This window comes from Cornus florida, unplaced genomic scaffold (assembly GCF_030987335.1).
Source record: "Cornus florida cultivar Cherokee Brave unplaced genomic scaffold, ASM3098733v1 CherokeeBrave_3.0.0_Hap2_Chr09, whole genome shotgun sequence".
Classification (NCBI taxonomy): Eukaryota; Viridiplantae; Streptophyta; class Magnoliopsida; order Cornales; family Cornaceae; genus Cornus; species Cornus florida.
In genome coordinates this window covers 43,604,238-43,676,326 of record NW_026775579.1, presented here as the reverse complement: position 1 = coordinate 43,676,326, position 72,089 = coordinate 43,604,238, and the positions used below count along the sequence as shown (strand labels likewise).

The following is a 72,089-nucleotide window of genomic DNA, read 5'->3' as shown; positions in this document are numbered from 1 at the left end:
TTGATAGTTTTCTAAAGTGTTATTTGAAAACTGAGTTTAAAAAAAGGCCTGATTTCCAAAAGCCTCCTTCTGTAGTTCTCTGAAAACCATTTCCTGTTTCTATTCAAGGAACTGAACCAGACTCCCCCTAAATTAACGCGATTTTCATGGTTCCAAGTTAATTTATTTACTTCCACGTTTTGTTAGGATCTTAAGTGATACGAAAACACAAATCTAACAGGCCAAAGTAGGCTTGTTGTAGCTTGAGGATGCATTTGTAGAATTCTATGATTCTACCCACAAGGCCTATATAAGCATGCAAAATTACAAAGAAAGCAAGTTATCCACATCTCCTTCTTGGGTTGTGCTTCGAATTTCTAATTATATTTACAATGACAACAACAACATACAGACTGACACTAGACTTATCTGAATAGAATTTTATGTTGCTACAGCAATCAATATTGGTTAATTCTTTAACAAATAACATCCATTCTTTCTGAATAACTCTATATGTCAGATGACAAGGGCATGATCTGCAATTACAACTCAAACAAAAATTACCACTACTTGCCACATTACTCAACTATAGACTAACTGCATACCTCATAATCAATGAGTTGAATAATGTTGTTTTTCCCCTTCAGCTTGTTCAGATACATAATCTCCTGACAGAATCCATATGCAGTAGCATAATCGCGACCTTTAAGCTTTATTTTCTTCAGGGCATAAATTTTGCAATCTGATGAAATAACTTTGTGGACTTCACTACTCCCACCGCTACCTATCTTACCTAGCCTTTGATAAAGCTTCCCGTTAACTTTAAAAAACAAGTCAGGATCATAATTTCTTTTACGAGGAGCTGGCGCTGCTTTCCCACTTACAGATTTTTCCTGTTTTCCTGATCTACAAGATTCTGACTTCACATCCAACGATGGTTTATTTGATGACAGAGCCTGATGTTGTATATCAGTATCATCGCCTACCTTAGTTGATTTGTCATCAGGACAGGAAGTATCTTTCGGAATGGCACTCTCCTTCGGCACACTGCTTTGCTGCTCGTCACACAATTTAAAATCCTTAACTTCCAGCTGTGTTTCAACAGCAGAGTTGGTAGGTTGGGGTGCAATGGCTGTCTGGTCAGCCAGTGTTCCACTGGTATACTTCGGTGAAAGATATGATGGTTGCACAATGTCTCCTTGGGTCATGGGTTGAAATTTCAAATTACAATCTCCCAAAGACTCTACAGCCACATGAGAACCACTATTTTGCACAGGACGAGAACAGTAGGTCATTGAATTTGGCAGGGGAACAGATGATGAATTGAGTAACATTGTGGTAGCACAAGACGATCCAACAACCATGTCTCCTTGGGTCCTGGGTTGAAAATTCACATCACAATCTCCCAAAGACTCTACAGCCACATGAGAACCACTATTTTGTACAGGACGAGAACAGTAGGTCATTGAATTTGGCAGGGGAACAGAAGCTGAATTGATTAACGTTGTGGTAGCACAAGATGACCCAACAACTGAAGATTGAGTCATGTTGTAGTTTGGGTCACTCTGCAAAAAGTTTCTGAATTCATGCAGCTGATCCTGAACTCCCATTGTTCTTTTTTCCAACAAAGAAGAAATCCCACCATCAGACCTCAAACTAAAATCCACTTCCATGCTTTGAAAATTCTGGTGCTTCAAGTCATGATGACTGATAGCAGTCGAAGTCTCTACTTGATTGCTCACATCCCGTTCTGTTTCTGTCAATGCAAGTGAATCCATATGAGACAATAAGTTGTCCATTCTGGTGGCCATTCGGTCATCGGCCCCTGCATAGACAAAATGATCGAAAGAGAACGCAAAACATATTGCATACTACTGACATTTGATATGAACAATGCCTAGTTTCCAATAGGTGATAATTAGCAAATCATCAGCTTACATGCAACACAGTCAAAATTTTGCAACTTAAGAAAATTATATCACAGGGTCACAGAGAAAGCTACTAATAATGCATTTATTATACCTAAGCTAACAGTTCGGCAATTTCTTACCCTGAGGCCTCGCATTGTTTCCCAATGCAAACTGCACCTTCTTCTGACTATCAACCAACGGAAGGCGTTGAGACTCTACAAGTGATGAAGACACTGTATCGTTGTTTTTACAATCAGTGGAGGGCCTGGACTGATCAATATCAACATCAAAGGGTTTAGAACTCTCTTCATATGTATTCGCAATGGTGCCTGAAATGGAGGGTGGGCAGATCAATGCATCCTCTTGAGTTTCTCTAACAAAGGGGACCATGCCTTTCGCCAACGCAATGGAATCCCTCACCCTGTGACTCAGTGAATTCTCATTCTGGGGCTTCTCAGTTTCCATTTTAGAAACCACATTTGACGCTAAATTTTTTGATGTTTCTTGTTGAGGGGGGACCAATATACGCCTTGGCCTTATATTGTTAGACTGCATTGTACCTGCAATTTCAGCATAGTAAACATTACAAAATTAATATTAAAAGATAACAACTTTGACGTGTAAGGTTCTCAGTCCATCAACAAATCATAACAGGAAAACCATCCTCCACAGAGTGATATACAAGCAAACGCAGCACAACATGAAAGTAAACCCTAAATTGAGTTGTCACTGCATCATAAAATCAGAAGGCCATAAATAAACTTTTTCAGCGAAAATTAGTGGAACCTAACCTTAGAAATTTGAGCCAAATAAACCAAATATTGAGACAAAACCCCAATTTGAGTTTTCAATAAGATGACGGACACATTCCAATAAAAAGCCCTAATTTTACTTCCAGTAAAGAATAATGGAACATTTAAATATACAGAAGCAAACATAGAAAATTTTAAAGCAAAAAACCATTCATTGAAATTAGCAATAAAGAACCCGAAATAAAACCCTAACTTTTCTTCAGTGAAGTACAAAGTGACCTACACGCAAAACTTTCAAATTGAGTATGTCATTGCAATGAAGAACCAACAAAAAACCCAAAATTTCGACGAAACGGAAAATTTTAGAAAGAGAAATGACGTTAGAAAGAGATCGTGTATTCGTGTGTTTACCGAGAGGGCGATGGCGCTTGAAGGCAGCTCGAACATCCCGGATGAAGCCTGGAGAAGACGATGAGAAGGAAGATGAGGAAGACGATGAAGTGGAGGTGAATGAACGTGTGAGATTGGAGTCTGGGTTGGTCGGACGGAAGAAGTTGTTCTTGGTCGACGATGGCGCAGGTGGGGCCGGAAGGTTAGCCTCCCCATCCATTGACAGATCTCAGAGGCATCTCTGATTCATAAATAGAGAGAGAGAGAGAGAGAGAGAGAGAGAGAGAGAGGCTTCAAATGGGGAAGATGAAGATCAGGCTTGATGACGATCCATGAGGAACTGAGAGCACAGTGTGTGTAGTGTGTGTGAGAGAGACAGAGAGAGAGAGAGAGTGCGTTTTTTTGAAGTTTAAACGGCTTATTGGCGCTCTCGGGTCCTTACGTTTTATTGAAGGACGCTGTTATTAACGAAAAGGTTTTCATTAGTATTTTAACCGAGTTAGGAAAAAATAATACTTCGTAATAATTAAAAGGATTAATTACAACGACACTCCCGAGATTTGTCGTATTAACAGGCATATATAAGTTAATCCTTTTTTGGATAATGAGACCCCCTGTAATTTGATAAAGTTGACAAAACACCACTTAACACCATCTGTACACCGACATTTTAAAAATTGACCAATTTACCCTTTGACTTGTCAATTAAATCATTGAGATTTTGAAATTACAAATTTAACCTTCTAAGTAATTTTAATTAACTAAACTTACCATTCATTACTATACCGTATACATACACCGAATACACATATATGTGTATATATATACACTACATCGAGGAAAATCTAAGTACCGAGGTTGAAACCTGGGTTCGCCCTCTATTTCGATGATGGTGGCGATATTTTAACTACTCCAAATAAGGACTTTACCATATTTCTAACTAAGAACAGTAAGCGGAAAAAGATTTGAGATTGGAAGAGAGAGGGCGGCCGAAAGTCCCATAAGTCGAAAAACAACAATTCTGCATCAAAAGGATACAACTGAGGCGCCAAAGTCACCCAGCGTGTGATAGTCTTCAGTTTTTGTTTTGGGAGTGAGGGCATCTCCTCTCTCTCTCTCTCTCTCTCTCTCTCTATATATATATATATAATATATATATATATATATATAGAGAGAGAGAGAGAGAATCGGAGAAGAAGAGGGTGGTTGCCACCTCCACTGGCGGCACACTACCATAGCCACCATCACCAACGCATCTCTCTCTTCCCTCTCTTCTTCATAGCCCCGCTACACCTACACCCACACCACACCCACGACCACCACATCACAGCCCCACCACCACCACATCACACCCCCACCACCACATCACACCCCCACCACCACTCCACGGCCCAACCATACCCGCCACCACTCCACTGCCCAACCTCGCCACCGATCACCACCACCAATCCACAACCCCATCACAACCATCCCCACCATCACTTCGAAGAAACGGAGGAGCAATTGGTGGTGGAATAAAGGTTGCCAAACCACCATCGTCGGCGCAATCCCTCTCTACGAACCATAAATTTCCATTGCTCTGACAAAATTGAAGCCTCGATATCTTCACTGCCTCGTGCTCGTTGACCCTAATTCAAACCCCAAAACCCTAATTTTGACATCGAAACCAATGGCGATGATACCGCGATAGAGGACGGTAGAGCCTTCGAGCTTGAGAATGGAGCTAAAGGTTGGCCGAAGTGAGAGGTTTGAAGATGGGCACGAAGACCCAATTGTCTGCATGCAGATTTTGAGGGTGTCGACTGGGAACAGGCGTTCGACGAATTCGGCGACTATGATGATGCATCATTGGTGAACAGTGAGCTTTCCAAGCTCACTCTGATAGTATCAAAGGAAATCGAGGAGATCGATGGGTTGAGAGGGTAAAGATAGAGAGCAAACCTATGATTTTTTTTTTCCCTAAATGGAGAAACCTTTTATTTAAAAAAGGGTAATTCTGTCATATACATATTTTTGATATTTTAGATTAATAATTGATATTTTATTGAAGGACAATTTTGTCTTTTCATAACTTTTAAGGGTTTGTTTGGATTAAATTTCTGACAGGGGGTGTGAGTGTTAAAAAAATGGCTAACTTATATATGTCTGTCAATTCGGCAAACCTCAGGGGGTGTCGTTGTAATTAACCTTAATTAAAATGTCCTTTTGGTATAAATAATTCTTTATGCAATTATTGAAGTAATATTAGATTTGTGTAAAAGAAATACTTAAACATCTAACTAATGAACAATTAGCTAGAACATTTGTACCAATAAAATTGCATAATAATTATATTAACAAATAAATAATGTAAATTTTATTTGAAGAAGATGATAATTTTTTAATGAAAAATGTGAACATGCCAGAGTTTATAAAGAATTTAACTACTAATTTCAAAATAATTAATAATTGACTAAAAGAAAAAATTAAATAAAACTTTTAGTTACAATTTAATGACATAAAAAAGATTATGGAACGATTTATCTTGTAGGTTGCCATATTGAATTAGCAATCACATAATGTATAATGCTCATTTCTCCGTGATTGTGTTGGTCTAAAGTAACGGTTGTCCACATTATCATTGTCATTGAAATAACCTTCATCGTTGTCGTATAATCAAAATTCGGCATCAACTATTACTTTTTGTTGTATAAAATTGTGTATTGTCATTCATGGAACAACAATTAATCTTTATATTGGGAATGGGAAAGGAGCCACGTGTATTTAAATTGGCACCAGACCTTCCAAACACTAATACAACGTTCAACTAAATTTATGTATTGTATTATAGGGTTAGGGTTAGCCGTCTTCACCTACCCTCGTTACCATATATATCATTACCTTATATGGAGTTTACTTGTTCTCCAAATAGACCTTTCCTATATATACCCTGATATACTCTTGTATTATGCATATCTCATATCAATACAATACATTGTATTTCTCTCTCTCTCTATACTCCTAACATGCTATCAGAGCAAGGATTTTTCCTACTCCTTTATTTTTTAATTTTAAAATTCTTGGTACCATTCTAATACTTTATCAGGAACACATATTCTGTTTGGTGTTCGAATATGTCTTACAGAAGTTATTTATCAGTTCTGATCATTCCAGGCAAAAATACAGACTCAGACCATCCCGACGCCACCAAAAACAAGAATAAACGACCCTGCACGCGCTCCCACACGCCTCCACAAGGGCATGCTGCTTCTTCGATATCCTCATGCGAATCCACACGCTGACAACAGCGCCATACGCATGTCAAATTCACGCCGCACCATGCGCACACACGCCTACGCGCGTCAACTCACTCTCTTAACGTTCACACGTGCATCAGTTCCCAGCATCACCGGCCACGTCAATAAGACACATCATCATTTGGTCCCACTTTCAACCACGTCAGTGGCCCAGCTAGCCGTCACATCAGCATTGGGACCCTGTTTGCCACGTCAGCAGTCCTTGTCATCAGTTGTCCCCACTTTCTGCCACGTCAGCATCCCAGTCAACTACCACGGTAGCATTGGGACCTAGTACCACGTCAGCAATCCACATTAGCTGCCACGTCATTTGGCAAGTCAGTTGCCACGTTAGCCCTAGTCTTCTCTCATCAAGCCATGTCAACACAGGGACTTCCCCTACTACGTCAGTAGTATTAGATTTTTTTTTCGAAGACACCTATCCAGCCTAATTTTTCACACTGATTCCAAATTTGCAGTCCATTTTTGCATTTAAGATTTTTAAAGGACACAAAATGGAATTATTCCTCTTATTCAAGTTGTTAAGAAAGAGCTTGACCAAAGGAGGACATGCTTGCAAACTCCCACAGTGGCTTTTCAGTCAACATCCTCTCATCATAATGGATGTCACTGCCGCTATGATTACTCTCTTTATTACATTTTTTGTTAGATTCGAGGGCATTCTTTTCAGGAGTGTCGCAATGGTGCTAGACTGACTTCACTTACTCCAATTATGGCTACCTCTTGCATTATGCCATTACAGTCACGAGCTTCAGCTCCAATACCCGTGTCTAGCACTCCTAACAAGTTTTCATCTTTCTCATCTGCATTCTATGCAACTGACCTTAAGGTAATCATCAATCAAGTTTTCACACAGGAGTATGGCATTGATTTTGAGGAGACATTTGCTCCTATTGCACGTTTTCCCTCTGTTCACACACTTATTGTTGTGGTTGCTTCTCGCCATTCGGGACTTTTTCAGATGGATGTTAAGAATCCTTTCTCGTTGGAGATTTACTTGAGGAAGTTTACATGCAACCTCCCCCAGGTGATCATCATCCTCTTAATAAGTTGTGTCAACTCCGAAGGGCTCTATATGGCCTCAAACAGGCACCTTGTAATACCCCTAATTTAAAAGGATAGTCTCGGCATTTATTTATTATTTTTGTTGTATTTTTGCATGATTATTTGGTTTAATTATTTTATTTAATTGTTTACCGGTGTGACGTGTATTTAATTGGTATCTATTTATTTGTTTAAATTGCATTTTATTGCATTTTATTTTATTTAATTGATTATTAAAGGTTTTAATTTAGGAAGTAATTTAGGAAGTATTTTAATGAACTATTTTATTTTCATAATTGAGGGTTTAGTTTTTTTAGCCGACACAGGATTTAATTAAGTTCTATGGGCCGGTTAGGATTTGGTTAGGGCTCTAATTAATGTAGGGTTTTGGTATAACTCTATAAATATATGGGTATACGTCTGCCGAGGGTTTCTAAAACCCTATTCACCATATTCCCGTATACAGTAAAGAGAGAAGTTGAGAGAACAGAGCGTCGTAACGGTCTGTTAAGGAGAATAACAGAGAGGACCAAGGGAGGTGTTTGGTGGATTAGATCAGAACCAGAGGAGGCTAGAAGGTAGTCAGTGGTTGCCGGAAAGCTTAGAACAACGGCGTCAAGGTTCTGTTTATAAAACTGTACAGGCAAGTTCTTCACTTTCTCCTTCCATTTGGCTTGTGTTCTGTGCACCTAGACAGTCTCTAGGAGATTAATTGGCCTTAAACTGAACCATGCATGTTTGACATATGATTTGCTTGATCATTTTATCTGTGCAAAATTTATTTACAAAATAATTATAGCGCGTATGTTTTCTTGACTCTGTTTTGGCATAACGTCCCACTATTCTAATTTTTATTTTGAATCTTACTGAAATCAACCAAGGTCTGACTGGATACTAGACGTAAATTAAGACTTCAAATTTAAATTGGAGAAAGAACAGAGGGGTTGGGATAAAACTGATCTTGCAATTTAGTTTCAGTGCCGTTCTTCAACAACGCTAGTTTAAATGGCCTGATTAAACTCTGTAATTGCTTTCAAAACTATTGTAAACAATCTTGGGGAATGCTTCTAGACTAAATTATGAGTCCTAAGATTAGTTTAGAGACTAACAGAGGGTTAGGAATAAGCCGGAGAATGAGCACAAGAGCTGAAACACGCACCGGGGACGAAGGCTCTCAGAGGAAGTGAGAGCCGGCTCCATGGAAGTGGGAGCTGGCTCCCACAACAAAGTGGAGCCGGCTCTAGGGAGTCTTAGAGCCGGCTCTAGGCTGGAAAAGAGCCTGCTCCAAATTCTGGAGCAGGCTCCCTTGGTATTCTTGATTTATTTTACGTTTTTTTAATTTTCTACATACTATGTTCACTGTTGGAGCATGGAGACTGTTTGAATGAATTTGGAACTTTACAGAGGGATCAAGGAATGAATTTTGAGTGTTATTAAGACCCTAAATTGAGTAAAGTTTAATTCTAAGTTGTCGGGACAAACAGTGTAAAAATTAAGGCACTTAACAAATGGAATTGAATTAATTGTTGAATTAAAATTCAGCAATTTGATGGAACATAATGTGTTTATAAAACTTGTTTTAGAATGCATTCAAGTGCATGATAGGGTCATTTATCTCCAGTGTGGTAGTCTGCCAGTGTCTCGCACTCGCCCACAGGGTCATTTCGTAATGAAAACCTTAAATCTCCTTCTCTGCGTTCTGTGTTCCATGCATGCCTAGAAAAATTCCAGGAACTTTAAATCATTAAAATCAACCATGTATGCATACTAAAAGTTGAATTACAGTATGTTAATTGTATGTGTATATGTTTGAATTTTGTTGAATGATATTGCATGATTCTTGATAATAACTTGTTTAAATTATGCATAAAGAACTAGAATAATGTTTAGGGTTGATTGGAACTTAAAACAGTAGCCTTAGGCCTTTAACAGAGGAAGACGGAGTCGTCGGAGCCGAAGAAGATGAAGGGCCGCAGGAACATGTCGACCGGTTTAGGAACCCGTCGACCTGTTTGCATAAACTGGTTGACGTCTAGGTTTTTGGTTGACCAGTTTGTACAAACGGGTCGACACCTGGGTGATTCGATTGACCGGTTTGCTGAAACTGATCGACGCCTGGAGGAAACACATCGATCGGTTCTTGTAACCGTCGTCTGTGTTGTCCAGTGTAGGATTTTGGCATAGGGGTTTGTACCTAGGGATGGTTGGGTCTATTTAAATGACTTTTATGAATTTCTTGGACCCGACAATTAACTGGAATGCATAATATACAATAATATGCTAGGTTTGGAATATAATTAACATAATGGTTAATTTATGGATATTGTTTTAAACTGTTTTAAATCAATCAACTGAATTGAAATAGTTTAATCATGTTGTAGATGTTTATATAGTCTATTTGAGATGCCTGATAATTTATACAAAATAAATTATATGCATGCTATCTAGATTTATTATTATTGCTTAATAATATGTAATGATTGTATACATGTTTTATATCATGTCTATATGAGATTAATGGATTGATGTATTTATAATTGTTTGCATCTTTGTATAGATTAATCCACCAGTATGGGATGGTGGCATTTTAGGGATAGATTAACCAAAGAAGTTAAGTCATACCTACTTGAATTCATTTAGGACTAATTAAGAAATATGTTAAGTCCTACTTATTCATGTCAAGCCACTTATCAGATGAATGACGTTTTATTATACAGATTTTATATATGTGATTATGGTGCCATGATATGAGCTTAAGTCTCAGGATCATGGTTAGGGTACGTATATCGTCAGGGATGTGTAGCTAGATATAGTGTAGTTGTGTACCCTGGTAAGTCTAGTTACTTATGCCCATTATATGTGTATTTTTGCATGTTACCTACTATTCAGGTTGAGACAACCCTATAGTCTAGTGAGATTCTTTTAATGTGTGTATATATATACGAACTATTAGATATTGTTGAGTTGACTAGGATGTATACGTGTATCAGGTCTCTGTTTTGATTGTAGTAAAGTAGAACTTGTTCGTGGGCCTGACCCACTATTATTTTTCAAGTGTTTGACAATTCCAGTCTCAGAACTTGACTGTGCCGAGCAAAGACAGTCATCATCACTCTACCGACCTGATGTAGGGTTTTATCCATGTTATCTTCTTTCTAGTTTTATGTTTTAATTGGGATATTATTAGGGGTCCACTGGATGGATTCCCGAGTTATAATGATATCGGAGGTTTTAAATATTTTATTGGAGGATTATTTAATTAAGGAATTCAAGGATTTATTATTTAGTTTTTCTTTCCACTCATTTATTTATTCATATTTCTTTTTGTACTCAATGCATGTTTATATACATAATTGTTTGATATCCTCCGGGTTTGGGCTTGGACCTGATCAACCCATGTCTCGGATTCAAGGAGTATCACAATGGTTTTCAGGTTGAATAACTTAATGAATGGTTTACATATTTCATTTATGTATAACTAATACAAAATCCATTTCCATTCAATAACAGGTTTCATTTATATATAACCAATAGAAAATCCATTCAATAACCAACAAACTGATAACAAAATTCAGAAAAGCCACAAGCATTCAACAGTGTACAAGTCCTTTACAGCCAGTAGGAGGAAGAAAGATACAAAAATGGGACGATAGATGGATTAGGGACGATATTGGGATGAGAGACATATCAGGGCCCTGTATATCCATATATATATATGGAGAATATTGTTAAGGGCAATTACAGAATATAAGGTTTTAAAATAGTGCACAACCAACTATATATATAAATGTTGGAGAAGGGCAATTACGGAATATAAAAAGGGCATTTGTGGAATTTAAGATTTTAAAAAAGTCATATGCATGGCAGATGACCAACTAATGGCCATTTTTTAATGAAAGTTTGACCGGAGGAAGTTAGTTGCAACATTGTTTAATCTAGTGGGGGCTTATATGCACAAAATAAACAAGAGGGGTGTAATGCGCACAAAAGCAAAACTATGATAATTACGTAGTAATTATATTACAGTGTTAACGCAATAATGTTTGTATTGTTATATCATTTATGCAATATCTATAATTTATAGGGTAACTATTGGGGGATTGCAAGAAACCCCCCTAAACTAGAAAAAAAAAACCCCTAAACTATTGTTTTGTTGCATTTTACTCCATTAATTCACCGGAAAAAGTAAAAGACAATTTAACCCTTACTATAAAACGACGTAGTTTTGAACTTTAACTTGTTAAGTTGTTGATGTGGCTAATAAAATATAAATAACCAATGTGAGTATGACAACTCACTCATGAGATAAGAATTTTTTTTTTTCTTTTTCTTTTTTCAGCCCAAGAGATAAAGTTATCTCTGTTTTCCACAATCGTGCTCTCTTTAACACCAGTCTCCGTCTCCTGCGCCAATGCTGATGATCAAATTAATAGTGAAGAACTTGTTGTCGCTCAAAGCAATAAGGTCACAGAGTGATGAGTGCTCAAATGTGACGCATTTTAGCACCTAAGTTAGGGTATTTTAGTCCTTTCATCTATTTTTATTTTTTCGTTTTAGTAATTATTTGTGTTTTTGTTTATTTTAGATCAATGAGGTTCAAACGGGCTAAAAATGGTCCATTACAACCTTTTTGGAGTCAAGCAAAAGTTCCGAGAAGATTCCAAAAAAATCCGGAAAAAAGTCAAAAATGCTGAATTTTTTGATGGATCGAGATTTTTTCGATCGATCGAAAATGTGCTGGCAGTGAACTATTTTATTCCTGTGCGCCCGAACTCTATTTACCACATAGTTGCAGAATTAGATATTTTATGGGCTTATTTTCTGGCTCATTCACTATTCCAGGGACCTTGTATAAAGGGAGAATTGAACCATTTTGTAAAATATCTTTTGTCTTTAATTTTATTTCATTGTAATTTTTATTTTCTCTCTCTAGAAAAGTTAGAGATTAGGGTTAGAAAAAAAGAGAAGAGTGGAGGCACTAAGAACACATTTCAAGATTTACACACTTTCTCTCTTTAGAATTCAACAAAGAAAAAGAGGAAGAAGATGGAGTCATGTTTGGGGATTGCCCTTGAGGGTTCCAAGATCACACCCACCTCCTTCATGATTAGCTAGACTTCTCCTTGGGGCTTGGATGAGCCCCGAGTTTGTAATCTAAATCTCTATCTTTTTCATACTTTTTGGGGAATAATATATTGTGATTAATGTTTTAGCCTTGTGAATTTAATGAATCTTGGGTTCTCCTTTGATTTATATAGATTAATTCTTTCTATTGAATCTCTATTTGATTACATGTTGTCTTATGTGTGATTATTTGGGAATTGATCTCTACACTAGTTTTTCTATATTAATTGCATGTCTATGTGTGGTTGATTGAGAATCTAGTGATGGCTAGACATGATTTTTATTAGATGGGTTTGTCAATTAATTTGATGGATTATGCTTATACTTGATGGGTTATTCTATAATTTAATTCATGCTTGTAGGTAGGTATACAATCTATACTTGATTTGATATTCCATGACTTATTATTGCAAATTCCATGATTCTCTAAATTGATGTGTGTTACAATTGTGACTAGTTTGATGGGTCATGCTTAGAATTGATGGGTTGTTCTATACTTAGTTTATTTGTTGGTTAGGTAGACAATACATTATTGAATTTGATGGTCCATGCTTAATATTGCAATTGGTAGTCACATCTAGATTACAAGAATGTTTTCCCCAATTAGTTGAAAGTGTGTGGTTTAGTGAACAAGCTTGATGGCGATTCCAATACACCCCAAGACCTCACTTCTCATCTCTTAAATCCCTAACTCAACTTAGTTTATTTTAATTGCATTTTAATTTCCTTGCATCCTAGTTTAATCAACCAATCTCTCTCTTTGCAATCATTTGGTACATTAGAATCGAAATTAAATTTCAACACATATAATCCCTGAAGACGATCCCTACTCGTTATGCTTCATTAGTTGTAGTAGTGGTTTTCATAAATGTAAATTTGACTAGAAAGGCTTCATAAGCCACATTCATATTTTTACCTTGCGAAGCAACCTCTCACATTACGAAGTTCGTTTTTTAAACACACAAAAATAGGCATCGTCACAGAGTCAAGCCTAAGGATACAAGGAATAGATCTGAAATCCATTCTTAAGGTGCAAAATCGTGTATGGAGGTGTTGGTGCTTTTGTTGCGGCAGTGGGGTTCGAGGTCAGAAGAGCAGGTGGATTTGGTTATAGATGAAATCGAACTTTTGGGTGAGGTTAAACCCTAGCTTCGACTCTAACTACTGAACGACGCCACCACCGATAACGCAGATCGGCTACCCTCACCTGTTTTCTACTTACCGTCGACGGCGCTGGTTCTAGGGTCACCATGGACTGTGGCGATTGTCCTGAAAACCTCAGCCTCATCGTACCGTTTCAAAACACGAATGTAAAGAGGCTTAGTCGACGGCGGTGGTTCTAGGGTCACCATGGACTGTGGCGATTGTCCTGAAAACCTCAGCCTCACCGTACCGTTTCAAAACACGAATGTAAAGAGGCTTAACGATGTTGGGTAAGCTCTTACCCTTTTGATATTTAAAGCGTACATTCACGGTAGGGTCTGTTTTGTAGCTCACCAGTTTGGGTCTTCTATATGGTTCACAATGATGAAGCTTTGGGTCTTCAATGGCGTGCCAAAACTAACCATCATTGGATCACTCTATTTTCTACAATAAGAATTTTTCTAAACCGTGGCTCAAATCAAGAGTTCCCAAATTGAGTGTAAAGGATTCTGTGTATTCCAATCCCTTCCATCTTCAATTACATTTCAATATACATCAAATTAACATCATCAGTTATGTTATTAAGGAAAACGACACTTAATTCATCAATTAATGCCACCCAAACCACTATCCTTATCCATTAATCATGATCTCTCTCTCTCTCTCACACACACAAAACATTATTATATACGAGTAAACATTATTAGTTGTTATATATCACATGCCCACCTCATTATTTTTTTTAAAATTTTATTAGAAAATATCGTGAAAAGGAACAACACCACAAAAACAACACTACCTCCATACAAAAATTTGCCCCAATGTTTTTCAGATCTATTGCTTGTATAAATGTGTTTATATATATATATATATATATATATATATATGCGTGTATGCTTAAAATTGGGTTAAGATTCACTATTGCTCCTGTGGTGGTTGGTCCTGCTCTTGGTTTTGATTGCAGTTGTAATGGCGAGATGAACGATGGTTGCAGATGATGGTGGTGATTATGTTGGTGGTTATAGACGGTGGTTGCGGTGGTTATGGTGGTGGTCACAGACGGTGGTGATTGGGATCGCAAGCAGTGGTGAGAATTTCGTTAGGGTTCTATTGATTTGGGGATATATATATAAAGGGTTATGAGGACAATTTGGTATTTTCATATATAGAAGGGCATAATTGTCCAAAAAAATTCAGTTTGTCTGTCGTGTGAGAATCACGCACTCATTTTTGGACGGCATGTTGCCGGATGGAGTGATCTGCAACAAATTTGTATAGTTCAAAGGGTTTTCTGCAATTTTGATAGTATATGGGGTTAGTTGCAAGTTTCCTAACAGTTCAGGTTTTTTTTTTTTTTTTTGCATTTTACCCTAATTTATATCATAATGCTTACTGCTTATTATGTATATGTTACACTATGATGTAATGTGTTACATTAACAATTTACTGTATACAATCAATCCGAGGATGCGATGATTAACGACTTTAAAGTTTTAAATATCTTAGTATCTCTTATGCATTAAACCGTCCGACATCGTCATTGTCAAAATTTTAGAGAAAGAAAACAAGATTTTTAGTGAGAGAATTAAATATATATAGATTAGAATCAACAGATCTATACATGCATTATATATATAACAAATAGATCTTCACGAATTCATTATATATATAATAAATAGATCTTCAATGGTTCAACTGATTGATCTTCACGAATTCATCTTAAAATTAATCCTCATTCAACATTGATTCAAATCTCAAATACAAATAGAGAGAGGGAGGGAAAGAGATAAAAAAATAAATAAGAGAGAGGACTTGCATATGTAGTTGCAGGTATGATTAAGAGTTTTGTAGTTGTCGGTGTGATGTCGAAGTGATTTGCCAGCTTGATACGTCACTAGGTCTTGCATGCCGCATCAATCTTCTTTTATGTTATCTTCTTTTCTCTTGTGTTATATTCTCTTTATGGCTAGGTGTTACGAGGGTCATTTGCCCCACATCGGATATGGATGGAAAAGTAATTGGGTATAAATGGGTAGGTATACAAAACTACCTAACAGCTTGAGCTTTTAAGTAAATGGGCAAACGCCCACCCATTATAGTTGGTATCAGAGCAAGACCTAGTCCTTGATTTGGTTCCAAGCCAAGCGCCCAGCCCGGAAGGCGTTCGGGTGAGTTACCCAGAGTAGGCAGGGTAGCTCGACTGCAAAGGGTCATTTGTCCCACATCGGATCCGGATGGGAAAGTGATTGGGTATAAATAGGTGGGTGTATAGCATTACCCAAGAGTTTGACCTTTTGGGTAAATGAGTAAGCGCACACCCGTTACACTAGGGTAATTCAGAATGAGAAAGAGAAGATTAAGGTTTTACGGTTTATATAGTATACGAGAGTTGGGCGTAGGAAAGTAGTAAGCTTATGTTGTTTTAATTTTAACATAAATGGATTAGGTCTATTTTAATTTTAAGAATGGGTTGTGCTGGGTTGTTTTAGGCTATACCTTTAACTAATTTAAGCCCCAAACTTATTTATATATTAGTATATATAATTAATACTAAACAATTTGATAGTTGACAAGTGTTTAGAGCAATTTTTTAATTATTATTTTATTTCCCAATATATATATATAAATCTATGGGTTTAATTTAGTTAGATCCCTTGTGGTTTGTCGAATCTTCAAGGAGACCCCCCCACATTTGCAAAAATTCAATCAGACCCCCTGTTAGACATTGTCGGCTGATAAAGCCAAATAAATGAGTGGCATGACTAATTTGCCCTTTTTATTGTTATCCCAAATAAGCTTAAGCAAGTACCAAACTCCCACCAGAGGTTACTCTATCTCTTGAACCAAACATTCAGTCAAATTGTTCTTTTCCCTAATTTCAATACCGTATGAGAGCGTACACAGTTGCCTAGTCACCATATCACCACAACGTCGTGCCTTGATGTTCGCCGCACCTACCATCGTGCTTAGTTCCGTTCATTACTCGCTGCCCGTCAGATTTTTTGTTGTTCGCCGTTTAGTACTTACAGTTATTTTTTGTTGCCCGCCGGATTTTTTGTTGCCTTGCTTTTCATCGGCTTCCACCACGTTCCTTGCCGGTAAATCCAGCCACACTGATAATCTGTTCTCACATTCCAAGTGTTGTTATCTGATCTGTCCGCCTCGCCGCCAAGAACTGTTATAATTTTTGAATAAAAATTGTTTCATAAGTAATCAATAGGTGCCTATGTTGAGGATTGGTTAGAAACAGTTAATAAACTGTAAGGATGCATTGGATTATAATACATACGTGAACGGGTGTGTTGGTTGAAAAGGTACAATCGAACAGATATAACCTATTCAATATGAATCATTGCAACCTATTGGAATGGATGCGTCTAGTGGTGAACAGACACCATGCGAACCATTGTAACCTATTGGAGTGGATGTGTTTATTGGTGAACAGACACCATGTGAACCATTGCAACCAATATAAATAGTTATGTCCAGTGTGAAGAGACACATACAAATGGTTGTGTCCAGTGATGAAGAGACACATATAAATGGTTGTCTCCAATGATGAAGGGACATATATGAATGGTTGTGTCCAATGATAAAAAGACACACTTAATCTGAAAAGGCATTTCTATTTCTATAAATACCCCATTGGGCTGCCATTTGTTTTTTGTTCAATTTAATTTTTTCTCTCTCCCTCTCTAGACTTGAACCAACCCAAGTGGATTCAAATCATAGGTCAAGTGGTCCGAGCCACTTGACCCTAATCCAATTTCATCGAACTAAATTAAGATTGGTCCGAACCATTTGGTTCGGATTACATCCAATTTAGCATTTATATAGTATAGATGTATTATTGATTCAGAGAGAGTATTATACGGAGAAGGTTCGCTGTATCCAAGAGTTTGTAGTGCTACTACCGGTGGATGTAGACCGTTGTATCATGGGAGATAGAAGCCACTGAGTCCGTTGCACCATAGCGAGGTGAATCTGTCTTAAGGACATAGTATTCAATACTAGCCTCGGTCCAGGTTATTTATTTATTATTTATTAATTTATTACTTTATTTTGCATATTTAATTAATTATTTCTTAGCATATTGTTAATTATCTTATAGCATATTAGTATAAAGGTTGTTATATCTTAAATGTTACATGAAGCATGTATTTTTCTAATAAGAACAATGCCTCATAATATTTATTTTCTCTTTTGGCTGAAAACACAGTGCTTCACCACACCAGAGAGAATTGTGTAGAGAAAGGGAGATAGAAAAATAGAGAGAGTAGAAGGGTGGAAGAATTAGGAGAAAAATCTTCTGGAACGAATTCACAATCGTTGAATTAGTCTTCGCCTCCAATTCTTCCGTTGCCGAAATCTCATGCCGAGCAGTAGAGCCATTAGCGCCTCCAGCAAGAGAAGTCATAATGAGCAAATTGCGCTCGTGCCCACAGAGGATCTGATCTGATCTGATCCACCCATCTAAACCAGAGCCATTGAGAATCGTTTGTTCTTGGCACTGAAAGGGGTAGAGCATGGGGATTGGGCGCCGTCGTTGGTGAAGAAGATGGATGTGCGTGTGTATGTATATATTATATGGTATAACCCTGTTTGGTTACAAGCATAGTGTTATTTCAAATTTTGTGTAATTCCATATCCAAATTAAATGTGATATAGACAATTTAGCCAAACATGATCATTGGAGGGAAATTTCGGCATTATTGTTTACCTTTTTTATGATGTTAGCAAAAAGTGTCTCTAAACAGCTTTGACCGTTGATCGACGGAGAAGATTGATGTGTGTCAAAAAAATAAAAATTAAGAAATCTGACTAAATTTTTGCAAATGTGAGGGGTCTCTTTGAAGTTTCCACAAACCACATGGGTCTAACGGAATTGAACCCTATATATATATATATAAACGTCCTTTCCTTTCGAGTCTAATTTCTTCCAAACTTATAGCAATAGAATTTCATTTGGGCTCCAATTCAATTCCTTTTCGAAAAGGGATTTAGCACCGTGGGAGTCGTAGATCCTTCTGGAGCTATTCCTATCATTCATGGTCTGAATAGGAAAAATCGAAATTTGACCTACATATCAATTAAATACTCATCATCATTATGATCATACTGGTAGTGGTGGGAACATATACGGAGTCAAAAGCAAGGTACGATAGTTTGATCTGATCTTCTTCGCAGTTTATTTGTTAAATTTTTCCATGCTAAGCGTGTCCTTAAAATTTTGAGTGATTCTCAAAGGTGCATTAACTCTTAAATGTTATGATCGATCATTAACGCATAAAGGTTAGGTCATATTTGCACTTTCCTTTAGATGCTTTATATTTATGGAGGAAGATTGAAGAAAGTGACCCTTTACAGCAAAAGTCAATACTTTTTTTTTTTGTTGTTCTGATGGATGATTTTATATTTTTATTTTATTTATTTATCATGATTGAAATTCTTATTTATAATTTCGAATGGACCGATGCTATGTTTAGGAGCATCAAATGGGCGGTTTGATTTTGAACTAAATTTCTCCAATCTCAAATCTAAAATACAGGTTCGGTGCTCCCAAATGCAACATAAGTACAATGGCTTACTAGCAAAGCTGGCTTCTCTTTTCTTTGTTATTTGTAGCCTTGTAGGTAATTGGATGTGGAAATAGACAGGAATAGAATTCCTGGCATTGATATATTTTTGAATGATGGGGACAAGTGGATGTTTGCAGGCCACGAGGTGCTTGTAATCGAAACTCCCGGTCATACCCGAGATTGTATTTCAGTAACTCAGCCATTAGAGAATTATCTCATGTTGTTGGCTCTGGAGTTCAATAGATGAAGATAAATCATATATTTCTAAACCAGTTTCTGCAAGTTTGATATCACTTTACCTTCTTCCTTGTGACTGTGCATTTTAGATTTCAGTTTTGGTCTATTTGCTTATGTTTGTAATGAATCATCTTATTTAATTTTGTTATTCCTCCCTCGTTGGAGTTCTGCCCCTATCAGTTAGGTGTGGTCTTCTTTGCACTTATTCTTTCAGATATCATGGTTCAGTTATAGCTTCATGGGTGAGTTTTTGTCCTTTAAAAATGTTGAAATGACTAATGTTACAACTAAGATACATGTAAAGTGAATGAATTAGTGTGGTCGTAAGAATTACAATGTAATTTAAAACTAGTTTTGTTTTGGACTCCACATTTCTGAATATTTTAAGACTTACGAGTGAGGTGATGCTGGAATATAATAAGAGAAGCTGCTTTGGCAAAGTATTAGCACCCTGCGTAGGCTGGACATATGCTGGGTTATGCATTTCTTTGATATATTTTATTTCTAGTTCCATCATTTCAAGGAAATTGACTTTCTTTTTTCTTCATATTGATCTTAATTGCGAGCAGGTCACATTAACTTCTACTTTCTGGGATCAAGGGCAATTTTTACTGGGGACATTTTGTTCAGCTTATCCCGTGGCAAGCTTTTCGAAGGAACTCCTGACCAGGTAGATTTTTTCTTCAGTTTTGTTTTAGGTCATGTCCCTGTTATGAGCTTAGGAAAACTTTTCTTATCTTATCTTATTTATTTTATTTATGTTTGTGTTGACTTCCATCTTATAAATTAGTTATCTCTCTGGTCTTAATATATATATATATATCTCAACCTCTCTGTGTACTTGCTTGTGTTCTTAGAAGAGCAGTCAAAGTAGTGGTCAATGTGTTTCTTGTATGTATAATTAAAAGGTTGCTGAGTGATGTGATCGTGTGTGAGGGGCCATTTGTTCAACTCTACAAAGTTTTCCAATGTCAAGATTGTGGTGAAATTATATTTCGTTAAATCTGTCCTTCTTGGTTGATCTCATACATGTGACGTAGGGACCTACCCATTTTTTTTTTTTTTTTCCGTTAAAGGGTAAGCTCCTATGGACCTTTCCTTGTTTCCTTGTTTATGCCGTGGACACTTCTCCACCCAATTTTGTTTAATCCTCCATAAATCCGACATTGGGGCTTTGGAGAATTAAGTTGTGTGTTACATTTCTGGCTAGTTTTGTGGTTACATTTCTTGAACCAAGCTATTTGATATGGATTTGGATGTAGATGCACCTCTAGTTTCAGCTTTGGAACCAATTAGAAACTAAATTCTCACAGCTGCTTCCATCAATAATGAGATTGCAAAGTCGTCCGTGAGATTTACATCTAGTTCTGAAAATGTTGTTTCGCCTCCAATCACCTTCCAGTTCTTTTGGTGTCTACTTAGCTTGATGTACTACCAGACTTGGAAGATCTCTATCTTCAAGTGTGACTTCATTTTCTTCAAAATCCCGCAGAACTTCATTATCTTGTGCTTCATCAAATTGATCCTCTGTATTGTTTGATTCATCTTCGTTTATTAGCAAGTTACTAGCTGCCTTTTGACAATCGGAAGACTTATGACCTTCTTTATCACACTTGTAACATATTATCTTGCTTCCCATGGACTGAAATGATATGCTACTACTCCCAGTAGCAGAATTTGCTGGTCCATATCTCTGGCCTCAACCACGTCCATAGGCAACAGGCGCTGTATTATTATTCCGCAAGCTGCTCCAGCCTTCCGAGTGATGGTTTCTTGACCAAGTTCAGCTTCCAATTGCAATCTTCCCCTTCTGAACTGATTTGAATGATTGTTGAACTGATTTTGCTGTGTTTCAACCTTCATGGCCAATTGGACAGAACTTGCTGAGGTCCAACAAAGTTGTAACTCCACATGGTTTCCTATACCTGGCCTTAACCCCATCAAATGACGATGGATGACTTGTGTTTCTCTTTCAACCAACTTTACTCAGGTTCTCATCTTATAGAACTCATTTGTGTATTCCTGAACTGAGCGAGCTTCTTGATGAAGGGATTGGTTATGCTGAAATAGAATTCCTTCGTAGTTTAATGGAAAAAATTGGCTCCAGATCATCCTTTGCATCTTTGTCCAGGTTTGAAGAACTTGCTGCCACCAAGAAGATGAATATCTCTTCATCTTAATGGCTACCAACTTCACCTTCTTATTACCATGATTATCAAGGTACTCAAAAATCCTTTCGTCTTCATTTAACTAATCCCAGACTTCCTTCGTCTGCTCTTCCCCACTTGGAATTTCCACCTTAATGCGTGGATTTTGGTCTCACTCAAAGTTACGATTAAGTAGCAGCTGCCTTGCATATGGTAAAACTCCATCTTCTTCATCTGAAAATTCTTCTGCAACTTGCCGAAATCTTTGAATAGCAGGCTGGTTCCTCCAATTCTCAATTTGCTATACATTCATTTGATGTTCCCTGTCTTCCAATGGACGGATTAGGTGGGAAAATAACTCCAGATTGCTCCAACCTCGTGCACAGCTAATTATTTTGCTGTTGCAGGTTCTCCAAATCTTCTTTTGTAGCCATGTTACCAGCATTTTGTGCTCGAGATGTTTGTACATTCTCCTAGTTGCTCGCTTAGTTGTTTCCTTACCTAGCCATAGATCCGCAAAAAGTCGCAGGTATGGAGGAAAGCCTCTAATACCACTTGAAGCAAACAGAGATGAACACAAAAGTCTTCTTAAAACAGTAAGAAGGACTAGGGTTATTCCAATCACAGTTGGAGCCTAGATTTCTATAGGGAAGTTTGGGAAAAGCCTTAAGAGAATTTTGCAATATGAAAATAACTCAAAATGATATTGATTAAGTCTTGGCTACAGCAGATATGGAGGGCTGTCCCTTTTATAATAAAAGTATTAGTGACACTTCAATTCTCTAGACTGACTCTTAGGCTACCCACAGAGCATGAATAACAGCTTCTACAATTCCCATGACATCTTCAGATTTCCCATACCATAATTAAACCTTGACTAGACACTATTGACTGCATTAATTCTGACTAGACATTAATTCTGACTAGACATTTTTCACGACACAACTAACTGCATCACCTTTTTGACTTGATTTCACAGTTGTGATTCTACAGTTTTTTCAGTGTATTTTATTTATTATATTTTAGCTTATTTTCTTATATCCAGCATAAACTTAAACTGCCCCAAAAATTCTGGCCGTAGAGAAGTGGAGATCATGAGCTTTCCCAATTTGACTCCTGGCTTCGGTTAGTTGAGGTTTGGAACACAGTTCAGCCCATTTATTTTGTTTCTGTCAGGCTCTTATATACATGGTGGCCTAAGGCTCAGTTCAGGTTGAATTGGGCTCATCATGTGTTTCAAGTACTTTGAACAGATCTAACTCAAAGCTGAAGCTTAACAGGTATCTTTTAGATATGACCATGATATTGAACACTAAACAGATCCATGGTGGCTTGATTTAGGCATGTTGAGTGGACAAGTTTCCTTGGGGCTTAGCCATGGTCTGGTGATTTTTGGTTGAGCTCAGATCTAGTTTGGATGAAATGCCACTTAATTTCCTGCAAACTAAGCTGGCCAATTCATTGGATCCCTAACTAGTCTATGAATGAGAAGGGATCATATTGACAGATAAAGTTTTTTACTTGATTTTTGTCAGTCTATTGGGTTCTTCATTGGCTGCGCCAAAGTCATGTAAAAAGTAATCAATCGGACGTTGTGAAACAAAAAGAGTCATATTCACAACAAATACATTCCTAAAAATTAAAGAAAGAAAATGGAACATGCATGCATGATTTATTTTGAATGAATTTTTCTCTCTCTTTCATGTCTATCCAATCCCACACTAACAAAGTGTGCCATGTTAAAGCTTTAATTACCAACCTTTATGGTTTTTCCTAAACAATACCGGCCAATAAGCAAAACTAAGTTGCAATCTCATTGATAACACTTTTGTATCCTAGATCAAGTGAATAGTATTTCAGAGATGGTATATTGTTTTCATTGCTTAATTGTGTGTACTGACTGGTGTTTATTATCAACACAGGGTATTCTGCGTCAACTATAGCTGTGATATATGCATGCAAGTTATGTTATCTAAGGGAGTGATCGATGACACACCAATCTTCGTCTTTGGAAAGCTAAAGCATCTGAACAAATGGGAGTACGTGGTATGTATTTCTTCCTTCCCACAGTACTTTTCATTTCCCATTCTAATGTTCAAATGCAATTTTAAACTATATTATGGGTTAATAGAAAATAAATAGAGTTTAAGAAACAAATACAAAATGCTCAATACCTTATTTATGAAAAAATTACTATCTAGACATAAACCTAAAATTTATGAATTTTAAGGATTTATGTGAATTCATGTTTTTTAAAATTTAAGAATTGTAAAGTTTAAGCAATTTTTATGAAAATTTGAAGAATTGACTTTTCATAGTTTTGAAGAAAACCTAGACTAAAATATGTGAATTTTAGGGTTTTGAAGGCTGTTTGTGGATTTTAGCCTAACCAAAATGTTTTTATTTAATTAAAGGATTGAAAAAAAAAAAAAAATGGTTTTTGAAGGTTTTATAGAAAACCTAGGATTATGAACTAATTTGAGCAACATAACGGCTAGAAGTGATCACTTTGGAACTTTTAAAGTGTGATTACTTGCATTTATGAAAACCATTACCTTGAAGCATATTTGGATAATTTAATTATTTGACATGGGTAATTCTTTTTTCTTTTTCTTTTTCTTTCAGAAGCACAATTTATAGATCAAGAAGGCTGAATACAATCTAGAGATACAATTTAAGTCAGCCAAGGAGGCCATCCATGTCAATGGAGATCTGATTTACATTTTATTCCAAACACAGAACTGGGATTTCATCATCACTGAAATACACCGGTCCAACCAAGATAATCTTCATTCTTTGCCTTTGTAGTTCCCAATTCTATGACAGATTTTCCTTATTCTTCACAAGTAATGGTGGATTTCAGCTCTTGATGAGTACTCATCTCTGTAATTCCCATTTCCGATTTTCCTTGCAACTCTTGGTGGGACATATCTGCAAAATGCTCCTCCCGCCTGAAAGATTTCAGGTCTAGACAAGATAAATAATCTTCATCCTTGCGTCTACAATTTCCAATTCCATGTCAGATTTTCCTTGTTCTTCACAAGTAATGGTGGATTCCAGCTCTTGATGAGTACTCAGGACTATATTTCCCATGTCCGATTTGTCTTGCAGCTCTTGGTTGGATATATTTGCAAAATGCTCCTCCTACTCTTCATGATCACTGAAAGATTTCAGGTCCAGCCAAGATAATAATCTTCATCCTTAGCGTCTGCAATTTTCAATTCCATATCAGATTTTCCTTGTTCTTCACAAGTAATGGTGGATTTCAGCTCTTGATGAGTATTCAGGTATTCTTGCAGCTCTTGGTGGGACATATTTGCAAAATGCTCCTTTTGCTTTTCATGATCACCGAAAGATTTCAGGTCCAACCAAGATAAATCATCCTTCGTGTTTGCAGTTTCCAATTCCATGTCAGATTTTCCTTGTTCTCCACAAGTAATGGTGGAACTTTCTGTAAAATTGCCAGTGCCTTCATACTCCTGCTTCCCTTCTTCCTTGCTTTTCTTACTATTATCCCTTATTCGGCAAAGGACCCATTTTTGGAACTGCAGTCATGGATATGTTTGTGTATATGGTAGACATGAATGAGCGTGATAGATATTACTTTGTAGAAAGAAAGAATAAATCTGCAGTTGGGAATGGTATAACCTCAAAACGGGTAATTGAATGTGGAGGATGGTGGAGGGCCAGCAACAATAAGCTCATTGTAGACAAGCCAGGCAATTGAAGAAGTGAATCAAAACTGACTGGATCATGCATGAGTACAAGCTCAAAGAGAATACGGTAAATTAATCAAGCAAAATCAATTCTATATATATATATGTGTGTGTGTGTGTTCATTTTCTTTATTAAGTTCTTGATATATATATATATATATATATATGTATATATATATATATATATGTATATGTTCATTTTCTTTATTAAGTTCTCGATTAGTATTCCTTTATCTATCAAGTACTTCCAATCACTATAAGTCTTTATGTATTTTCAATAATTATATATATATATATATCTATGCCAATCAATAAATATATATGTTCATGATTAATTTTGATACTTCATTTAGTTTAAAGCTAGACTTGAAATTTAGTTACTTACATACTGTGTTGGCTTCCTTGTTGAAGACTCTCTCTAAGCTACAGATTGAATCCTAAGAAAATGGTTCTGTAGAAGCCGACCTTCGGTTTTGTTAGCTTGTGCTACATGAAGGGGAGTTTTTTTCCCCCTTCCTTTTCTCTTCTCTAGTTATTTACCCTTCTGCTGTTTTGAGCTTCATTGCTCTTTCTGGCTGGGCTTAGTACTATATTTATTATTATAATACTTGAGTTTATTTATGGGAAAAAAGAAAAAACTACACTTAAAATTACTAGAATTTGGAATGGATATATAAAGTGTGCACGGTATGAATGGAATCGAAGGCAGTAAACTCGTGACTACAGGAAGTAAGCATACGGGAAAAAGATGCAAAAATTTGAGATTACACAAAATATTAATATGAATATTCAACAAGGAAAATTTTAATTCTGTGAGGAAGGCTTTCTGATTTTTTTTTGAACAAGCTTGTGAATGTGACTAAGATTTTAAAGTTTGTATTTAACATAAAATATCCTCAATTGAGAGTTGTCCATTCTATATTAACCTTCTTGCATGTTGTCTCTTAATCACTTAATAATGCAAACAGGTAATTTAAAATAATAAAGTTTCCATTTTAACATGGGAATGAATTCCATCTTGCACAAAGGAAGATACTTTCTTCTGAATCTAATTTGAGTTAAACATCAATAAAGTTCTCTTCAAGGACACCTATTCTTCTTTCGCAATTCTAGTATAATATATTTGTTTGTAACGTCATATTTAGATTCTTTACCGGTTTTTGTTACTTGTTAATGTTCTGTCCCTTGTTCCAAGCTGCTATCCTATATTGTTTGATCTTTCTTTTTTGAATATGCTCCTTCCACAACAATCTTCTTTTTCTTTTACGCTTACACATGGCCGTCGTCTAACTCCTCGAGAATCATGTTTTTCACCTTTCTAGTTGGATCTGAACTCTCGTCTTAACGCTTTGAGCCGCTCACTAGAAGAACCTTTCTTCACTTTCACTGTAGGTATGCTCACTTCATCTGGATTGAAATCTTGTTAGGGGACATCATCCATTCCATTCCGTGTTGCATTTGACTTCGTGAAAACGACCAATGACGATGAAGGAAGAGAAAGGACATGGATCATTGATTCTGGTACTTCAGACAATTCGATTTGAATAGGATTATTCCTACTAACCAATAAATTGAGCGTCACTTGTCAATAATGAAGGTGAAAGAAAAATCTTCCATTTTGCGGTCTCATATCTAAGTTGCATCACGAAAGTCTGTTACGTAAGTGAGAAAATCTGTCTTTTATGCTTGGCCGAACCAAGTCCCAGTGCAGTGTTGGTGGGTTAGGGAAGGGTTTGGGTGGGGGGAGGGGTAATAGAAGGGTAGGCAAAAGCCTATGAGAAAAGAGAACTACGGCATGTAATTGATAAAGGGATTGGTTAGTCAGAAAGAAGGGCTGTAGCTAACGGGTCCGGAAGAAAATCTAATAGATTTGAATTCTGAAACTAAGAGATCTTAATCGTAGAAAATGACCTTATGAATGGCTAGACAATATTCCCCTTTTTGGGAAGTAGGAATCCATGGTCCCACCAATGGGGTAAAAAAGTGTTATTTATTTATTTTTTTAAGGGTTTTGTTTCCTCTGCAAAAATTTACTACTAAAGGTAATTTATGGTATGTTTGATTTGTACAACTCAGCTTTACATCTCTTACTTAATATAATTTCAAACATACATATTATACATATTTCAACCTGCATATGTCTCTTCTTCTCTATGTATATATGTCAATGCATTAATTTTTCTTTATCATTTTTATTGAAGTTTATTTATTTTGATTCATCCATTATTAGTTGTTCTGTTTGGGTCTAAGTGCACTTCCAAGAATGGGTTTTGTGTAGAATCCAGGATGGGAGTAAAAGCATAAACAAGAAACATGAAGGCACTGAGAATTTGCAGCTGCAAATTAGTCCCATCAATATTAATAGCTTCAATCAAACAGATCAATACCTTAGTACTTGTGGTTACTTGGAGCCAGGTACTAGCAGTTGGATATAGGTTTGAACCAACAGATGAAGAACTCATTTCTGGTTAATTGAAGAGGAAGCTTAATGGTGAACAAGAACTGCCATCATGCTGTCATTGATATGGACATCTATGCATGTGAACCGTGGTTGCTTTCATGTAAATAATATAGATTAATTGACATTCTAGCTAGCTATATATTTCTCTAAATTCAATTATTGATTAAATATTCTTCTGTAATTTTTCAATATATATATATGTATGTATGTCTTTAATTTATTTATTTTTGATAAGTATATGTATGTCTTTAATTAATTGTCTATATATGAAGCTGATGATCATGGCTACATGGGCAATATGGATAATGATCAGCATAAGTTTGATATATGTTACTTTGTAAATCGACAGAAGAAACCTACTGGAAAGAGATGTGAAATGGAAGTTTGATGTTTATATTGGAAGGCCAGCAGCAGAGACAAATGTATTCGAAACAGCGAATGTCTGAATGTCATCGCTACCTCATAACCTTAACATTTTTCAAGTACAAGAACAAGAATCGGAATTGTCAAGAATGCATCAAAACTGATTGGATCATGCATGAGTAGAGTCTTTCAAGAGAAACGGTATGTACTATATAGCTACTGATTAAGCATAACATATGTATAGTAATCCGGAGTGCTGTTTTTACTACTGTATATATAAACTCTCAATTAATTAATTTGCATGTTCGCTGAGGTTATAGTTAATTTCAGTTATCCTTATGAATCATATGTATATTTTAATAATTACTTGATGAAATTAATATTTTTGTTCATTGAGTATATATTGTAATTGGAAACATTAAGCTTGACATGAAAATAGCTAGCTAGTTGCACACTCTGGGTGTAGTCCGGTCCCTTCGTACTCTATGATGTGCTCTGGTGAAACCAGCCAGTGAAATTCTTGGGCCTATTCTTCCTAATTTCCAGTACTATGTGATTGGCATTTTTTAATTTATCATTGTTCATGAGCTGCACAAGTTAAGATAGACATGAAAACAAATAAAACAACTTGATGTATGTATATATATTCTATTTGCAATTGTTTATGAGGAAAACTTTTTCTCAAAAAAGTTTTTAATGCATATGAGCATTGTCTTGTTAAATCTCAAGCTATAAAAAATAGTTGAATCTTTGACATATATACAAATATATAATATGAGCCATATTCAAAGAGCATTCTCTGACACTCTATCTAAAAAGTCTCTGCTTTTAACTTGAAATTAAAAAAAAAAAGTGATGCAGAATACAAAAGTGCATTCAAATGGATTTACTGGTACACAGGAATAATATCCCTTGCATGAACTCCTGCGTTTTGTCTTTTGAATTGAGCTCTGCTGCTCCTAGCTCCTGCATCAGTTACAAAAGAGGTACATCAAAAAAATGTGTGTTTGTCGTTCATGCATGTTATTGTTTAATGGTGTGTTTGAGTTGTACAAGTTTTACTAATTAATCCTTTTGTTTAGTACATATATACTTGCTTATTATTCTATTCAATTTGTGGTGTTGCTGTAATCATTTTACCATTTGAAATTTACTTCTATACATATTTGATTAATGTTGTGTCCGGGTGGTGACTGCAGTTCCAAAAAAGGGTCTTTTGCCAAATAAGGGATAATAGTAAGAAAGCACAGAAGAAGGAAAGCAGAAGTAGAATGAAGGCACTGACGAAAATTCCCCCATTACTTGTCTAGAATGAGCCTATTGTTGGTGGTCCTCCACCATCCTCCACATTCAACTGCCTGTTTTGAGGTTATACCATTCCCAGCTGCAGATTTGTTCTTTCTTTCTACAAAGTAATATCTATCACGCTCATTCATGACTATCATATCATGATCTGCTACCCAAACATATGCATGACTGCAGTTCCAAAATTGGGTCCTTTGTCGAATAAGAGATAATAGTAAGAAAAGCAAGGAAGAAGGAAAGAAAAAGAATGAAGGCACTGACGATTTTATGGAAAGTTCCACCATTACTGGTGATGAACAAGAAAAATCTGACATGGAATTGGAAACTGCAAACGCGAAGGATGATTTATCTTGGCTGGACCTGAAATCTGTCGGTGATCATGAAGAGCAGGAGGAGCATTTTGAAAATATGTTCCACTAAGAGCTGCAAGAATAGACCCGAGTACTCATCAAGAGCTGAAATCCACAATTAAATGTGGATAACAAGGAAAATCTGATATGGAATTGAAAACCGTAGACGCTAAGGATGAAGACAATTTATCTTGGCTAGACCTGAAATCTTTAAGTGATCATGAAGATCAGGAGAGGCATTTTGCAAATATATCCCACCAAGAGCTGTAAGAAAATCGGACATGGGAATCATAGACCCGAGTACTCATTAAGGGCTGAAATCCACCATTACTCGTGAAGAACAAGAAAAATCTGAGATGGAATTGATAACTGTAGACGCGAAGGTTGAAGTATACTTATCTTGTCTAGACCTGAAATCTTTTAGTGTGCATTTTGCATATATGTCCCAACAAGAGCTGTGAGGAAAATGGGACATGGGAATTACAGAGATGAGTACTCATCAAGAGTTGAACTCTACCATTACTTGTGAAGGACAAGGAAAATATGTCATGGAATTGGAAACTGGATGAAGATTGATTGGACCTGATATTTCAAGTGATGATGAAATCCCATTTGTAGCATCGCATTACAAAATTGGTGATGGTTCTTGTGTGAAATTATTTTTGAATCCTTGGTGTAATGGACAGACTTTGATTAAGCTGTTTTCTCACAGGATCTATAGAGTTTTAAATCTTCCAAAAGATGCTGATATTAGTGCTATCATCAGGAATGGTATGTGGCAGATTCCAATTCCATTCTCTTCTATTCTACAACAGTTTTCCAACTACATTCTTTATGTTCCTATTTATTCTGGCCAGGATAAATTGGAGTGGGATGAGGGTGTGTTTTCATTCTAGAGGGTTTGGAATAGTGGAGATCTCACAAGCCTAAAGTGGACTGGTTCAGCCTGTGTTGGAGTGGAGGCAGGCCTAGGGTTTCAGTTTTTTGTCGCCTGTGTTTCCATGATAAGCATTTATCCTTCCGTAATCTGAGGAAAAGAGGCATTACTATTGTTTATATCTGTCATCTGTGCTTTGCTGCTGAAGATTCTACTGATCATATTTTCCTTCAATGTCCTTTCTCTACACAAGTTTGGGATTGGTTTAATCAGCTGTTGCCTTGGAATGTGCCTGTAGTTCAGACTAAGCACCAGTTGGTTGTTTGGCTATGACAAATAAAAATTCAGAATCTGCTCCACAGGTTTTATAGAAGACTTATTACCACTGCTTTGTGGAAAATATGGATGGAAAGGAATTCTAGGTTACATGACCAAGGGATAAGACATGCAGAGGAAGTTGCTATAGCTGGATTGGTGGGAGGTTTTGGAGCTGATGGGATTCTCTTCGACTGCTCTGCCTTTTGGTTCTCTTCACCGGAAGTGGAGATTTTCTATTTTTGTTGCTTTGTCCTTCTAGTGAGGGGGGTATGCCCCCTCTGTTTGATCATGTACTCCATGTTTTATCCATGATATGCATAATCTCGGGTAGGGAAATTAAGATGTTGGGTCGTGCTGTCTACCCGTCCATATATACCTATTCTCTTTCCCATCCGAATCTAGTGTGAGATGAGCAGAGATGAGCCCCTCGAACACTAGTCCGGAAAATTGTTTTATGATTACCATGTCTTTTTATTATTATTACTACTTATTGAAGTAGAAGAGAGAACATGTTAATGAACAAGACTGTTTGCCTACTTGGTACCTCCTTTATATTTTAGTCGAATCTTTTCCTCTTATTTATTCTATATTAAGTTATTAACTCTTCGATTATGTTATTTTAGATTTTCTTTCTTCTTTTTTCTTTTTACCACAATTATAAATGATTTCATGTTAACCAATTCTTAGTCATGTTGTCTGGCTAAGGCCCTTCTGAATACACAGGCCCAGACACTTGTGAAGCCCATGGGCTGAAGATAAGCTATTATGAGAGCAGACAATCTGTTTATTGGGCTCTGAATGATGGCCTTTTTGTGACAGCTTCTGAGCAAATAATGGCCCAAACATCAAATGGGTGAAAGGAAATAGGAAGTGAATCAAAGTTTTGGCACTAGGTGGGCTCCTCCTATTACCCAATCAAGTTGTAAGAGCTTAGTTCTTTTTTAATTTGTATTGAATTTAATATCTATCTCTTTTCAATTAATAAAATTTAATTGTTAATTCCAGAAATGAAAAAGTGAAATTTATCTATTTTCAATTAATAAAATTTAATTTTAAATACCAGAAATGAAAAAGGAAAATTTAATTTTCCATAATGGAGAGGTAATGTTTTTTTTTCAATTGGATGTTAAATGAAAATATGGAAATAAGCTAATTAGACCAACAATACTTTAGTTACGAGTTGGGTAAGCTTAAATTATTATGTAGTGTTGTTTATCACGCAAAACGCTCTCTAACCCAATCTTATGTGAGACAAGAGCTGTTATTATATTTTTTCCTTACACAAACATGTGGCGCTTATCCATTCACTCTACCAATGGGTGACCTGAACTCCTCACGTGGGCGTTTGATGTGACACCAAATAAGAATTGGACTTGCTCTAATACAATTCGTAACAAATCGAACACTAGAGTCATTTCTAATTCAAAAACTTAAATTATTAGATAGAACTACCTATCCGCCGCCGAGACCAAAATTCTTCCGTTCGTACCCAATGTGTGACAAGATATTATCATGACACCAAGTGCCTTAATAGAACAAAAATTTTGGAAACATTTTAAGCCCCGCGATATTCTTAATTTTAAAATTCTTGAAGCATATACTAAGACCTATAAAGGTGCATAGGAAGTACCATGCAAGTGAAAAGTTGAACGAACCTCAAAACTCATTGTAGGAAGATAAACATGACCATCAATGCCAGTTTGGACATGTTATAGTGTAGATACTTTAGAGTTCCAACAACTCAAAAATGTTAAAAAGTTAGCTAGAAATATATTTACTCAATTTCAAGACAGGTACGAAACTTTGTTCATGCATTTTTCTCTTATAAAAAATAGCTAGTTAACTTTTAATTAATGTTTTTAGCTTCCTCTTGGCAAGAAACTCTCGCACTACTCGTTTGAGGGGAACTTAATCTTTCATCTTTCACTTTGGGATATTAAGGATATACTACTAGATTGTAACTCTTGGATAATTTCTGTTTGATATAATTCTCTCTTTCTCTTTCGCTTTGTTTTGCGGTATGGAATTGGAATCTTGAAATTAGAAAAAATTTTGGCTTAATTTTCTGAATTGTTTTTTTTCCAATTCTATCAATTTTAATTTCAAAGCTCTAATTCCACGCTTGCCAAACATAGCATTTAAGTTATTTTTTGCATGCTTAATTTTCATTAAATATTTAATATATATTTTTTCATTGACAAAAAATATATTCATACACTCACACATAATCACTTTTTCACATTTACGAGAACTTGAACTACTCCTAAACTACAAAGTCGTTAGATCAATTTAATGATAGAATGTGTGATCGAAAATTATCTCCGCGCACACACATCATCAATCTTTCAAAGAGAAAGAAAAAAATTATTCGTCCTTATTTTTATTTTTTTAACATAAACATTTTGCAAATACCATCAACATGACCTAAAAAGTGAATTTGTTAGTGAATAATTCCACACATTATTGGTGCCCTAGACATTAGAGATTTGAAAAGCAACCACTAAACACCGAAAATTAATTTGTAGTAGTACCACTTTGATGGGATGAGTGTGAATTTCTCTGCTAATAAAAAGTAGTATTAGCTTTATTCCATCGTCCATACCATATGGTCTCTTTTTTGGTTTTGAGGCAAAAGGAATCAATGAATCAGCAGCTTTTCCCCTCTAAGTGTGGGCACCATTATGGTGTAATTAGTGTGGGTCTCTTGTTGTTAGTGCGACGCTCTTAGCCCCAAAAATCCACCTCGGTATCTTCACATGCCAAGTCGGGTCACTCACCCGACCCACCACATTGTTATTGGGTTTTGGTATATGAGACAATGAGCTTGATTTGCATCGATTGCATCATCATTATTATTTTTTTAATTTATTTATTTATTATTTTTTTAACAAGTGATAAAATAAAATTCCAAATCAAGATTCTTTCGTAAATAAAAAACTTCTATATTGTAAAGAAGTTATTACATTACTTCAATATTCGTATTTGACCCGTTAATCGGGTTAAGAAATAACAAGTTTAACTTTACTATTTAATGTTAAATTAAAAATTAAAAATTATTTTTTAAAATTACAAAAATACTCATTAATCTTATTCTTCACCCTTTTTCTCCCTCTAAAACTCTCACCCATCTCTCCCTCTCAAACATAATTGTTGTAATTTTAAAGGGTATTTTTGTAATTTTTAGTTTTAATTTAACATTAAATAGTAAGATTAAATTTGTAATTTTATAGCCCGGTTAATGGGTCTAATACGAATCTTGGGACAATGTGATTACTTTTTGAAAGTGTAGGGATTTTCTAGAACATATTCGGATTTTATGATCAAAATTTAAAATTAGTGGGGGTTTTATAATTTTAACCCTAAAATTAATGTGGTTCGAGGTTAATATACATTGGCTTATTCAATTATGTGTTTATACATGTATTAAAACAGAAATTAAGTATTGGAGTACAGCTAAAAATAATAGTATGAGTATTCACGTTTATTTGAAATTTCAAAAATATGAACTTAAGAATCACCCTTGAACATAAAAAGACTTGCTTGAAGCCATAATGTATTGATAATACACATGACTTGTTGATTTATGGAATTGTTTCTAAATTCTAATTAATAGATTGGAAATTAAGTTACATAAAGAAGGAACAGAAGTGAGAACGAATTCGAGAACGGGAATGTGAAAGCGACAAAATTTAGTAACAAATAGTGACAACAGAAAAGAAAGCGCACACGAAGTATAAGAGTAGAAGTACATTCAGAAAGTAAAAGTGGCGCTCATTAAAAAATTGTGTGATTTAGATTGGAACCGTAATATGGTGTTCAAATTTCAAAACTATCAAAAGCTTCTTGTAAATTGAATTCAATTTGTAGTTCGTTTTATTTAATCCTTATGTATCAAAGATTCCTAAAGCTTCTTACTAAAAGAAAGTTTCCTACAGTTCTCAAAATATTTATTTAATGGTGCTTTTTAATAAATGTTGTTTTAATGTGGGTCAGTATGTTTGGAGTTATATCAGAATTCGGAGCCCAAAAAATAATGTAGGCTTGTTGGGCTGGGTTAGTGCATATGGGCCCATTTTGTGACTCTAATTCCAACGAATGCAACCTTTTTTTTTTGTTTTTTTTGTTTTTAAAAGAATTAAACTACAAACCTGACAGAGAAGACGTCATTTTTACTTTTTTTTTTTCGAAAACTTCAGAGGTCATCGTATTTCAGTCTATATTTAATAGAGAAAGTTGGTCATTTCTTTTATGAATTATATTATAAAATCATTCATCATAGTATCACACTAGATTAAAAACTAACAATTTCCTATGCATTCATTTGCATCAGTTTGGGAAACTCATGGCTGCTCGAAGAGCTGAACGCTGATTAAGTCATTGAATAATGATTCACAAAGTTAGATCATAATAATATGAAGTTTATGTCTTTTTTAATCCATTCTCGTTCAAATTATCCACGTAACATTTGTCATTAAGCGCTACATAAGCATAGTCCTCTTGGTATCTTTGTCATTCCTTAATAATAAGGGAACTAATATTCTGAATTGTAATTCTGTGTCATTTTATCTTATATTGTGTTTTGTGTGATTGTATGGTTTAGGCAACAATTATATTACAGTGTTTATGCAATAACATTTGCATCGTTATATCATTTATGCAATACCTGTAATCTATATCATAGTACTTACTCCCTCTACCCCATATTACTGATCATTACCTATCACCTTTTAATGTTGAGTTATTTGAGATCATTTTTAATTATATTCCTTTTATAAAGTACCATATTTGATGTCTAATTCGAAAACTTTGAATGTAAGTCAAAGTTTCTGAAATAAATATCTAATATGAGACGGAGATAATGCTACTTTTTAAATATATATTGTATTTTGATGTAGTGTATTGCACTAATAGTTCACTTGCCGTATAAAATCCCTCCTCAACAGGAGGATACCATGATTAGCAACTTCAAAGTTTTAAACACCTTAGTATCTCCGATGCATTAAACGGTCCGAAATTGTCATTGTCAAGATTTTAGAGAAAGATTTATCAAAAGAAAGCAAGATTTTTAAAGAGAGAATTAAAATATATATAGATCAGAATCAGCAGATCTATACATGCATTATATATATACAATGAGTGAGCCCCACAACATGCCCTTTTTAACTCCACCCTCCCACCCTCCCCTTTAAGATGCCCACCATTTTTATTTAGCTAGAAATCATATTCTGAGAGATCTGTTCCAATGGCTAAAACCAGAAACCCTAGAAAACCCACCAAGGAAAATCACCAAAATCAGAACCACCATCCTCAAAAGCCAGAGAAACCACCTTCTTGGGCAGCTGTGAGAAGCCTATTCACCTGCAAATACACCCAAACCCAACTACAAGAACAAAAACACGAACCACCACCACCACCACCACCAAAACAGAGGAAAGAAGAGCAACCAATTGAAGGAAGCAACAAGAAGTGCAAGAAAATGAAGTGTTCAGGCTCACTGTGCAGCAACACAAAGGTGATGCACAGGCCTGAACCAACACAATCCAACGAGGACCACCCAAAGAAGAGGGCTTCAATGGGTTCATCAACATCATCAAGTAACAACATCATGATCAATGATGGGTCTAGCAGATCCATGAAAGCTCCTCTCACTGAACTGGTCAACAATGGGGCTGCTGTTGTTTCTTCTAATTCATCTTCTCATTCACTCTCTGTGTTTTGTACTTCTCCTTCAATTGCTGGGTCTTTTAGAGGCATGCCTTTTAGGAGACTCTCTGGGTGTTATGAGTGTAGGATGGTGGTTGATCCTGTTCTTGGAATCTCTAGAGACCCTTCTTTGAGAGCCATTTCTTGTCCTCAGTGTGGTGAGATCTTCATGAAACCTGAAAATTTGGAGCTCCATCAAGCCATCAGACATGCAGGTAAATTCCCATTTCCTTCAACTCTCTCTCTCTCTCACACACAAACACACACACACACCAAATAGCCCCATTTACCCAAGTCCCAATCTGACTGTCTATTTAATTTCAATAACCAATTGCACATTTCTCAGTCTGACCATCTCTCTGTTCTCTCAATAACCACTTACCCATTACTCTTTGTCAATAACTCTCTCTCTCTCTCTCTCACACACACACACCCCATTTCTCAGTCTGACCATTTCTCTTATCTCAATGACCATTACCCAATTATTAATTTGGCTCTATCTTATTTCAATACCCAACACCCATTTCTCAATAACTCTCCCCCTCTCTCTCTCACACACACATACACACAGTGGTCCTGTTTCTACTCTTAACTCCCCATTTCCCTTTTCTTAATTTTATGATCAAAATTTGCAGTATCTGAATTGGGTCCTGAAGACACAAGCAAGAACATAGTGGAGATCATATTCCAATCAAGCTGGCTCAAGAAACAATCCCCTGTTTGCAAGATCGACCGCATACTCAAAGTCCACAACACCACCAAAACCATCTCCAAGTTCGAAGAATACAGAGACGCCATTAAAGCCAAGGCCACCAATCTCCCGAAGAAACACCCGCGTTGCATTGCAGACGGCAATGAGCTCCTCAGGTTCCACTGCACCACCTTCATGTGCTCACTTGGCCTCAACGGCTCCTCCAATCTCTGCAATTCGATCCCCAATTGCAGTGTTTGTAGTATCATCAAAAATGGGTTCAAGGTTGCCGGAGGAGTCACCGGAGGGGTCGCCGGAAAAGGGATACTGACGACGGCGACGAGCGGGAAGGCTCACGACAGTGCCGGGGTGGCGTCGGAGGAAGAGAAGCGTGCGATGTTGGTTTGCCGGGTGGTCGCCGGACGGGTGAAGAAGAGCTTGGAGGGAGGTGTGGAGGAGTATGACTCGGTGGCCGGAGCCGCCGGAGTTTATTCTAATTTAGATGAGTTGTATGTGCTCAATCCCAGGGCTATATTGCCCTGTTTTGTTGTTGTCTACAGAGATTTTTAGTTGGATTTAGTCGTTTGATTATCATTATACGATAATTAATTACAATTTTCAATCTAAGTATGATTATTGGCCCTATTTACTCTATCATGATACGAAAGTTACGAGTTCAAAATTCGAAACAATGATGGGTAAAATACAATGTTAAAAGTTATGTTAACAAACATGAGCATATAAATTTGAGTTCTAAATAATGTCATAAAAACAAATCGATTTGTTTAGCTAGTTTGTTGATGGATTGATTTAATTTTATTATGGGTTTCCAAGCTACATTAACGATAGGACAAAATAAAGGAGGGATTTATACCCAAAAAAAAAAAAAAAAAAAAAAAAAAAATTACTTAAAGTGGTTTATTAATTGAGGATGTTAAGAGAGATAAATAATCTACTTTGATTCTCAAACTTAAATTCATGCTTTCATATTTCTGATTAGGTTTTGTATAACTTGAGCTTAATATTTTGTTAATCTTTGTGCTGAAGTATGGCACTGGGATTTTTTTGGCTTTGCTCTAATTAATTCAGTGAAATTGTGCAGAGACATTTTCAAATTATATGTAATTTTTAAAAAATTAATTGTATTTTAAAAAAATCCATCATAAGATTTGATATTCATGTTATATTGTAATTGATAGCGATGCAATAATTTATCCCAGATTTATTTATTATTATTATTTTTTTTTATCCAAGATCACGTGAGGCGTGTACTTTATTTTATTTTGGGTTGGTGTATAAATGACCATAGGTCAACGACTACCATTCACTGAGTCATTAATTAAGTGGGCACGACACGAGTTGGTATAGTTAATGTGCATTTGGCAATTTTTTTTTTTTTTTTTTACTTTCTTCTCTCTGTAAGTCTAAAATCTTGACTTGATTAGAGTTTCAAAATTAAGACTCAGCGTCACCAAAACAAAAATTGACCAATTGGTTAAATCAATTTGTAATTGTTGATCGGTCAATAGAAGTAAGTGGTAAATTTTTTTTGCAGCATAAAAGATTAGAGTTTTTTAATTAGTGTAATAATTAAAACATGGGTAATAATTAAAACATGGGTCAACAAGTGTAATAATATAATTTTACTTCGAGTGCACAAATTCTAATCTTAGGTTAAGCAAATATTGGTGGTGTTACAATCATGAACAATCATTCTCAACAGGTGTCGCTCTTACGTTTCGAGCGCATTCTCGCTTTCATTCTTCGCGCGCGTTTTCGCTTAAATTCTGATTATTAATGATTTAATTTTGTTGCTCTCACACTCCCGCTTTTAAATTTATTCTCACTTTATATGACTTAGATCATGAGTTTAAAAGGTGCCTAATTATTATTATAATTTTTTCTGGACCTGGGCTTAAAGTGAAAAATATTTGATTTTATTCACAGTTAAATATTGCTTTTGTTATCAAACTACCTAACTCTATAATACAAGTGCTCACATAAAGAAATCTTCCGAAAAAAAAAAAAAAAGTGCTCACATAAAGAACTTATGTCATAAATTATTAAATTAAAAGACAATAGTATTTATGGATTCAACGATTGCACGTGCAAGCTCGTGATAGCTTTCCATATCTATATAAATACTTTCGTTGTTGACTAGATAGAATCTAGTGTTACAATGTATGGAAGTTCAAATTACACCTTATCCTACTTTTATTTTATATTTTTATTATAATATAATTTACTGATTTCAATCTCATGCATTACTATAAGCTCTCATTCTCATGCTTCGCCCTTTCGTTCATGTTTTTATTTTATGTGACTTACATTTTATTTTTAATATTGCCCTTGTTATTAGAATACTAGTTCTTTACTTCTAAATTTTTAATTAGTCTAACCTATTTTTATCACCTTTGTAAGAACAAATTATTTCAAAAACTAATAGTAAATATTTATAAATTTGAGATTATACATGTTTTTATAAGAAAGTGCAAGAGGATAATTTTATTTGAAATTTCTTTAAATAGAAAAAGAATGTAGTAGGCATTTCAATAAGCAAAGGTGACACTAAAAATAAGTTAATTAATTTACTAACTTAATTAAAAATATTTATTAAAAATAAGAATTTTACATCCTAATGAAATTTAAATTTCATAGAATTAGAGTAGAAGGTAAAATTAATATGTAATTATTTATTTATTTAATTTTATTCATTCAAAAAAAATGTATTAATATAATTTGTTGTGTTGTGTGGTAAAAAAACCAAGCACAAGCTTCCATTCTTTTAGTATGGCGTGCGCTAGTAGTATATGTTCTCTGGCATTGTTTTGTAGCCTGTTTTTACTGTCGACCATGATTTCTCTTGATCTGTGTCACGTTAATTTCAATCCTAGTTTCACTATTTTTCTTGACTCTTCTTTTGTACTACTCAGTTCGATATTATGATCAATTCTTTGATTAAAACAAGCTAGCATGGGTTTAACTTATATATGTGTGTGTGTGGACTTTTCACAAATTTCAATTATAGTTTCACCATATTTCTTGACTCTTCTTTTGTAATACTCATTGGCTTAAATCAAGTTAAAACAACCTAGAAGAATGAGACAGTGTTGGTTAAGGACCTAGTTCTAACATTCCCCAGGCTAGATAGAGTTCTCTTCTTAATCTCATCAATGGTAAATATCATAGTCCTTCTGTCTCATAAAAAGTGTTATTTTTGAAGAACCGTGACTCTCATAAATTAAACTGTCACGATTTTTTAAAAATTACACTTTTTTTGAGACGGAGGTAATATGCTTTTATGGGAAATGATACCCCACTATTTGGTTTTTCACTTTCTTTTTTGTAAATTATTTTTTATTAAATTTAAAAAAAAGAAAGAGAACATGTCGTCTTGAAAGTTTGGAGTTTGAATTTCTTTATAATTGAGTTATATCTAGAAATTGTTTTTGATAATTGTTCGATACATGCAATCAGATGAAAGAACTACAATGTTTAGTGTTGAATCGTGGAGTGTTTTATATAAGAAGCCTGACACCTATATCATTGACAAAGAGAAAAAAAAAATGGTTTGGAAAAGAGAGTTTAATTGTTTTGCTGACAGAAATTTAAGTGTTTGGACTTTAGAAGTTGAGAGTACTTAAGGGGTACTATATAATCTCTATTTCTGTGATTTTAATAAAGAATTACAATTCTCTCATTAACGTTGAAATGCATTGAGAATGAGGATTACATATTTATATATATAATTGATGGAAAATGTGGTGCGCAAACGACTTGTGTCAATCGAAGTGGGATGAATGATCATTGAACAAAATTTTTATTTATTTATTTTACCGAAAAATATAATTGCATTTTTTTGCTAGTTAATTTGAATTAAAGAGAAGCAATTTTATTATTATTATTATTATTATTTAAGAGACGCAAAGTTGACCAATATATATAGCATTACCCTATAATTATACATTTTTTTTTCCCTCGGTAAGTACTCTAGAATTATACAATCTTAATAAGTGTATTGTATATACATATTGTACACACAAATTTCGTAATCTGCAAATAAAGAACAAAATATGGACCAAATGAAATTTTATTAATTTATAAAAATTTGAGTACAATCCTTTGAGATATTCTTTACAAAAGAAATAAAATATCCTCTGATTCGATCTTCTTTGTTGGTTGGATTCAAGGGCGGTTATTCAATTTTTATTTTTATTTTTTATTAACTATTTTTTTTTCGGTAAGTACTCTAGAATTATACAATCTTAATAAGTGTATTATATATACATACTGCACACACAAATTTCGTAATCTGCAAATAAAGAACAAAATATGGAGCAAATGGAATTTTATTAATTTATAAAAATTTGAGTACAATCCTCTGAGATATTCTTTACAAAAGAAATAAAATATCCTCTGATTCGATCTCCTTTGTTGGTTGGATTCAACGGCTGTTAGAGCTTGATCTTGAATCGGGTTGTTGACAATCTTCTTCAAGTATTTGTAATTGAAGAAAATCGCCGATGATTTCTGATCGAGGGCTGACGAAGCTTGATCTCGAACAGTGTTGTTTGATGATTCTTTGAACTTGTTGAATCGCATGGAAAAAAGAGCATGATTTTGATGTGCTTGTTGTTTTTTGTTGAATTTGAGGAAGAACGGCACGACTTTGGATTGGATGTGCTTGTTGTTCTTTGTCTTTAAAGAATTTGTTGAAGAACGGCACGACTTTGGTTGTGCTTGTTGTTGATCGTGGTGGAATGTTGATGAAAAACAGCACGATTTGATGTGCTAATTGCTTTTCGCCTTTAGGTTTAGATGTTAGAGATGAATGTTGGCAGAGCTTCTATATTTTTCTCTGAAATTCTAGATTTCTAGAATTTTCAATTTCTCTTCTTCTGGATTTCTGAGTCTTTCAATTTCTGGACCCCCTTCCTGTGATACCCCTCGATTCTAGAGTCACGGGTGATCAAGTCCGAGTACAGATCCGAGGGATACTAGACAATTAATATATAAATGAACACAGAATACAAAAGAATTTAATGAATAAATAATAGAGAAAAGTGCAATAAACCCCCCTGAAGTATTGCAAAACTTGCAACTAACCCCCTAAACTATCAAAATTGCATAAAACCTCCTAAACTATACAAATATGTTGCAAATCACTCCACCCGGCCACCGGCCGTCCAAGAATGAGCGCGTGATTCTCACGCGATAGACAAGTTGAAAAGTTTGGACAATAATGCCCTTCCACCATCTGCGACATCCCCTCCTCCACCTCAACAGCGGCGCTTTAACACCACCGCCACCCATCTCTGCAAACCCATAACCACCGCCACCCATCTTTGCAAACCCATAACCACTTCTTTCGCAGTGGATTCGCCACTAAATACAGCGGCAAAGTCGTCGTCGAATCCGACAACGGCCGCTCATTTGCCGTCAAAGTCGACTCTCCCAACTTCTAAACCGATGTCCGAGGATACCCTCTCCCTCGCCGCGACCTTATCTGCAAGGTCGTTAGGATCCTCCAATCCTCATCATCAGACCCTTTCCTCGACCTCTCCGACTACCTCCAAACACTAACCCTAACGCGAACCTCCTCCGAATCCTCAGAAATGGTCCGATCTGTAAATCTAAGACCCGGATTTGTCTCGCCGGATCTCCAAAACCCAGTCATCTCCCTCTTCGCAGAGCTCATCACAGTGTAATACCCCTGATTTTAAAAGGATAGTCTCGGTATTTTTTAAAAAAATTATTTTAATTGCATTTAATTATTTAGTTGATTTCTTGGCTAATTGTTTAATTGTTTAATTGATTTAATTATTTGTTAAATGTGTTAATTGATTTAATTGTTTAAATGAAATTGTGTGTGATGATGTGTATTTATTTAGGAATTTAATTGTTTTATTTTATTTTTATTTTAATATTTTTAGGGAATTGGATATGGATAGTAGTAATGGACCAACTAATTGGGCTCCATGGACTACTTGGATAAGGGGTTTAATGGGTACGGATAATTACCCATGTATATGTATATTTAACAAATAAATAAATATATATATATATAAGGAAAGTCATATATATTTATATATTACATATAAAAAGGATTACACATAGATTATACGTACCATATATTTTAGTTACCTTTTTAGTATTTAGATTTTATTTTATTTTTATTATTAGTTTGGCTTGGATTGGGAAAAGGATTAGTGTTATTTTAATTGACTATAAATATATAATTATAGGGTTATGAAAGAGGTTAGAAAATATATTACGTACTATATTTTAGAGAGAGAAAGAATGAAGAGGAAGGAAGAGAAAAGGAAGAAGGAGGTTAGGGTTTTTTTATCTAATCCCTAAAGGCAAGTTTTAATTCTTCTCTTCTCCTTTGATTCATACCTTATGCATGCTAGATTAATTCTAGGTTCTTTAAATAAATTAATTGAATCTAATTATATGAATTTATGTGGAAATTTCAGTTCATCTGTTTTAATAATGGGTTTGTATTAAATTTCATATTTTAATAAATTAAATTTGCATGAGTTGTATTATATTATGTGTTCTAATCATGAGTTGTAATATATATTATGGGGTGTTAGTCTGAAACAGTTTTATATTTTTTTGTGAAATCATAATTGTATTTTTCTTCATGTGCGTGGAACGAGGAATGACTTGTAGGATTAACATGAACCAAATTAGCATAAACCCATTTATGACCATGTACGAAATCTGGGAGTGTTTTATTCAATGCTGGGATTTAAACATGAATCCATTATTGTGAGGGAAATCAGAAGATTGTATGTATATGTATAGGCACGCTGAACGAGACAACTTTGTTTCCACGAATCAATTTTAGGAATAAGGTATGTGATGAATTCAAAACTAACTTTTCAGTGTAAAAGGTGCACGTCGAACGAGGCTTTAAGAATGCATTATATAGTTAAATTTGTAATTTAAATTTAGTTTCTTCCTAAGGCATACACAGTTGGTAGGAATAATCTTGTGTACATAAAAAAAAAAACAATAGTAATAATAATTAGTTATGCATTAAATATTTTTTAAATATTATTTTGATTAATGCTAGGATATTAAATTGATAATTGTTATTTTTGATTGATGAATCTAAATTTAAATATTTATTTAATTTAAATAGATTCATTAAGAGTTGGAATGCATGATTTAAGTTTACATGCTAAGTATGGAATTTGATTAAACTTAAAAAAAAAAAAAAAATAATTAATTAAATATTGTTGGATTACATTATTTTAATCAATTGTTTAGATTTAAATTAATTTAATCAGAACATGGAGATGTACAATTTAATTGAGATGTATGTTAATTTCTTGTGATGTAAATTAAATGCATGCTACTTAGAATTGATATTTTTGCTCAAGTAAATGCAAAGGATGTGTATATGATTTATATCATATTTATTTGGATTGTTAGATGTAAATAACATTTATATTGTCCCTGGATTGGAAACTTTTATTTGATTATGGTATAGATTAATGCACCATTATGGGATGGGGGCATATTAGGGACGGATTAACTTACGAGTTAAGTCCTACCTATTTTTAATAAGGGAACGGATTAACCATAGTGTTAAGTCCTACTTATTCGTGTCAGGTCAACGGAATAGTTGGATGACATAGTATTGAAATAATAATTGGATAGTTTATTTTTGATGGTTGGATAGGACGGATTTTAAACATATAATTATACACCATGATATGAGCTTGAGTCTCAGGATCAGTGGTTAGGGTGCGTATATTGCCAGGGATGTGTAGCTAGATATAGCGTAGTTGTGTACCCTGGTAGGTCTAGGTACTCATGCCCACTATATGTGCGTTTTGCATGTTGCCTACTATTCAGGTTGAGACAACTCTATAGTCTAGTGAGGTTCCTTTAGTGTGTGTATATATCTATATATGGACTATTTAGTTATTGTTGAATTAATTAGGATGTGTACGTGTATCGGGTCTCTGTTTGGGATGTAGTAGATTAGAACTTGTATGTGGGCCTGACCCACCATTATTTTTCAGGTGTTCGTCAGTTCCAGTCTTAGAGATTGTTCGTGCCGAGCAGAGACAGCCATTCATTCTTCCGACTCTACGTAGGACTCTTCTTCATTAGTAACTTATTATTTTTTTCGATTCAGTTATGTCAGTTAGGATATTATTAGGGGTCCACAGTATGGATTCCCGAGTTGTAGTTTAATTAATTACTGGTATCAGAAGATTGGAGGATTTTATTATGGGATTTTAATCATTATTTATTTGAGGATTTTTAAATAAGAATTTATTATTTAGTTTTCCTTTCAGCTTATCTGTTTATTTTTAATTCATCTTGTATTCCAATGCTTGTTTAAATATTAATTGTTTGATATCCCTTGTATTCTGTGCTCGGACTTGATCACCCGTGGCTCTAGAATCGAGGGGTATCACACACAGCCACAGTCGAACCAGTCGTCTCCGCTGGATCTGTCGCCGCCGGATCTGTCTTGCCGGTGCCATTAACATTCTCATAGCCGTTTTCGTTCTCCGTCTCCAAGCTCGCTGCTGCCGCTACTCCACCACCGAGTCGAGCTCTTCAGTGCCAAATTGGAGTTGTCATCTTTCCTACCAATCCACTCGCTACCAAGTCCCGCGAATCCTCCTCCAGTCGCCCCTCGCTGGTTCTCTCAAACCCAGTTAATCAGTATATATATATAGTTCTCACTGCTGATTTAGTCCACCAAGCTCGACTGTGGCTGACGAGCAAAGGGGCTTCAGACGGCGGTCGGCGAGCAAAAGAAGCTCAGCTCGCTCTCTTTCCCTCCCTCTCTGCAGAAAAATGAGGGCCAAAGATAAGGGGGTTAGTTCATTGAGGGTAATATTGTCTTTTGGCTTTTCCGGCACCCTATTATTAGTTCAAGGGGGTTAAGTGCAACAATTTGTTAGTTCATGGGGGTTTTATGTAGTTCAAGGGGGTTAGTTGCAAAACCCCAATAGTTCAGGGGGGTTTATTGCACTTTTCTCTAAATAATAAGCTGAAAAGAATTCTAATAATTAAATCCTCAAAAGTTATAATATAATCTAAACTTTCCAAAACCTTCAATATGTACAACTCGGGAATCTATCTAGTGGATCCTTAATAAAAACCCAAAGTAAAGTAAAGTCCGGAAATAAAATCCAACACTAAAACATGAAAGGAAATCCTATGTAGTCGGAGGAGTGAGTGACTGTCTCTGCTCAGCACGATCAAGCTCTAAGCCTGGAACTGATGAACTCCTAAAAAACAAAGAGTGGGTCAGGCCCACTAGCAAGTTCTACTCTACTACAATCCATGCAGAGACCCGATACGCAGATACATCTTAGATATCTCAGCAATAACTAAAAATAGTCCATATATGTATAAATACACACTATAGAACGCTTACTAGCCTATAGTTCTGTCTCAGCTTGAATAGAAGGTAACATGCAAATCGCACATCATGTGGGCATGTATACCTAGACCTACCAAGGAACAATAACTATGTCCAGTTATCCATCCTAGGCAATATACGCACCCTAACCATGATTCTGAGACTCAAGCTCATATCACGGTACAATAATCATATATATAAAATCCATCTAAAACTAGGTATGTCATTCAACTGTTTATTGACCTGACGTATATCTAAGTAGGACTTAACTTTTACAGTTAATCCATTTCTTAGTACAGAATAGGTAAGACTTAGTATTTTGAACTAATCCGTCCCTAGTATGCCACCGTCCCATACCGGTGCATACAATTCACAAATCAAATAATTGATGCAGGAAATGATAAATTTAATCATCAATTTAAGTAGGACTTAACTTCTGTAGTTAATCCATTTCTTATTCTAGAATAGGTAGGAGTTAGTATTTTGAACTAATATGTCCCTAGTATGCCACCGTCCCATACCGGTGCATACAGTTCACAAATCAAATGATTGATGCAGTAAATGATAAATTTAATTATCAACCATACTCTAAACTAAGCATTAATAAAGTCTAGTATGTATATGACCATATTACGTATCCATTACAAGATTTAAAAATCATGTTCCAGTCCTTTAAATTGCTAGAAAAAGACTACGCATTTAAATCCTCCAAATAGTCTAAAAATTGATGCAGTTTATAACAAATTTAACCATCAATTAATCCAATCCAAGCATAGTTATTTTCAGATAATCAACTACACTTATAACATTGTTGAAACATGATTAAACACTATTGAATCATGTACAGAAGAATTGCTAAATTTCAGTAAGCAAATAAATCAACAAATCGATATTCATCATGTATGCTTCCTCTTTAACTTCACGTTGCTCCATTCCTTTATACATTAATGGAATAATGCTTCCAAGTATTTTTATATGTCCAAAACAGTTATTCAGATCATTAGTCGCGATTTAAATAACTTCAGAATACCCCAAACGGCCAAACAGAACCTTAAAAACCCATATCTGCCCGTTCCAGTACAAGAGCAAGCTCTCAAACTTTGAAAGCTAGCTCTTTACTTATGGGAGCTGGCTCTCCACATCTGGGAGCCGGCTCCCTCCGTGTGGGAGCCAGGTCTGTCCTTGAGGGAGCTGGCTCCCTCATTCAGGGAGCCGGCTCTCTCTCCCTAAGAGCCATATACTTCTTCTTGTTCATTTTCTTCGCCTCCGGCGATAATCAAAGCCCTCTGTATTGATTTTATTAAGATTGTTAGGGTTCAATCTAAATCCCAAAGGTTCCAGAACCTCCTCGAATTCCAGTACGAATTGTTAACAAGAATTTAAACAAAAACAGTAACAGTTTATGCAATAAAACAATTCCAGTTAAGCAAAACATAAAGTAGTTTACAGTCTGAATTAACATGCATAAATTATCAATTTTAAAGTCTGATTAAGTCCTGGAGACCATCTAGGCATGCACAGAACACAGGTCTAAGAAAAGAAGTTAGAATAAAACTTGCACTGGATTTCAGTTTTGAAACCTTAAATCACCGTCTCTCAGTTTTCCAACAGATTCCTAGACTGCCGTTCAACACCTCCGTTACTCTTGGTTCAATCCAGAAGCAATCCCTTCCTTCCTCCTTGAGTCTCCCTGGTTTTCTCTGAAGTCTCTCTTTGTTATTTTTCTCTGCCTCCTTAGTTACGGAAAAAAGGGTTCTAAAACCCTTGCAGACACATAACGATATATATATATATATATATAAAAGCTTTTATGAAAACCTAATTCTAATACCAAACTAATTATTTCAGCTAACCTAACCCACGTGCTTACATAAACAAAAATATAAAACCCTAAACCTATAGTTATACATATAAAAACTAATGACACGAATGTAAAACATTTAATCCTAATTTACAATTACATGAATTTCCACATAAGCATATAATAATAAAACAATTATAGCAATTAACTAGTTAAATAAAACAATTACTCAAAAAAACATATAAATAAATTAAATAATTAAACAAATAAAACAAATATGTAAATAATTCAATTAATCAAATAAAAATGTAATAAATCATTAATTAAAATGCCGAGACTATCCTTTTAAAATTAGGGGTATTACACTTCCTCCTTCCTCTAGGTTTCTATTTATAGGTTTCTTGAATTAATAGGATGATGACACGTGTCCTCTCCTGATAAGGACAAAATCATAACTGGGCCGAGCCGGCTATATTGTGATGATTATCTATATAATAATTATTCTAAATACATTTTATTAGGAATAATTATTTTTTCATTTAATCATCTGGGCTGGGCTAATTAAATAATTTAAGTGAACCAAGTTTGGGCCAATTAAATAATTTAATTAAACATGACACCCATACTTAGTGGATCAACTTGTCAAAACAAAAGTCCATAAAATTTTAGTGTTTACAAATTGCCTCCACTTCGAGTTCCACATTTGGTCGGACTTGTCTGTTATTTTAAGTGGGACTAGAAGTATCCAACTTGGTCTTTCAATTTTAAAGTAAGTTGTGTTTTATTTTATTTTATTTATTTATTTTTTCGGCTTTCCTATCCAATTTTGGATTATAAGATTTCCTCTTTTCTATCCAACTTTGGATTGTAAGATTCCTTTTCCAATTTGAATTGAATTATACAAATTTCAGTACAAATAGGAGGTATTTTGAAATCCCTTTTCAATTTGAATTGAACCATTCAAATCCTGTTGCAAAAAAGGATTATTTTTCTTGCTGTGCGTTCGATATCACTTACAGTATTTGTTGAAGACTTGTATGCTAAATTGCAGCATCTACCTTGGCTAATATAAGCAATCAGATCACTAATGGTATGTCTTTGGTTCCAATTTTTTTCCATAATGGTCATATCACACAAGTACTGCCACACGTAATGACCAAATCCTTGTAATCACTTTTATTTTATTTTATTATTTTTATTTTATTTTTAATATAACCAAACAATTAGGAACAGACAATTTTTTTTTTTTTTTACAAGAAAATACTAGGCTTGAAATTCCTTTCCTTCTCGAACAAGGAAACTTTAAACAAATAGGAAGCTTTCAAATACTTTGTCTGATTTGGATGCGCTGGGCCGACTTTGCTTATAAATTCACGCCTATTACCGTGCAACCATTAATAATTACCATTCATGGGAGGGAGAGAGTCAGGCACACTGATTAAAGCAATATGGTTAACTTTAAACAAATAGGAAGCTTTCAAATACTTTGTTTGATTTGGATGCGCTGGGCCGACTTTGCTTATAAATTCACGCCTATTACCATGCAACCATTAATAATTACCATTCATGGGGGAGAGAGAGTCAGGCACACTGATTAAAGCAATATGGTTGCAGACGTGTTTGTTGTTTATAAACTTACATTTTTTTTATTTTTAAGTAACTTTCAAGTTTCAGAGGGTTTACAGCACCCATATCATTGCAACATGCGCAAGCCTAATTTCAGAAAAAAATCTTAGCCACCAATGGTGCAGTGAGAACAACAGCCTTGCAAAACTTTGTAACGAGGAGTTTGTGTTGCGGGATTTGATCTTGATCGTGATCGCCATTAAGCTATACATCCACTGTTCACACCCTCCTTAAGTCTAATGCTTACTGAGCCTTGGAGAGCATTAAAGAAAGAGTGTCGCCATTTTAGCTATTTGTCATGAGGCGCCTTCGAGATGGATGGTCGATCCACACACAACCAGCAATATGGCGAGAAATCATTGCATACGGCCCAATGATGGAAAGAGTTGACGAACAAAGTTTGCATGCCCAACCCTCCAGTTTAATTTAATTTTTTCAGGTTCTGGACAAACTTCTTTGGCCTCTTCACTTATACCATGCCTTCACACAATTTTCCCTTAAAGAAGGCCAGTGCTGCAAATTGAGTTTCTCTCAACTTGATGATTCAGATGGGCGTTTTTATTTATTTATTTATTTTTAATACAAAAAGGACACAACATCTCACACCCATGGAGCTCAAGTTTTTGAAGTTTCTGGTAGCTGTAGTTCGGTCGAACAGGTTGAAGCTTCACAGGACTTGTTTTATCTCTAAAACTCGTCGGAGCTTCTCGCCAGATTTTTTCACCAAAACTGAGGTTTGCCTAAACGGAGCCCGCTGGAACTTTTGGGTCTGTTAATGGTGGTTAATCCCTATTCTAAACTGAAACTCACTGGGGTTCATGGTGTCTAAACTTCTAGGTTTCACCGGTTTTCGTTGATGGAGTTCTTCAATGCTACCACTAATTTATGCACTACCCCGACGTGAACTTTATCGTATTTTTTTTTTTTGAATGCAGGACTTCCTAAGAATCAGCTCTCCTATTACAAATCCATGCAGTCAACGCCGACTCCAATCAACTTTGCCTCCAAGCTGGCCTTTTTCCTTATTTGTGGCGGTCAACCTTGATCAGTAATTTAACTGAATCCATCTCTTCCACCAGAAGCTTTCTTCTCAGCTAGGACAACCACGATCCACAGGTCTTTAATCGCGCTGTCACAGAGTGGGGTTCTAGTTTGTTGCTGCTCTCATGAGACAACGAACTATATTTGAATTTATTTTCTTAAGCATATCAACCGCTTTGTAAGAACTTGCAATGTTTCAGATGACAATTCAATCAACACAAGGTGATTGTACGATATCCTCGTTCATATTCACATGAGGTAAATAAATATACCTATCCATATTCATCTGCAATGAGACACATTCAAGAGGTCCTTTTTTTTTTTTTTTTTTTTTTTTTTTTTTTTTTTGTATAGCTTTCTTTTAGCACATGATCTTGGTTACAACTTGATCCACCTTCCGATAGGAAGATCTAAATAGAACCATTCTTAGATAAGAAAGTGATGATGAAGCCGATAAATCGTAATTTGTCAACACAACTATCAAAAGGGAGCACACGGTGGTAATCGATCCATGATACTCGGGCCACAAGCACCACGACGAGAAGTTGTTGTAGATGCTATAAGGATGTGACAGATGAAGCTTGCATGCCTATGCCTCCGTGTGGTGACATGTTTTTACTTCAGCAATATCTTGGCGACGCTGTGAATTTTCCTTAACGCAATATCTCAACTGAAAACTAAATTTCTCTTTCAGCAATACCTCGGCGGCAAGCAAATTTTTTTTTTTTCCAACGACACCTCGACGGTAAGTCAAAATTTTGTTGCAATAACACTTTGGCGATGACCCAGATTCTTCAGCGACGCCTTGGCAGCTAGTCAATTTTATTTATTTCTTCCAGCTACATCTCGATGATGAACAAATTTTTTTTCTTCAACCATAGATCAACGAAAAGCCAAAGATCTTTTTTAGCAATACCTTGGCGGCAAACAGAATTTTTCTTGGCAGCTACAGTCTGGCGACAAACCAATTTATTTCTTCGCAGCTGCAATTTGCCGGATCAAAATTTCCTTTATAGCTACAATTATGGCGATGGACCAAAATTCTTCTTTGTAGCTACATTTTGGCGGTGGACCAAATTTCTTCCTTGCAGCTACAATTTGGCGACAGACCTAAATTTTCTTTACAATTACACTTTGATGATATGCTAAGTTGACAGGTGCGACGAGCACTTTTGATATCACATGTAGGGCTGCAAATGAGCCGAGCCAAGCCAAGCTTTAGGTTGTTCGGGCTCGGCTCGCCAAGGTTAAAGGGGTGCTTAGGCTCGGGGCTCGGTACATTTTGCCTAGGCTCGAGCTTGGCTCAGCTCGACTTGGCTCGTGTTTATATATATATATATATATATATATATATATATATATATATATTAAATCAAGTATATGTATAATCAAGTCGATCTATCTGTTTGTAGATGTACAAATTTGAATCATTCCTTCCATTGTCCACTTCCATTAACCTTCGATTTTCATCTTTTCTTTTGCTAGCTTCGGATTTCAGCCATGGCCGATCTAGAGATGGTTCCAACTTCCATAAGTAGTATTATCAGAGTGGAGAGAGGAATGAAAAGAGAGGAAAAGGGAGAGAGGAACTAACCTTCTTGTTTGCGAAGGAACTTCACCAATTTCCTATCAACTATTTCCATGGAATTAATAGCAGAAGTGTGTTGACTGTTGCGGCAGATGTGTATTTAGGGTTTTGCCTATCTTTTGACTTGATTTAAGAACTAATCCAATGGTTGAGATTAATTCTTCAATTGGACTAATTTGTTAGTAGGATGGGCCTCTAAAGATTATATGTATTGGGCCAATGAAAGATGTGTGATATGGGCTGAACTTAAATGCATTATGCATGTTCTAGGATTTTAAATACAATAAGAGTTAAATATAATGAGCTTTATTTAAATGAGCCTGCTCATGAGCTCACGAGCCGAGCTTAACATTGCTCAAGCTCGGCTCGTTTACTAAACGAGCCTGAAAATTAAGCTCGAGCTCGGTTCGTTTACTAAACGAACGAGCCCGAGCTGTTCATGAATAGCTCAGTTCATTTGCAGCCCTAATCGCATGATGAGTGACAACATCTTGGTAGCGAGCCAAGTTGAAAATTTGTGAGGAGTAACAACAATATCTTGACAGTAAACCAAGTTGATTAATTGCGACTAGTTCTTTTGATATCTCGTGACGAGCACACTTCGCCATTTTGCAACTCTAAGGAGTTTTTTTTTTTTTTTTTTTTTGGTGGATTGAACTTGGAACAGTCCTCCAAGATGCCTACATACCCTAAACAGGGATCAAGTCATTACGTAGTTTTAATATATTTTTTTTGAAAAAGTTTATACTCGTTTCAAGGAGGGGTTCTTTTATTTTTTTTATTTTTTATTATTATTATTTTTTGTTCAGATAGTTTATACTCGTATCAAAGAGTTCTTAATTTTTTTGAGGTAGACAGTTTAAATGCATGTCAAGGAGTGTCATTTTTTTTTTTTTGAGAGACAGTTTAAACTCGTATCAAGGAGTTCTTAATTTTTTTTTTTTTTTTTCTTCAGGTAGACAGTTTAAACTCGTATCAAGAAATTCTTGATTTTTTTTTTTTTCTTTCCTTCAGGTAGACAGTTTATACTCGTGTTAAGGAGTTCTTGATTTAGTTTTTTCTTTTCAAGTTAACAGTTTATACTCATGTTAGGGAGTATCATCGACGGCTTAGGCTTGTATCTGGGAGCACTTCAACTTTAATTATTGTTCAACTTTGCAAGAATCAGATGGCAATCCAAACCTATGATGAAGGGTACGGACTATCTCGTCGTCACTTTGAGGATTTTCTTTTTGGTTTCCTTGACTTAATGCCCCCTGTGATTTTGCACTTTCAGTTGAAGTCATTGTTGTAGCATAGTGCATTTCTTGAACGCCTCTGGATCTTATGGCCCGCCATAAATACGTTTCGGAATAGTACCGAATCGTAGAACCAAAGGTCATCGGGAAGATAAGTCCGGGTGGTGAAAGTCTTGCCATCTGTATAATGGCCAGTCAGTGCCACGGCTATGTCTGCATAGGAAGGCCTCCACTCCAAGAGAGGATAATGAACATCAGGAGGGCAGACATGCGGGCATCGAGAAGATCTGGCAAGAATATCAAGTGTGATCCAGATGGGGTGGCCATTAATAGTAGTGTGCAGCTTTTACAGGTTACTCGGGGCCGGCTGGAGGTTCTAGTAGAATAGCTGAACAAGCCGCGGGTAAATTGGATATGTGACTGGGGCTAAAATAGCTGCAATGCCCTTCCGGTCAATATCATTGTATGTTGACCGGGTCAGGAGATATCGGGAGAAGAAAACAATGTCAAATACTGACTCATGTGCCACCTCAAGGCGTGAGTATCTCCTGGTAGGTCTATCGCGGACCTGGCCTGGCTGTGCCGGTGGTGGTGAGGGAGAAGGTATATGCGCAGTCTCAGCTGCAGAAGATGATGCTGAGGCTGAAGACTGTAGTCTAGAGTCGGCTGATGGGGATTGAGCTAGGTCTGCCTCTAACTGTTCTGGCTGCTCAGCCTCATCATCCTGCTCTGGAGCTGGCTCCGGAATGGGGACCTGAACATGAGATGGTCCTGCCTGTTCCTCTACTCGCTGCCTCACTCGGCGTGGATAATGCCTACAGGCAACGGTCTTTACCCTAGCCATGGCCCAAGCTAGTGAGAAAAGTGGATCGGGAGAGAGAGGAATGAGATCTGAGATGAGGGAGAGAGATTCGAGGCCTTGGGAAGCTTGCCGGAGGCTTGCCGGAGCTGAGAAGGATGGGTGTTGCAGCGGCGAGGGATGAGGGTTTGAGATCGATTTACAAATCGATTAAAATAACCCTAGGGTTTTATTTTAAAAATTGGTCCCGACAAGTTCAATCAATCTGGAAAAATCTTAGATCGATCGAACATAAATCGATCTTGAAAGAACACAGATCGATCTATGCTTCAAAATGATTAAGTATTTTTTTTTTTTTTGAAATTTTTTTGGATTTTTGAAAACTGAAAATATTTTTTTTGGATTTTTAGAAAATTTTTAAATAAAATTGAATTAAAAGAAAATATTTATTTATTTATTTATTTATATTATTATTTTTTAATATTTTATATATATATATATATATTTTGATTTTTAGATAATAAAATTAATAAAAATCTTTTAGAATTTTTGAATATATATATATATTTAAAAAAAATAAAAACAAAAATAAAATAAAAATAAGATAAAATGAAAATATTTTTAGATTTTTTTTGAAAAAATTTCCTAAGATTAAAATTAAAAATATTTTTGAAAAACTAAAAATTCAAAATATTTTTGTATTTTCATTAAATTAAAGTTCAAAAGTCAAATCAAAGTCAACGGAGGGGGTGCAAATCGATCAATGCAAGATTGATCTGAAAGATACTTCGATCGATTGAACATGTGAAAACCTGTAGACAAGTTCGAACGATGCATATAGAGGCCTTTTTCATGGATCTCAAAATTTTTTCTAAGTGTGGAGTGAAGATCGATCCAAGAAAAAGTTGGATCGATCTAGGAACTTTCAGATCGATCCAAGAAAATTTTTGATCGATACACAGAGAGCTGATTTATATAGGAAAATTTCAATCGATGGAACAGAGAAATGATTGGATGCAGGAAGGGATGTTCGATCGATCGAACCTCTTTTGGGATCGATCGAACAGGAACAAAATGACTATTTTCAAAATGAAAGTGCATGCATTCTCAATCATGGTTCCTATCAATGTGTATAAACCCCAAAACATATCTAGACGACGCAAGAAATGAAATGCAAAATAGAAATGAGGGAGGAATAGGGTTGTAAACCCTACGAAGCATGTACTAGTCTTTAACGTCTCTAGCAAGACGTTAGGCTCTTTTAGCCCGGATCAAATATCTTGTTATGTATCCCCTCCTTGATGGGGTGAATGGAATTTTGAATCCCACCCAACAAATTGCTCCCTAAGGAACTCATTTGATTTGATTCAAATGACATTGATGGTCCTTGGTCAAAACAACTCTTGGGCTTCCATGCCCTTGGAATACTTGGCTTTAATGCAACTTTCTTTGCTTTCAAGTTAATAGACAAACCATGGAAATGTTCAACCTCAAGTAAAGACTTAACTTCATCAAATTCATGGTTTACACACTCCTCTACAACACACACTTCTTCATGTTGGTCCATTGAATTCAGGGTTGGATTAAAAATGTTCAACTTCACTTTCATATACCCAAATGAGATTTTTATTACCCCCGTCCTACAATTGATGTTAGCATTTGAAGTTGCCAAGAAAGGACGGCCAAGGATAATGGGAATTTGGCTCTTGGAATTCAGAACCGGTTCTGTGTCAATGACAACGAAATCAACTGGGAAGAACAACTTATCAATTTTAATCAAAACATCCTCAATGATACCCCTAGGCTTTTTGATTGATCGGTCGGCAAGTTGTAAAACTACCGACGTCGGTTTCAAGTCTCCTAAGCCCAATTTGACATATACCGAGTATGGAAGAAGATTGACACTTGCTCCTAAGTCTAAGAGAGCTCGATTGATGACATGGTCACCAATGATGCAAGAAGTAGTAGGTGAACTAGGGTCTTTGAACTTTGGGAGAGTGTTATGTTGCAAAATAGAACTCACTTGTTCGGTCAAGACCACTTTTCTTGGTGCTTGGCTCTTGTTCTTCCTCTTTTTGGTGCAAAGATCTTTTAAGAACTTGGCATAAGCCGGAATTTGCTTAATTACATCCAAAAGTGGAAGATTAATCTTCACTTACCTAAACATTTCAATGATTTCATTGGTCTTGGTCTTTTGTTTGTCAAGATAAATGGATCCTTTCAAGGTATCCGGAAATGGAGCTCATGGCTTAAAAGCTTTTTCAAAATTTTTCTTTAAAACATCATCAACACAAGAATTTTTCAAGTTTTTTTTTAAATCATGCTTTGATTCGTCTTTCAAATCATTTTTCAATGCTTTCTCAATATGATGATAATGCACATGCAATGAAGGAGGAATAAAATGTGAAATGGGACGGGTGTCAACTTTTGGTTGCACCGGTTCACTCTCTTCATTGGACATACCTACTTTGTTGTCCACAATCTTCCCACTTCTCAAAGTTGTCACCACATTGACATGCTCAATTGTGGGACCTTCCGATGAGGAATGAGTCTCCATAAGACATTGTTGCTTTGGTGGGGCCTTCAAAGGCATTTTCCCTTTCTCTTTAGCATTTAAAGTACTAGCTATTTGCCCTACTTGGGTTTCTAGCTTAGCAATGGATTAAGAGTGAGAATGAAGCAATTGAGTGTTCGCCTCTAGAGTGCCTAAAGCGGTCAAAACGTTCTCTTCAAAAGCGGGGCTTCTAGAGTTTCCTTGAGAATAAGATGGTTGTTTAGGGAAATGAGAATTAGAGAATTGGTTTCCATGTGATTGAAATAATGATGATCTAAAACCTTGGGAACCTTGGCTTTGCATTGGAGGCGGAACATACTTTCCTTGAAAACCACCTTGGGGAGGGTTTGAGCCTTCCCCTTGGCTTTTCCAAGAAAAGTTCGGATGGTTCTTTTAACTTGGATTATAATGATTGCCATAGGGATTATTCCCTTGGTTAGCAAAAATGGCATTTGCTTGCTCATGGTTGTCATTTTGCATATGTCCATGTGGACTATTGGAAGTAGAATGTAACATACTAGAACAAGTCATACATGATTCATTAGATGCACGATGATGAACATGTGCTACCCCTCGGATCCGAGACACGGGTTGATCAGTCCCAGGCCCAAACCCGAGGGATATCAAACAATTAATATATTAAAACAAACACGGAATACAAAATAATGAATTAAAGAAATAAATAATAATGCTGAACGAATACTAAATAGTAAAATCCTCAATTATTAATCATTAAAACAAAACTTTCCAAAACCTCCAACCCATACAACTCGGGAATCCATCCTGTGGACCCCTAATAAAATCCCAAACTGAAACTGAAACAACAGAAATGAAAACTAAAGCTAAACATAAAGAGTAGTCCTACGTAGTTGGAGGAATGAGTGTCTGTATCTGCTCTGCACGTCCAAGCTCTAACCCTGGAACTGACGAACACCTGGAAAAATAAAAGAGTGCGTCAGGCCCAAATGCAAGTCCTATTCTACTATGATTCAAATAGTAATCCGATACGCAGATACATCCTAGATAGCTCAACAATATCTAGAGTAATCCATATATATATATATTCACACTAAGGGACATTCACTGGACTACAGTAGGGGTCTCAACCTGAATAGAAGGCAACATGCGAAAACGCACCCAAGGGTGGGCATGAGTACCTAGACCTAACAGGGTACACCTCTACCTACTATAACCAGCTACGCATCCACTACATATACGCACCCTAACCAACGAGTCTGAGACTCAAGCTCATCTCGTGGTATCATAACCATATATCTAAAATCCGTCCATCCGGAGTATGTCATTCCATAACTTACTGAGCTGACATACAATATATAAACTAGTTAGTCGCTCAACTTATTCAGTTGATATGACTTAACTACAACCAATTAATCCAGAAAGTCATTCAACTTGGTCACAGTTGATTTGACTTAGTCACAGTTAGGATTCAATATTTTTCAATCCATTCAGAAACCAACGTAGGTCATTTAATTATTTTATTGACATGACACAAGTATGCGATGGATTTAACCTTTGTGGTTAATCCATACCTCAATCCAGATTAGGTAAGACTTAGTGTTTGAAATAAGCCGTCCCTAGAATAGGTAGGTCTTAGTGTTTTGAACTAAGCCGTCCCTAATATGTCCCCGTCCCATACCGGTGCATATACACATACACAAGTAGGACTTAACTTTTATTGTTAATCCAACTTATTTGCAAATAGGTAGGACTTAGTATTTTTAACTAATCCGTCCCTAGTATGCCACCGTCCCATACCGGTGCATACAATATTCCAAATAGCATAGTTAATATAACGACACTATATATATACAACAACCATCCTTCATAACATGCATCAATATAAATTAACACATATCCAACAATACTAGACAGTCATTATAGAGCCTAAAATCCAATTCCAATAATGTATACAGCTAAAACAAGTATAAGTGTTCACATCCTCCAAAATATCCATACACTGATGCAGTTGAATAACAAAGTGAATATTAATTTGATCCAACACAAGTATGGTTAAGTTCAAGTAATCCATGTTACTTACAATCCTATTCAAATATGATTAATTAAAATTAAATCACATATAAACAATTCTCTAAGTTCCAAAGTGTAAGCTGATTAACATTCAAAGTTCAACATGTAGGATCTTCCCCTAACTGTACACTATCCATACCTTAATCCATTTATGAATCATTGTTTACCTATATTCTTATAGGTCTAAAACAATAATATACATCATTTAAGAAAATTTAAACGAAGTGCTAACACTCTGTGTAGTCCAAACAGTGCACAAAACCCAAACTGGGCGTTTAAAACCAAAAATCCCAACTGAGCAAGCTAAGTTACAACTGAGCAGCCTTAGTTGCTAACTTAGGGGGCTGAATTGTTAACTTAGGTGCCTCAGTTGCTAACTTAGGGGGCTGAATTGCTAACTTAGGTGCCTCAGTTGCTAACTTAGGCACCTCAGTTAGTGCTGAGGTCTTCTTCTTCGTCCGTTCAGCCTCTGTAAACCCTAAAACTTCATTGTTAAGGCCCCTAAGCTTCAACCTAAGTCGTATTCGTCCATACTAAATTATTTTAAGTGTTTTAGTAGGCAAAGATTCAAGTTAAACCACAAATCATACATAAAGATCTAAGAAAATAATGAAAACATGCACAAGTATATATAACCATAAAACTCTCAGTTTTAGTCCGTTAAGCATGGATGATTACTTCATTTTATCATTAGTTAAACCCATGGAGTCTAGCTAGGCATGCACAGAACACAGATTAAAGGGAAAGAATAAAACAAAGACTTGCCTTGAGTTTCAGTTTTGAACTCTAAACCAATGTGTCTGAATTTTTCGTCAATGTCCTAGGCTGTAGTTCTACACCTCCGGTGCTTTGGTTCTACCCAGAAACAACCACGTTCCTTCCTCCTTGAACTGCTTTGTTAATCACACAAGTTCCACTCTCGGTTCCTCTCTGCCTCTCACAACCTTACTCTGTTTTCTCTCAATATACTAAGTACGTGAATAGGGTTTTCTCTAACCCAAGCAGACTTGTTGCTTTATATATATATAGGCTTGAACCAAAACCCTAATCCTTGTATGATTAGAGATAGAACCCTAATGTAAATTAAACCCTAGTCGGCCCATTCGTGTAATCTAAAAGGAATTAAACCCCAATTTTTAATATTAAAACTGTTACTCATTTAATCTAATTACACACGTGAGAATTTCAAATAAAAAAAATAATACAACCTTACAATAACATATATAGAAATAAAAACACAGACAACAGTTAATTTAAACCAATAATTATCAATTATTAAAATAGCCACATAAACACATAATTAAACAAATGTCAGTTAAATAAAATAAATAAAATAAATAAAAACACATAAATAAATCACATAATTCAATTAAACAAAATACATGCCATATAATCAACACAATAAACAAGTAAATAATTAATCAAATAACAAAAACAATTAAATCAAAAATTTAAATACCAGAAATATCCTTTTAAAATTTGGGGTATTACATTCTTCCCCCCTAACAAAAGAAATTTCGTTCTTGGAATTCGCTCTTACCTTCTTCCAATATTTTAGGAAACTGCAAACGAATGACATCTTCCCGTTCCCAAGTGGACTCAGCCTCATTGTGATGACTCCACTGAACACGTACCAAAGTAATAACCTTGTTACGAAGAATCTGATCCCGTCGGTCTACAATACGACACGGCGGCTCTAAATAAGTTGCATCCGGCTGCAACTCAATCTCCCCAACATCAATATGCTGATACCGATCCTCACTTCATAAAAATTTCCTCAACATGGAAACATGGAATACGTTGTGTACGCGATCCAAATTATCTGGAAGTGCCAACCGATAAGCGACAGCTCCCACTATATTCGTAATCATGAATGGACCGACAAACCGCGGTGACAACTTTCCTTTCTTTCCAAAGCGCATGACACCTTTCATAGGCGATACTTTGAGTAGAACCTGATCGCCAACCTTAAACTCTAAAGCATGAGTGCGATGATCAGCATAGCTCTTCTGCCTACTTTGGGCAGTACGCATGCGATCTCGAATTAGAGCTATCTTCTCGGAAGTATCCTTGATGAACTCAAGACCCAAGAATCTGCTCTCACCAACCTCCATCCAACAAACAGGCGATCAACACAGTCGACCATATAGCGCCTCAAATGGTGCCATCCCAATAGTCTTCTGGAAACTATTGTTATAATCAAACTCCACAAGTGGCAAATAATCCTCCCAGTGGCCCTTGAAATCAAGAACACACGACCGAAGCATATCCTCCATAATCTGATTCACCCATTCAGTCTGTCCATCAGTCTAAGGATGATAAGTAGTACTAAGGTGCAACTCTGTACCCAAAGCTTACTGAAAACTCTTCCATCCCGACACAAAGCTCGAATCCCGGTCTGATATAATAGACAACGGAATACCATGTAACTTTACAATCTCTACAATGTAAAGCCTTGCCAACTACTCCAAAGCGAAGTCAGTGCGAACAGGTAGGAAATGAGCTAATTTGGTCAACCTATCCACGATGACCCAAATGGAATTGTGACCCTTGAAAGAAGTGGGCAATCCCTCCACAAAGTCTATAGAAATGCTCTCCCATTTCCACTCCGGTATCGGTAGTGGTTGTAGAGCTCCCGGCGGCCTCTGATGATCAATCTTAACCATCTGATAAGTACTACACTGAGAAACAAATAGAGCAATGTCCCTCTTCATACCTGCCCACCAAAACTGCCGCTTCATATCCTGATACATCTTGTCTCCGCCTGAATGAACAGAGAACTCAGAGTGGTGAGTCTCAGTCATCACATCCTTCCTTAAATTATTAGCAGAAGGTACCACCAAATGTCCCTTGTACCTTAAACCTCCGTCAGTCCCAACATGATAAAATGGAACCTCCCCAGAAGCTATCTCTGCAACTTTGTTGGCACACTGCTGATCGGTGAGTTGTGCTTGTAAAACCTTGTGAATGATGGAAGGTGTAACCACCATGCAAGCCATAAAAGCGTCCGATAACTCATCTACATTCTTCAAAGCATTCCACTCGGTGGTGAATAAGGCAGAAAGACTACCAACGGGTCAGCGACTGAGTGCATCCGCCACTACATTCGCTTTTCCTGGATGGTACTGCATAGAAAAATGATAATCTTTCACAAACTCCAACTGGGTGAACAAGTATTGCAGACTTTTGTGATCACTAAATAATCTGAAGGACTCACCCAACAGATAATGCCTCTAAATACGTAAGGCAAAGACCATTGTTGCCAACTCCAAATCATGTGTTGGATAATTAAGCTCATGAGGCTTAAGCTTCCGAGATCCATAAGAAATCGGTCGTTCCTCCTGCATCAAAATACATCCAAGACCCTGTAACGAAGCATCCGTGTAAACAAGATATTCGATCCCGCTCTGAGGAGTAGCCAGAACCAGTGCAGAAGTCAACTTCTTTTTGAGCTCATCAAAAGCTCGCTGACAGTGCTCATCCTACACGAACTGTACACCCTTCTTGGTTAGATGAGTGAGTGGCCCCGCAATCTTAGAGAACCCCTGAATGAACCTCCGATAGTATCCTACCAATTCGAGAAAACTCTGAATCTCGGTAAGTGAAGTAGGCTGCCCCCATTCAACCATAGCTAAAACCTTGGCTGGATCTACTGCTATCCCCTTTTCTGACACCACATGACCTAGAAACTTCACTTCCCGCTGCCAAAATTCACACTTCTCGAATTTGGCATACAGCTGGTGCTCACGAAACATCTATAACACTATCCGTAGATGCCTAGCATGATCGTCCTCTGACCAAGAATAGATCAAGATGTCATCAATAAAGATAATAAGAAACTGATCCAAATAAGCTCGAAAGACTCTGTTCATTAAATCCATGAACACTGCAGGTGCATTAGTCATCCCAAACAGCATGACACGAAACTCATAAGAACCATATCTCGTGAGAAACGCTGTCTTAGGACCATCTTGCTCCCTAACCCTCAGTTGATGATACCCAGAACGCAGATCAATCTTAGAGAAGCATGTGGCTCCCCGTAACTGATCAAATAAATCATCGATCCTGGGTAGAGGATACTTGTTATGAATAGTAACCTTGTTCAACTCCCTGTAATCTATACACAGCCGAAGTGAACCATCCTTCTTTTTCACAAACAAAACCGGTGTTCCCCAGGGTGAAGTATTCCCGCGAATAAAACCCTGGCTGAGTAGCTGCTGAATCTAATCCCTCAGCTCTCGCATCTCTACTGGTGCCCTAGCAATAGGCGTAGTGCCTGGAGCTAAGTCTATCACAAAGTCGATCTCTCAACTAGGCGGCAACCCTGAAATCTCCTGAAATACATCCGGAAAATCCTGTACAATTGGTATGTTATTCAAAGATACAGTAACCCCTTCCTCCGTTTCCTCCTCCACATGAAACAAATAGGTGCTACCGCCCCCCTTAGAACGTGGCATAGCTACAACATACATATCCTAACCAGTTATGGTGAACACAATAAACCCCCCCTTAACAAATAACTTGAGTATGGCAGTGATAACCAATCCATCCAAGTATCACATCATAAGTGTGCATGTCCAGGACCAGTAGATTTGCTAGAAATCTGAGTCTACCAATATCTAGTGTCACAGGTCCATCACTCTGATGAAAAATGGCAGTATTGCCTAACAGTGTAAAAATATCCTAAGGTCTATTGCATATGTGTGTCACCACCTAATCTATGAAAATCCCATGTTTCTGAATACTCCGTAGAGTAAAACACATAAGGTAAAAATAAAATGCTCCATAATCTTCCCATTTTTAGATTATCGTTCTATCCTAAGAATTCCTCCTTCTAAACCAAACCTACCATATTGACTTACACAAGCTTTTGTATAAGCTTCAGGAAAATCGTCCCGTCTCAACACAACGTGCATGTACGTAAATACTTGTTTGCCTGTCCAAACCAACCACTCCATTGTGACAGTCATTTATTATCACAACATACACATTCTAATATAGTCTAATAAAACTATATGTGTATAAATCCAACAATACTATCATAAACTACAAAAGAGATAGCCAAAACCACTAGTTTACTTTATTAAAACTTTTCCAAACCATAAACTTCTAAAAGAATAATTATAAAATATTCTTTAACAAAACTAGTGCATGCCATCTAAACAGTACTACTCTTTAAATAACACTTCCACTCCTACTAGTAATGAAATTCATATCACTCCTAGAAGAGCATTCATTCTTGAACTCCGGTAACCTCCATCTTGGACGCTCCGGTATCTTCTCCATCCTGAGCTTCTTCGGGGTCTTTCTCTCCGCTTCGCTCAGCTCGAGCACCACTGAAGTTTTGTTCGGTCCATAGTATGGTGGCCAATCCTGCACACAAGAAACCTTCCTTGCCTTATACTCCGAGACTACACTGACTGGATACAAGTCCTTGGTCTACAGCTTTGCCTTCTTGGTCGGCCGTCGCAGAGGAATCGTCGGAGTAACTTTCCTCCTCTTCTAGTTCCTATTTGCTTTCATCACGGACCACAACCTTCTCCTAGTGCCAAACATTCTGAAAGTACAGAATAAGACTGACATTAGTACTTTCTAAACGTACGTACCGTAAAGGAATTCAACGAATCCTAAACTTAAGCTCTAATCAAAAGAAAACGCTACGCGGAAGACTTAATATGAAACACCCTAGAGACGCTTGAACCTGGAGTGCTCTGATACCAACTGTGATACCCCTCGGATCCGAGACACGGGTTGATCAGGCCCAGGCCCAAACCCGAGGGATATCGAATAATTAATATGTTAAAATAAACATGGAATACAAAATAATGAATTAAAGAAATAAATAATAACGCTGAACGAATATTAAATAGTAAAATCCTCAATTATTAATCATTAAAACCAAACTTTCCAAAACCTCCAACCCATACAACTTGGGAATCCATCCTGTGGACCCCTAATAAAATCCCAAACTGAAACTGAAACAACAGAAATGAAAACTAAAGCTAAACATAAAGAGTAGTCCTACGTAGTTGGAGGAATGAATGTTTGTATCTACTCTGCACGTCCAAGCTCTAACCCTGGAACTGACAGACACCTGGAAAAATAAAAGAGTGGGTCAGGCCCACATGCAAGTCCTATTCTACTACGATCCAAATAGTAATCTGATACGCAGATACATCCTAGATAGCTCAACAATATCTAGAGTAATCCATATATATATATATTCACACCAAGGGACATTCACTGGACTACAATAGGGGTCTCAACCTGAATAGAAGGCAACATGCAAAAACGCACCTAAGGGTGGGCATGAGTACCTAGACTTAACAGGGTACACCTCAACCTACTATAACCTCAACCTACTATAACCAGCTACGCATCCACTACATATACGCATCCTAATTAACGAGTCTAAGACTCAAGCTCATCTCGTGGTATCATAACCATATATCTAAAATCCGTCCATCCGGAGTATGTCATTCTATAACTTACTGAGCTAACATACAATATACAAACTAGTTAGTCACTCAACTTATTCAGTTGATATGACTTAACTACAACCAATTAATCCAGAAAGTCATTCAACTTGGTCACAGTTGATTTGACTTAGTCACAGTTAGGATTCAATATTTTTCAATCCGTTCAGAAACCAACGTAGGTCATTCAATTATTTTATTGACATGACACAAGTATAAGATGGACTTAACCTTTATGGTTAATCCATACCTCAATCCAGATTAGGTAAGACTTAGTGTTTGAACTAAGCCGTCCCTAGAATAGATAGGTTTTAGTGTTTTGAACTAAGCCGTCCCTAATATGCCCCCGTCCCATACCGGTGCATATACATATACACAAGTAGGACTTAACTTTTATTGTTAATCCAACATATTTCCAAATAGGTAGGACTTAGTATTTTTAACTAATCCGTCCCTAGTATGCCACCGTCTCATACCGGTGCATACAATCCTCCAGATAGCATAGTTAATATAACGACACTATATATATACACAACCATCCTTCATAACATGCATCAATATAAATTAACAAATATCCAACAATATTAGGCAGTCATTATAGAGCCTAAAATCCAATTCCAATAATGTATACAGCTAAAACAAGTATAAACGTTCACATCCTCTAAAATATCCATACACTGATGCAGTTGAATAGCAAAGTGAATATTAATTTGATCCAACACAAGTATGGTTAAGTTTAAGTAATCCATGTTACTTATAATCCTATCCAAATATGATTAATTAAAATTAAATCACATATAAACAATTCTCTAAGTTCCAAAGTATAAGCTGATTAACATTCAAAGTTCAACATGTAGGATCTTCCCCTAACTGTACACTGTCCATACCTTAATCCATTTATGAATAATTGTTTACCTATATTCTTACCGGTCTAAAACAATAATATACATCATTTAAGACAATTTAAACGAAGTGCTAACACTCTGTGTAGTCCAAACAGTGCATAAAACCCAAACTGGGCGTTTAAAACCAAAAATCCCAACTGAGCAAGCTAAATTACAACTGAGCAGCCTCAGTTGTTCACTTAGGGGGCTGAATTGCTAACTTAGGTGCCTCAGTTGCTAACTTAGGGGGCTGAATTGCTAACTTAGGCGCCTCAATTGCTAACTTAGGCGCCTCAGTTAGTGCTGAGGTCTTTTTCTTCGTCTGTTCAGCCTCTGTAAACCCTAAAACTTCATTGTTAAGGCCCCTAAGCTTCAACCTAAGTCCTATACATCCATACTAAATTATTTTAAGTGTTTTAGTAGGCAAAGATTCAAGTTAACCACAAATCATACATAATGATCTAAGAAAATAATGAAAACACGCACAAGTATATATAACCATAAAACTCTTAGTTTTAGTCCGTTAAGCATGCATGATTACTTCGTTTTATCATTAGTTAAACCCCTGGAGTCTAGCTAGGCATGCACAGAACACAGATTAAAGGGAAAGAATAAAACAAAGACTTGCCTTGAGTTTCAGTTTTGAACTCTAAACCAATGTCTCTGAATTTTTCGTCAATGTCCTAGGCTGTAGTTCTACACCTCCGGTGCTTTGATTCTACCCAGAAACAACCACGTTCCTTCCTCCTTGAACTGCTTTGTTAATCACACAAGTTACACTCTCGGTTCCTCTTTGCCTCTCACAACCTTACTCTGTTTTCTCTCAATATACTAAGTACGTGAATAGGGTTTTCTCTAACCCAAGCAGACTTGTTGCTTTATATATATATAGGCTTGAACCAAAACCCTAATCCTTGTATGATTAGAGACAGAACCCTAATGTAAATTAAACCCTAGTCGGCCCATTCGTGTAATCTAAAAGGAATTAAACCCCAATTTTTAATATTAAAACTGTTACTCATTTAATATAATTACACACGTGAGAATTTCAAATAAAAAAAATAGTACAACCTTACAATAACATATATAGAAATAAAAACACGGACAACAGTTAATTTAAACCAATAATTATCAATTATTAAAATAGCCACGTAAGCACACAATTAAACAAATGTCAATTAAATAAAATAAATAAAAACACATAAATAAATCACATAATTCAATTAAACAAAATACATGGCATATAATCAACACAATAAACAAGTAAACAATTAATCAAATAAAAAAAAAACAATTAAATCAAAAATTTAAATACCAGAAATATCCTTTTAAAATTTGGGGTATTACCGAACATGATTAGGGGAGGAAGACATTTGATTCGCCGAAGTTTGGTTGATCAAACCTTTGAGATAAGTATTTCATCTCGGCGGCTATATCATTGGAGTTGTCAACTTGATACAAGCCAACATTCTTCATTCCTCCTAGATTTCTACCATTTTTAAGATAGAGATCTATGCATGGAATTTTCACTCATACTTTTATATAATTGCCACACATCATTTTCACGTTTATCAAGATAAGAACCACCCATAGATGCATCAACCATTCCCTTGTGATTATTCGGTAAAATTTCAAATAAATATTGAACTAATTGCCACTTAGGTATGTCATGATGTGGGCACTTCCTAAGCAAATCATTAAACCTTTCTCATGCCTCATGAAACATTTCCCCTTCCCCTTGATAAAATTCACGAATGGAAGTTCTCACGGCATTGGTCTTCGAAACCGGGTAGTACTTCTTCAAGAACTCTTGTTGCATTTCTGCCCAAGAAGTTTTCAAAAAAGGCCTAAGATTGTTAAACCAATATTTTGCGTTGTCTTTGAAGGTAAAAGGAAAAAGTTTAAATCTTAAAACTTCTTCTGGCATATCCGTGTATTTCACGGTAGAATACACTTCAAGAAACTCTTCCAAATGCTTATAGGGTTCTTCACTTGGAAGTCCATGATAGTTAGGAAGCATTTGGATGGTTTGTGGTTTGATTTCATAGTGATGTGCTCTAAATGGAGGCAATTGAATGCAAGTGGGTGCATTATATTTATTAGGCACATAATGATCTCTTAAAGCAAGAGGGGGATTTACAACCGGTGGTGCTACTCGAACACCGTGGTTAGCTTGAACCATAGGAGGTTATGGAGCAAAGATTGGTTGGGGCATTCCCAATTAGATTTAGCTTTGTTGTTGTGGTGGAATAAATGGTCTAGGCATGCCTAATGGTACTTGAATGTTTTCATGATACACATTAAGGTGGAGGATGCCTTGTTGGTCTATGTAACCAAGGTCCTCTACATGGTCATTATTTTGCTCCTCCATTGATGAAATGGAGTGATGAGAACTACCTCTTCCTCTAAGATTACGAACAACCGATTCAAGATGAAAATTAAGAGGGACAAGAGTAGGATTCAATGACCTACGACCATGCATGCACTAACAAAGATAATAACAAGAAATAAACAAGTAACAAACACTTCGCCCCCACAACAAATCAAAAAATCTTCACATGCATTGATCCCATACTCCTATGCTTGAATAACATGCAAAGAAAAATAAATTGCCTCCACGCGGGTTCACGATTTATCTAAGAATGAAAAACAAGTCTCCACGCGGGATGACGTTTTAACTAGAGCTTGAGTTAGAAAGATCTCACAAAGGGTCCTTAAGCAACTTTAATTTAACTTTCAACTTCCTAACCTTGCTTTGCTTTGCAATTTTTTTTTTAGTCCTTTTTGTGCTTAGCTTAGCTCTATTTGGCTTTCTTGCTCTTCAATTCTCCTTTGCTTGATTTCATTCACTCAATGCACCTAGTTAATCAAGAACAAACACAATAAGTAACTAAGAAGAAAATAAAGAAAATACACGATCAAAAGAGTACTAATTCCTATTTGTTTCCAAAACACGGCGTTGCCAATTAGAATCCCCGGCAACGGCGCCAAAAACTTGGTGTGTGCCGTACATATGCACCAAATGTTTGCAAAATTATATGAACTAAGAGTGTGAGTGTGCAATGTGGCCAAGTTTTACATTTGTAAAAGCCACCACTACCTCTAACTAAAAATATAACTAGGGTGAGTAGGGATCGTCCCAAGGGATTTGTGGGTACTGTTGCAATGGAAACAATATATAGGGTTAGTAAGCCGAGTGATCAAAGATTGGTTGGATTGATTGATTAAGCTATTATGCAATTGAAATTAAAGTAAACAAAATTCAATGATTAATAAAGTAGAGAAAGATATAGAGGGGAGGACTTGGGGTACTGGAGCTCACCACTAAGCTTAACTTCACTAGACACTAGCAATTGTATATTAATGGGGAAATTGACTTGTAACGTGTATGTGTGTGTGTGACATTAATTGAAACTAGGCATGGATGACAAATAAGTATAGATTGTCAAGCCAAATCACATGGAAAACACAACCTATCAAATGAGACCAAAATCCATTCAATGAAACCACAATTTATGCACACACAACTATCTAGAAACATACACCTAATGCATTCAAAAGTATGGAACACCAATGAACAAGAGTAGATTGTCCACCTATCTATGAATATAAAGCAACTACACTACATTTACACTAAAGACATGAAATTTAACTAAGTAAGCTAAAGTTGTGGTATAATCCATCAAGAAACAAGTGTGAACCATCAAATAAATTGCAAGAGTGTTCAATTAAGCTCTATGTTTTGACCATCTCTAGATTAACTTCATCCATACACATAGACATGCATAAATTCCACTAAATCTAGAGAAAAGCACATGAATCATCATTCTATCATACATAGACAAATGATTAGAAGTAGATAATCAATTGAAAGCATTAATCCATACACATCAAGTAGAAACCACAAGATATATATAAAAATCCAAGATCAAAACATTGTTACAAATAAATCCCCAAAAATATACAAAGAACTAAGTCTAGAAAGCAAACTTAGGGGCTACTCTAGCCCCAAGTAGATGTCTAGCTACTCATTAAAGTAGTTATCCAACCCTCAAGGGCTATCTTCATGATAGGAATGACCTCCTTCTTAATGGAAACCCTAGAAGAATGGAAGAACTCCTAAGATGTGTAAAGCTCTCTAATCTCTAGCATCCTCTCCAAGATATGAAAAATACAAGTTATGAAAAACAACTATCAACTATGCTCTAAAAGTGGCTCTCAATCCTTATATAGGTAGGTCAAATGTTACCCCAATGGTCTGGATTTGTGCATCAAGGTCCCTCCAATGATTGCACCATGAGTTAACTTTTAATGAGCTGGAATCTATTTTTTTTCGGACTTGAGAAAGTTCGATCGATCGAACTGTTGATGATCGCTGAAAAGTGCGTATTTAAACCCCTTAAACTTAGGCATTATAGTACCTTTATCTATCTTACTTTACCGTTTTAGATTGATTTCGTATTATTTTCATTTTTAGGCATTTATCCCGAAAATAAGCTAACTCAGCCAAATAAGAGCATAAATGAAGCAATTCTGGGATGAATCGAAGAAATGAGCCAAGTGGAAGCAAAACGAAGAAAAAGGTGAAAATCAACATCTTCGATCGATCTCAGATCAAGGTTCGATCGATCCAACATGATCGATCTCAACACTTCAAGATGGATCAGAGCCATGATGACATTTTTGAGATCTCAAAAGTTCAATCGATCCAACATCATTCTTCGATCGATCGAACGGCCTTGTCCTTATCCAAATGATTGATCTTATCTAGTTGTACCATCCTACCAACCACTTTTGTCCTTTTTCTAAAAATATCTTCAAAATATCTTAGATTTGTCTTTATCCAAAAAGCGCCACCATTGAGGATCGATCCAACCTAAGTTCGATAGATCTCATCCATGTTCGATCGATCCAAGTCCAAGGTTTGATCGATCGAACTTCCTCCAGTGCGAAAAAGTTAAAATTCTAGCTCATAAAAAGTTGTCCTTTATCTAATCATTGGGGAATATTTTATGCACGACCCCAGCTCATTTTGTGTGTCATTTGACCTACCTATATAAGGATAAGGATTACTTTTTACATGAGAACATAATATACCACATCATTTCATCTCATACCTTATAAGAACACTTGGAGAGCAAGCTTAGAGGAGGAGGAGGCTAGAGACACCATTGGAGACTCTTTATCAACCAATAAGCAAATCTCTACCATGAAGTTAGCCCTTGAGGGTTGGAGAAGCACCACC

The 72,089-nt window shown here is 36.1% G+C and overlaps 2 protein-coding genes and 1 long non-coding RNA gene across 5 annotated transcripts in view; 2 read left to right on the top strand and 1 right to left on the bottom strand.

Moving 5' to 3' along the window:
- The window catches only part of LOC132273770 (serine/threonine-protein kinase MPS1), a 23,790-nt gene extending 20,341 nt beyond the window's left edge, over nt 1–3,449 (bottom strand). The window contains exons 1-3 of one of the 2 annotated variants that reach the window (XM_059774828.1): nt 3,053–3,449; nt 2,030–2,449; nt 585–1,804 (exon numbers count right to left, since the gene is read on the bottom strand). In XM_059774828.1, the coding sequence (XP_059630811.1) occupies nt 585–1,804; nt 2,030–2,449; nt 3,053–3,251 (1,839 nt within the window). In that variant the 5' untranslated portion in view covers nt 3,252–3,449. The remainder of the gene's footprint in view (nt 1–584; nt 1,805–2,029; nt 2,450–3,052) is intronic. The other variant, XM_059774829.1, reaches the window with a different exon arrangement.
- A 15,134-nt stretch (nt 3,450–18,583) lies between these two features.
- Nucleotides 18,584–31,578, top strand: LOC132273769 (uncharacterized). Of its 2 annotated transcripts, XR_009470248.1 has the most exons (7): nt 18,584–18,794; nt 20,024–20,124; nt 23,524–23,647; nt 24,227–25,384; nt 27,596–27,878; nt 28,128–28,342; nt 29,341–31,578. It is a non-coding gene; the product is annotated as an uncharacterized LOC132273769 (long non-coding RNA). The 2 variants fall into 2 exon arrangements; XR_009470247.1 differs by lacking the exon at nt 27,596–27,878.
- A 4,592-nt stretch (nt 31,579–36,170) lies between these two features.
- LOC132273768 (uncharacterized) lies at nt 36,171–38,030 on the top strand. The gene is made up of 2 exons (XM_059774827.1): nt 36,171–36,909; nt 37,330–38,030. The coding sequence occupies exons 1-2, from the start codon at nt 36,234–36,236 to the stop codon at nt 37,953–37,955; spliced, it is 1,302 nt and encodes a 433-aa protein (XP_059630810.1). The 5' UTR covers nt 36,171–36,233; the 3' UTR covers nt 37,956–38,030.
- Nucleotides 38,031–72,089: the final 34,059 nt, after the last annotated feature.

Coding starts and splice junctions, on each gene's coding strand:
- LOC132273768 (XM_059774827.1), top strand. CDS start 36,234: ATGGCTAAAACCAGAAACCCTAGAAAACCCACCAAGGAAAATCACCAA. Junction 36,910..37,329: donor TCAAGCCATCAGACATGCAG/GTAAATTCCCAT, acceptor CAAAATTTGCAG/TATCTGAATTGGGTCCTGAA.